Consider the following 58695-nt stretch of genomic DNA (forward strand, 5'->3'; position numbering starts at 1 on the left):
GACTTGAATTAGGATACTTTGCAACTGGTAAAAGATTTCTGCGAATGATTGAAGGGAGACTCAAGATCCGAAAAATATCGTAGCAGGCGAAATATTGATTCGCGGCCTTCAATGGTTGAGTTATCCAGTATCTGAAACCCATTCCTGTGAAAACTAGAACCATTCGCCAACAGATATGGCCGCCGCCTGTTCTTGATTCTCCGGGCGTTTCGAGTCGCGATCAGGATAACAATCATTATCCGCAAGTTTTGGGTTCTGAAGCAAGTGTACAGCCTGATCTTCTTGATTCTTGTCGAGGTTCGAGTTCTGGGGAGGAGGAGAAGGAAAGGAGAAGGAGAAGGAGAAGGGAAGAAGTTAGGGTCCGGTGATGATTCTGAAAAGTTGAAGCGAAAATTAGAGGAAACTGAGAATGGGCCTGGAAGGGGTGATAATAATTCAAAAACTGATTCTGGGGTGGATTATCCAAAAATACGGACACGGATCATGATGGAGAAACCAGAGAACCAGAGATCGATATCAGGAATTCAACTTCATCCAGGGTGCGGGAGGGAAGTACAGATGATCAACCCGCGGATATCAAAAACCGGGTAACCTCTTCTCCTGCGGCACCGAATACCCCCAAAATATACGCTTGCAGTTTCTGCAGCAAAGCGTTTTTCGAGTCACTTGGCATTGGGTGGCCACAAATCGAGTCACAACAAGTTCAAGATGGTAATCTACAACGCCATTGATCACAGACGTAAGAAGCAATATATCACCAATACATGTCATCAAGAAACTGGCAAAATTGCTTCGAGTGAGAAAAATATTGCAGCAACCCCAGAATCAGTTGGTGATGAAAGAACACACACATGTAAGATATGTTTCGAGAAATTCCCATCTGGCCAAGCTCTCGGAGGTCACCAGAGACACCATTGGTCTGGTAATATGCCGGAGCAGAAGACACAATCTGCTACTAAAATCTTGGATTTTGATCTTAATGAGTTGCCTAAAGAAGAAAATGAAGATCCTTCCTCAAAGTGTTGAATTCCGTAGGTCTGTGAGGTACAGTGATGGGTTACTTTTATTTGTTTTTTCTGGTTTCCCTTTTAGGGTTTTGGCTTGAGTTAAACAATTAATCTATGCATTGAACTGGTTCTATGTTTTGTTTTATTTTTTTTATTCAACGGGTTCGAGTGTTTTATCTAAATCTAAAATAAATTTAATTTCTCAAGATTATCTGGGTCTTGGGGTTTCACTCTTAAGATCAAAAGTCAATGGTTTAAGTACTCTTCTTTCTTTTGCACTTCGTTTCTTTTCCATATGGAGAGTATGAATGCACAGATACTTTCACAAGTTTTTATATGATATTCTTACTGATTTTGTAGTTATGGAATCATAGGAAATAGGAACATAGAAAGATATGTTCGATAAGTCTCTTGTGAGATTGTCTCACGAATTTTTATTTGTGAGACGGATCAACCTTACCGATATTCACAATAAATATAATACTCTTAGCATAAAAAGTAATATTTTTTCATGGATGATCCAAATAAGATATCTATCTCACAAAATACGACTCGTGAGACCGTCTCACACAAGTTTTTGTCATGTATTAATGATGTTGAAGGATGCAACCTTGTATCCAAACTAGTTTATAATATCGCATTATCGGATTGAAACTGATGCATACAATTTTTTCTATCAATTCAAATATTTTCTTATTGGAACAAAAAGATTTCTGATTGGTAATTGTATGCAAGAAGAATTTAATGTCCGCGTTGGTATAAACAAATATTAATTCATTAGTCATGACCCGTAATCAAAAGTATTTTCCTTGGACGAGCCTTTTGAAATTTCAGAAATTATCCTCAAAAAAGAAATTCAGAAATCAATAAAAAAAAGAATACAAACATTATCGGAACAAACATCACCATGAATTCTAATATAATATTGGGAATACTGTAACAAAATTCTAGTAATTAAATCGTTATGTTGAATATTTACTAAATAAATTCAATTTAGTAATTTTAGAATAGTTGCATTATTTTAGCTTTGTTAGATATTAATTGTGACAATAATATTCAACATTGAGAATTTTTTGACTTATAGTTAAATTAATTAAATTATTTGTTGTTATTGTTGAATTTATTCGGTCTTGTGAATATTCAATCATCTTAGGATTTGAAGAAAATTTGATAGTTGTTCAAAGTCGGTTTTGTATTTTGAGACTGGTAATAGTTTCAAACTAATGTTTTGGTTGCATTTTGTTGCACAACAACTATTGATATATGCGTACATTGCAACCTTGATTTTTAAAATTTTTGTTCATGGTAATGTTTGTTTCTTTTGAATGGAATAAATTCTAGCTAATGACAGCTAGCTCCTCGTGGTGGTGCAGCAGTTGGAACATTATCGGAAAATGTCGTCGGAGCTCCTGTTCACGCTGGGGAACATGGCTGGAAAACATAAAGGACTTTGATCCTTACTCATACGCCACAAATCAACCAAAGAACGAAGCAAAAATCGAACCAAGAAGCACACACTGAGACAGAGCCGCCAACCGTGATTGAATGCTCTGTTTTCTTCCGATTTCAGAACAGGAACGGAACATAGAGCTTGGGGAAATAGGTTTTTGGGTTTTAAGCTTCATCTCCGGCAGTTGGTGGCTCGACTCTGCGGCGGCAGTAGCTGGAAGAGGAGGGCGTCGGGCAGAGGGTTTGTGGATGGTTTGTTCTTTCTTCCTTTTGGTAAGCATATATATAAATATGTATTGTGTAATATGATACTGAAAATAGTAATTTGAGCTTAGTTATTATTTGTATTTATTTAGTAATATTGTGCTTTTTTTTTTTTATGTATTTTATATTGTTTAAATATCTGATATTTTAAATATTTTTTTAACATATTTTTAAATTTATTTGACATAATTAATTATTTTAATTAATCAACACAATAATTATTTTAATCATATCAAATAAATAAAATTTTATATTATATTATTATTATAATAACAATTTTAATATATCGTTCGTTTTTTATATGCCTATATAACAAGAGATCGATACCAGATAGTAATAATTTTCCTTCCGAGATTCTTTTACTAGAACTGTGTTGTTGTTCTAGATTTTGGATTTTTGTTTGAATATCTTTTAGTGTTCCAATAATTTTTTCTTTTTTTTCCAAAGATTTTTTAAATTTTACGTGATATATAGTATAACTGATTGTCATACTATACCATCTTTTGTATCTCTCTAAGATCTCCGGAGAGTTTAGATGAATCTGATACTATTTTTAGGAACATGTTATCTTGATTCATAAACTTATCTTAGGCTCTGATATGTCTCTATTTGTTCATGATGTCTAATCTTGATTAGATCTTCTCCCATCAAATATTCGAAAGAATTAAAATAAATCCATTAAATAATTAATTTTAAACTTATGTTCGAATTCATACTTTCAGAAAATCTCATCCTCAATATTTAATTACACGATAATAATAATTTTATATACTTAAATCGGGTTTGATACTATTTCATGGTCCAGCATACTAATGTCTTAATAAAATAGAATAAATGGTAGTTGAATAGATATTTTGTTAACATTAGGGATCGATTGGGCTTTTTACATCACAGGCAAATAAACAGAGTCTTGAGTCTCAGGACAGATATTGTATTATTGATTTTTTTAAAGGAAGAAGGATTTTTATTTAATATGGCTTCGAGGTCTCTCTCATTCGTAAATGTTTTTTTCACTACACAACTCAACACGAGATTCAAGCAAGCAATTTTTGAAGTAGAGTGCTACACTTAAAGTGTCTCAATGGTAATTGATGTGAAACTGAGAATTTGTACCCACACTTCAATATTGCAGTCAAGAATTCTTGCAGTTTACAAATGACAACAAAAACAACACTATGTGTATGTATGCACGTTAACTAGAAGATGTCATTCCTCCTCATCGCTAGACTCAATTTCGAGCGACTCCAACTTTTCATAAAAACCCTCTAACTCCTCCTCGCCGAACCAATCGTTTCTCATCTGCGTCGAACCAGCAACAACAAACAACGTAGCGCCACCATGTTACGACATGATTCGCGAGCTTGCATCAATGGACAAAGTGAAGAAATAAAACATTTAACTCACAAAGTAAGGGTAGCCTTTATTGATGCTCAACTCTTGAGGAGCACTCTCCATGAAAAGATGTGTATAGTACAGAACAAAAACACCACATTCCTCACCATTTCTCTGCTGTGGAACCTGAATTTCAATTTTTTTTTAAGAAACAGAGAACGTATAACAGTTTAAGTCATTTATAAACGTTCATACTCGAGGACATTGCTACCTCGGGAACCAAAAGGGGAATGTCATTAATCAGCTTTATGTTCTCATGTCTATCCTGTGTTTCGAATATGTCCACGACGAAACTGTGAATTGTAAAAGCATTTTAAGTGAATCATGAAACATAAAGTGGGCATTTTAAAGTATCATCCATACTCAAAAGTACCTTCGTATAAGGGGCTCGAGTCTCATAGGATCCAACGCACGCAGCGAGTCGAGCAGCAGCATACATGGAGTCCTGGTTCCGGATTTCAGGCTTTCACCAAAGTGACACATGATCAAGAGATACCAGTGAGACCTAATAAAATAATGCATTGATTAGTCCGTACCGAATGGGACCCTTAAGGGCAGGCAGGCAATGCAAGGTTTTGTTGTAAGAAGGTTGCATACCACATGACAATGGGAACAAAAACATATGTTTTCGAAAATATGTTCTCCTTCTTGATCCAAGTCAGTACCCTATCTCTAAAACATTCGTTATTGTACATGCAAAACCATAGACAGTTTAAGTATGTGCACCGGTCCCTTTTCTCTTCTGGAGTATCCATCCATATTCTCCTACAAAATCACCAAATTTTCGCAAAACTATATATATCTTGGACTCAATGGCATTGTAAATTGATAAAACCATACCGGAAATAGCGATCGAACACGTTGTCATACAACCTTCCGCGTAGGGCAGATTTTATCCTCGGAAATCTCCTTGGTAGCCCAAGAGAACGAAAGTTGTGGGAGACATCATTCCAATCACTTGAGACAGATCTTTTTTGTTTACATTTTCTATGAAGGTATGCACGTCTATTTGGGCACTCGTTCGGAATCCTTTCAATGGAAGACCCATCTGAAACAACCACATAGATCACGAGTCCACGGCGTTGTATCTTCTCAACAAACAAAACAGGAAAAATAAAATTTAGAGATTTTGCTAAGCAAGCCCTTTAATTAACTCAAAAGTAAGACGATGAAACAGTGAGCGATTAAATCGATTCAAAGACAAAGAGGAAATCACACATCAGCACCACAAATCGATTCAAAAAGAAACAGAACAAGCCCGCATTTATGTGAAGAAGTAACAATCCAAAATCAAACCAACACGAAACATAAGCGAAAAACGAGCAATGCACAGATGTAGGATTCTTTTTAATTTTTTTAAAAAGGTGAAAAGTTGAATTAAACCATCGTCCCGATCTTCATTCTTTGCTCCTTCGAAACCCTCGTTGGAATCTTCATGAACCCCTGGATTCAAGCAGCAGAAGGAGTTTGCTCAGTGAACTGGAAGTAAACCACGACATGCAAACATGTTTCCCGTGGCCGTCGCAGAGAACGTCGAGGAGGTGGTGGTTCTAGTTACGGAACGGTCGGGAATAATAAAAATAATAATAATATTATATAATTTTTAATTGAAAAAATCATTAAATCTTTTTAAAAAAATTACAGAAAACATATTAATCAATGGGAAAGGAGGACTGGTTTAAAAATGGACCTTTATTTTTTTTTACCTGAAGTAAATGACAAAATCTTGATTAAATAACATGGGGGCCGCTCCCCTTTCACCCTTCTTCGATACACATATTTGATCTCCATTTTACAATTTTTACTTTCTCCCTGAAAATGTATCTGGACACGAAGTTTCACCGGTTCATTCCATCCTACATGTAAGAGCACTACCCCATGATAGAATCAAGGTCCAAATTTAGCCACACATACATGGAGTCCACTAATTTTTTTAAAATCACATATGTGTGAATCTTGTTCATCCAAATTATGTGGGGACACAGCCCCACATGTAGCATCGACCTAACCAGTTTCACCCACTATTGTTAACTAGCTTTCCTACACATGCGTACAAAAATAAATATTTTTCTTTTTTAAATTGGAAGTAGAAAAAATATTATATCTTGAAATTTTAAAAGTGTTTTTGTTAATTATTTTAATTTTAAAAAATCTAACAACAAATAAGCTATATAAGCAATTAATATTTCACATTTTCTCCATCCGTTGGATTTTCATTTATTATTAATCATATTAGCGGGATTAGTAGCTCTCTCGTGAGACAGTTTCATGGATCTTTATCCGTGAGACGAGTCAACTTTGTTCATATTTACATAATAAATAATATTTTTTATACAAAATAATTTTTTTTCATGGGTGACATCCGTCTCACGAAAATTTTTGTGTTGTATGAACCTAAAATCCAAAGGGGTATCATTAAATACCGAATCTTGCGTTCTATAGACATATTTTAACAGTGGTTTCAAAATTTCCCATTTTTTGTACGATCCCGCGGTTCGATATGATGAACGTGTATTGATCTCCCGATCTTCTCATAAGATTTATTTCGTCAAATGGACAAGTAACGTTAATTAAGGTCACATTTTACAATAAATGAGAATAATACAAAATAAGTAGGATATAAAATAGAAGATTTGATTATTTAGCCTTTCATTTTATATGTTTTTTAGGCAATTTATCATTATTATAATTTGGCAAAGACTTGTGTGAGACCGTCTCACAGGTCGTATTTCGTGAGACAGATCACTTATTTGGGTTATTCATAAAAAAATTTACTTTTTATGCTAAGAGTAATACTTTTTAGTATGAATATCGGTAGGGTTGACCCGTCTCACAGATAAAGATTCGTGAGACCGTCTCACAAGACACATATTCTTATAATTTATACCAACCTACAAAGTAAAGGGGTAGCCCCAAACCGACTAATTTCCAAGTAATATGTCTTACTATCGGATCTCATTATCCAGAAAGAGTTCTGGCCCAACCAATTGAAAGCCCACGCTATTTAAACATTGTCATTGGGCCATTGGACCCACCTCGTATGTAAAATAAAAATATTCTTGGCAAATATTTACGTAATATTGTCTTGTTTAAATTATAAAAGATATAGCATAGTTGAAATTTAAATGTCTACAAATATTAAGGGTGCTCATATACATTATTTAAAATATAGCATAAGATAATTTAATACAAGTATTTGTGCTAAAAAAAATTTTGACCCGATAGATTTAGCTCAGGTCCAATAGGATAAAATTACTTGACGAAGCCCAAAACAGTGACAGATGAATCCCGCCAGTTATCCAGAGAAATTTTGAGCGAGTAAAATAGAGGACAAGAAAAGAAAATCGTGAATATTGGCAGAAATTGGAGGAACTCTCCATAGGTGAAACAAAAGGAAAACATCAGTAGATTGAGAAAACACGTCTCAACACTCCAGAAACTTGCAATCACACTGCAAAAATCTCTAAATTTTATGTTCAAGTTTTTTTTTTATCAATTTTCAAATGCTTTATGCATTTTTCATTCCTGTTTTTAAAAAAGTTTATTGTAAATTTCCATATTTTGTGAATTCTTCGTGATTTATGAATATAATCATGTCAGAAATTTATTTCTTAAACATTCAACTTTATTTTTATTCTTGTCCTTTGTTTTGGTGAGTTTAATAGCTTAACATATGATTATTAATGATTAAGTTTGGAATTCATAATCATTTTGTTCAAGATGTTAGTTTTTTTTTTTTTTTTTGTTTTTACACAAACTGATTCACTTACACCTGACACGCCCACAAGCTACAAATTTTATATGAGCAAAAATTGGCATATCCGGTGAGAGAAAAATGTATTCCGTCGAAAAGACGAAACAATCAAAGAAAGTGAAGGGAGTGGAAGTTCCAACAAATTTTGAAGAAGATAATGTTGAAAGAGTTGCACATGAAGTTCCAGTTCAAGATATGATTTAATCATTTGAAGGCCAAATTCATGGCCATGAACATTTAAGGAAACTCATGTGACTAAATACACGAGAAAGTAATGTAGGAATTATATGGGTCGATATTATGACAAATTGGTCGCCTAGATTTCACAAACTTTATCTGGATTACATAGATATGAATAACCCATATCCTAAGGGTTATAAAACGTCTGAATTCATCTTGTTCTCTGTACAAGACAATAAATCTTGCATATAGACAGATTCACTATCCAACATGGGGAGTTGGCTAATCTAGAGAATTTCGCCAACTTAAAACTCATGTTATTTTCTACTCACTCATTGGTATAACTTTTTTGGTATACCTCTTTGCCTAAAAATTATTTTAACATGGCAAGAAATGGAAAGGCAATTTCGCAAATTTTTTTTTATATAGAAATGAGCCAGAAGTGTAAATTGCTGATTTATATAGAATCACACAAAGAAGTGGGGAGTCTGTTGAATTGTATATTGATAAATTAAAAAAAATTTGAAAAATAGTTGCAATGTTTTCTTTCCAGATATAGAATTTATGAAAATAGGCCAGAAAGATTGAGTTTTGAACTAAGAAACAAGTTTTCAGGGGCGGAGTTCCGGGATTTCTTTGAGTTGACTACTAAAGTGACCAAATGTGAGGAATTACTAAATGAGGATCTAACTTCCAAGAAGTATTCTTATTTAGCTTCTATTCTCCATTCTTATTGTATCTGCTTTTATATCTGATTGATTGCCTGTGATTTCGGGAACGAAATCGTATCTTAGGGGCGGAGAAATATAATGCCCGAGATTTGCTGTGTTGTTAATCTGAAATGATTCGTTAATTAATTGATGTGATTATAGACGGAACAGATCAGACCGGGAGAGCCGAAAAAATTGATCTATGTGTGAGGATAAGCTCTCGCGCATATGCGCGACCGCGTCTCATATGAAAACTACTATTAGTTAATTTCCTATTAAATAATTGCTATCGATTTTTTGCTCCTCAATTTTTAAAATTTTGTCCATAAATTTTATATAATATTAAGATTGTGTCCGATTTAAAAAATTTATCTCTTATTTCTACAAGGACTCTATTAAGAGATGCACCTTGAAGAATGAAATGGATCTTGCACATAAATAACTTCGTGAGGTGTATTCAATTCAGAGTTTTAATTACTTAAATGACTTTTTCAAACGATAGATTTTTATGGATTTGATAGATTTTTATTGACTTTTACAGAATCTCACAGATTTATAAACAGATTTATGTGAATTCATGTAGACTTTTTTGCAATATTTTTATAGACTTTTGTGAATTTTTTTTAAAGAATTTAAAAATTTGTACTTAATTATATCATATTATTTTTTATTAATTTCTTGAACCAATAATTAATTAACATATATAACATATTCAGTTTAAAATATTTTTTCAAAATTTATATTAATAAATGAATTTATTTATTTAAAAGTTAAATCATTTAATTCTATATGTGTATATATGTGGGTTTGTATGCATGCTTATAAATTTTTTTAAAATACATCAATTGATTAATCTGTAAATTTGTTTTTAAATTGATAATATACATGTGAAAAGAATATTTGTGTGAATATAATTTTGTATAAAAAATCATAGCTTACATATTAATTGAAATTGAAAATGATAAAAAGAATTTAAAAAATCGTGGTTGGTGCGAGGCTATTCAATTATTAAGAATTAAGCGATATTTTTTGGATCATCTTTTATTATTACTGCATATTACATTAATTTGTATAAATCATAAATTAAAAATCACAAAATCAATTATGGAATTTAAAATTTCCTATGATATTAAAATAAAAAATTATTAAATGAACAATCAGCCAAAAAATGAAAAATAAAAAAAAGAAAGATGAAATATATATAGAGATATACTTCCAAAATTTGAGAGAGTAATAGAAATAGAGGAGAGAAAATAAGAAAAGAGATAAACAGCTTGTGTATGAGTTAGAAGTTTTAAAAATCCATCCAAATCTTTGGGTTGAACCAAATACAATTTTGACAATTTATAGTTGTACTTTAGGTTTTAATGTTTGTATGTTGATTAATTCCATGAAGTTATTAAAAGTGTATTGAAAATTTGAATACCTATAAACTTTTATAGAGTTTTTAAAAGTCAATGTTGAATACCACTTGACTTTTTAAAACTCTATAAAAGTCTATTTTGAATACCACTAGACTTCTATATAGTATGTAAAAGTCTAAGTTGAATACATCTAGATTTTTAAAATCTATAAAAGTCATTAAAAGTCAATATTAAGATTTTTATATAAATCCGATTTTCCTGGATACTGTGGTTTTTTTATTGATTATTATGTTTTTTTAATCTTTCCATTAGAGATTTATTCGAATTAGTATTTCGACTTTGAGAATTAGGGGTTTTATGAATTTGGTATTTGTGAAAAATTAAAATGACGGGTCTTTTTTATTTTAAGTTTTTGCACGAAATTGGATTGAAATTAGGGATTCTATTTGGTTTTAGGAAAGTTTTGTGGACTTGATGTGACTTTTTATCATTACTTTTAACCCTTAAATCGAGAGAAGGACCAACTTGATCAAAATTTTGAAACATTTAGATTTGACCAAATTGGCTCTTCCGTCGATTTGAAAGTTAAAACTAATGGTAAAAAGTCATGTGCCATTCATGTCTCCCAAAACCCCCTAAAACTCAGAATATAATTCCTATTTTCAATCCAATTTCGTGCAAAAATTTAAAGAAAGAAGACTCATCATTTTAAGCAACAAAAAGATTTATTCTTCCTAACAAAAAATGAAATTTAATCAACATTAGCTGCCACAAAAATTTAGTTAATCTACGGCTTAAATTTTCACAAAATTCAAAATAATAATTACTTTATGTCCTCGTGCGTGCCTAGACACAGATGTCTAATGATTATATTTAGACCAATTCTATTTTATGTGATTCAATAATAACAATTGATTTTAACAAACTTATCGTGCTAAATTTTAATATAAATATTTATATTATATGATTTTTTTTAAATATTTAAAATTAACTTACTAAATATTAATTGGATATAATAAAAATTAAATTATTAATATATACACAAGCATATATTCATCATTAAATTATGGGAATAGGTCTTATGTGCAATACGATCTTATTGATATATATAAATTATATGGGTCGACCTGATCCACATTTGTAGTGAAAATAAATACTTTGATATAAAAACAGTATCTTTCACTCAAATCATCATATATTACTCAATATACTTTAGATATAAAAAAATAATATTTTTCGCTTAAATCAATATAGATTACATAATATTTATATATAAAATAACAAAAAATTATATTTTACAGTGAAATATAATACTCATGCCATAAAAAGTAATGCTATTCATGAGTCATTCGGGTCGGAAATCCGTCTCATAAAATTGTCACATAAATTTTTATATAAATTATATCGCTTCAAATCTAAAAAGATTATGTGTTTATCTACTTTAGAAGATAACTTAAAGTCAAATAAGCATCCTAATAAAGGATAATTAAGTAAGAAAACACCAGATATTCACCAAATAAACCTTACTTAATTACTGTTTAACTTATACTTCTGTTAGCTTATTATTTTTAATTTTCTCTTTTTTTTAATGAAATTTATATATAATAGAATATATAAATAAAAAGTAATAAGTACATAAGTAAATATTCGGTGAGACACGGGTACAAGTCGGCAATTGGATTTTATGATCCACCTACGAATAGTTCTGAAGTGTACTTAAAAAGTTGGTGGAAATTCTTGTGGTCTCTTTCGATACCCCATAAAGTCTGTATCTTCTGGTGGCGGGATTTTGCATAATATAATCCCTACATCAGGTAATCTGCTGGTACATCATATCCCTACCATTGGAACATGTCCATTATGCCACTTTGCTTATGACTCATCTAGTCACGCTTTGTTCTCATGCCCAGCGATCAGAAGTTGCTGGAAAGATACTAGTTATTGGCCATTTCTAAAGATAGTACGAATGATGGAGGTGTTTGATATTACTTTATGGATGAAGAGCAAACTTAACAGAAAGGATTTTGAATTCTTTGCCACAAGAACTTATGCAGTATGGATGGAGAGACTTAGAACAGTACATAACAATGATTCTAAGAAGAAGGGTATTAATGTCGAATGGTGCGAGACCATGCTCTGCGGTTACCAAGAGGCGAGAACATCCATGCTAATTTCAGCAAGCAGAAGAGAGAACATATATCATCACCGAGTCGATGGATAGCACCACCAATCAACCAATTGCGTTTGGACGTAGATGCAGCTTATAATGTCAATTCCAATCGATATGCAATCGGCGGTGTTGTGCGAAATCACGAGGGCCAGACATTGCTAGCTTTTGGGAAGCAAATTACTAAACCACCATCTATAGTAGCCGCTGAACTTATTGCAATTGAGGAAGGATTTCAAATGACTCAGACTCAAAATTTGAGGATAAACCAGATTACATCGGATTCTCTGATGGCAGTGCAAGCGACTCACTAGTCCAGCAGAGGACTTTGGATACACTGGGGCCTTTCCAACAAAGATTAGGAATTTATTGGCAACTCATGCCCATTTAGAATGAGAACATGTCTTGCGCACCGCAAATGGTGTTGCGCACTCGTTAGCCTCTTTTGCTATTTCATCTCCCTCACCTTTCGTGTGGATTTGTGGAGAGTTTCCTGTTTGGTTAGTAAAGCTTATAATCGAGTATCTTACTTTGTTTTGAATAAAATTACAAGTTTTTCTGTCAAAAAAAAAATGAATGAATGTATATACACAAAAACACAAACTAATTCACAATTTCTTCCTGTAAAAGAAAGAGCTTCTTCCTTCTCCACTCTTCACCATCACACACACACACACACACACACACACACATATATAATGAGTAGGTCTCTTGTGAGACGGTCTCATGAATAACCCAAATAACCGATATTCACAATAAAAAGTAATACTTTTAGCATAAAAAATAATATTTTTTTCATGGATGACCCAAATAAGAGATCCGTCTCACAAAATACGACCCGTGAGACCGTCTCACACAAGTTTTTGCCATATATAATTGTATATATACATACATCACTGATCAATTACTCGTATATTTTCTGAGATTTCTACCCAATTCAAAGGTTTGTTTATTTAATATGTATATTTTTTGAATTACGAAATATATATTTTTATTTCATTTGTTTCTCGATTCACTGTTTCATACGGTAGATTTTTTGAACAACTTGAACACAACTGTTTTGAACAATCCTATTATCAAAGTTTTTCTGGAATGTTCATGAAATGTTAAATTCTATTTTGTTCTATTAATTTGTCCAAAATATTCCAAATTGCAGTTTTAGTGATATAAGTAGGTCAGTGTATTCGTTTAAACTTTTTTTCGTTGGACTATTGATATGATGTCGAAAAATTATGATATAACACTGAAACTTGCTATCATGTCCGGCTTATAAAATGAAAATAGGGAACAATTTATTGGAGTAAAACTGCAAATTTAAAGTTTCTTGGACGAAAAATAGACTATGGACAATCCATCTAGATGCAATTACTTGAGCTAAAAGATTTCTGATTATTTAGTACTTCACTGATAAGTAACTAATTATTGTTATTTTATTATTTTTATTTTTATTATCAATCAGGAATTCAATAGGTAAAATTCCGCAAATAACGAGGAGAAATAACTAATTTTCCAAAAATATTATTATAGCTATATAATTTAAAAAGGAACGTTTCGGGGGTAGCAGATGGATTCATTGCCTATTTAATGAATGAGAACTTCTTTTGTTTCCTTATAATTCGATCAAAACTTTAAATTGCTTCTTCGACTTGAATTAGGATACTTTGCAACTGGTAAAAGATTTCTGCGAATGATTGAAGGGAGACTCAAGAGTCCGAAAAATATCGTAGCAGGCGAAAATATTGATTCGCGGCCTTCAATGGTTGAGTTATCCAAGTATCTGAAACCCATTCCTGTGAAAACTAGAACCATTCGCCAACAGATATGGCCGCCGCCTGTTCTTGATTCTCCGGGCGTTTCGAGTCGCGATCAGGATAACAATCATTATCCGCAAGTTTTGGGTTCTGAAGCAAGTGTACAGCCTGATCTTCTTGATTCTTGTCGAGGTTCGAGTTCTGGGGAGGAGGAGAAGGAAAAGGAGAAGGAGAAGAGGGGAAGAAGTTAGGGTCCGGTGATGATTCTGAAAAGTTGAAGCGAAAATTAGAGGAAACTGAGAATGGGCCTGGAAGGGGTGATAATAAGATTCAAAAAACTGATTCTGGGGTGGATTATCCAAAAAATACGGACACGGATCATGATGGAGAAACCAGAGAACCAGAGATCGATATCAGGAATTCAACTTCATCCAGGGTGCGGGAGGGAAGTACAGATGATCAACCCGCGGATATCAAAAACCGGGTAACCTCTTCTCCTGCGGCACCGAATACCCCCAAAATATACGCTTGCAGTTTCTGCAGCAAAGCGTTTTCGAGTCACTTGGCATTGGGTGGCCACAAATCGAGTCACAACAAGTTCAAGATGGTAATCTACAACGCCATTGATCACAGACGTAAGAAGCAATATATCACCAATACATGTCATCAAGAAACTGGCAAAATTGCTTCGAGTGAGAAAAATATTGCAGCAACCCCAGAATCAGTTGGTGATGAAAGAACACACATGTAAGATATGTTTCGAGAAATTCCCATCTGGCCAAGCTCTCGGAGGTCACCAGAGACACCATTGGTCTGGTAATATGCCGGAGCAGAAGACACAATCTGCTACTAAAATCTTGGATTTTGATCTTAATGAGTTGCCTAAAGAAGAAAATGAAGATCCTTCTTCAAAGTGTTGAATTCCGTAGGTCTGTGAGGTACAGTGATGGGTTACTTTTATTTGTTTTTTCTGGTTTCCCTTTTAGGGTTTTGGCTTGAGTTAAACAATTAATCTATGCATTGAACTGGTTCTATGTTTTGTTTTATTTTTTTTTATTCAACGGGTTCGAGTGTTTTATCTAAATCTAAAATAAATTTAATTTCTCAAGATTATCTGGGTCTTGGGGTTTCACTCTTAAGATCAAAAGTCAATTGGTTTAAGTACTCTTTCTTTTGCACTTGCGTTTTCTTTTCCATATGGAGAGTATGAATGCAGATACTTTCACAAGTTTTTATATGATATTCTTACTGATTTTGTAGTTATGGAATCATAGGAAATAGGAACATAGAAAGATATGTTCGATAAGTCTCTTGTGAGATTGTCTCACGAATTTTTATTTGTGAGACGGATCAACCTTACCGATATTCACAATAATATAATACTCTTAGCATAAAAAGTAATATTTTTTCATGGATGATCCAAATAAGATATCTATCTCACAAAATACGACTCGTGAGACCGTCTCACACAAGTTTTTGTCATGTATTAATGATGTTGAAGGATGCAACCTTGTATACCAAACTAGTTTATAATATCGCATTATCGGATTGAAACTGATGCATACAATTTTTTCTATCAATTCAAATATTTTCTTATTGGAACAAAAATTTCTGATTGGTAATTGTATGCAAGAAGAATTTAATGTCCGCGTTGGTATAAACAAATATTAATTCATTAGTCATGACCCGTAATCAAAAGTATTTTCCTTGGACGAGCCTTTTGAAATTTCAGAAATTATCCTCAAAAAAGAAAATTCAGAAATCAATAAAAAAAAGGAGATACAAACATTATCGGAACAAACATCACCATGAATTCTAATATAATATTGGGAATACTGTAACAAAATTCTAGTAATTAAATCGTTATGTTGAATATTTACTAAATAAATTCAATTTTAGTAATTTTTAGAAATAGTTGCATTATTTTAGCTTTGTTAGATATTAATTGTGACAATAATATTCAACATTGAGAATTTTTTGACTTATAGTTAAATTAATTAAATTATTTGTTGTTATTGTTGAATTTATTCGGTCTTGTGAATATTCAATCATCTTAGGATTTTGAAGAAAATTTGATAGTTGTTCAAAGTCGGTTTTGTATTTTGAGACTGGTAATAGTTTCAAACTAAGTTTTGGTTCATTTTGTTGCACAACAACTATTGATATATGCGTACATTGCAACCTTGATTTTTAAAATTTTTGTTCATGGTAATGTTTGTTTCTTTTGAATGGAATAAATTCTAGCTAATGAGCAGCTAGACTCCTCGTGGTGGTGCAGCAGTTGGAACATTATCGGAAAATGTCGTCGGAGCTCCTGTTCACGCTGGGGAACATGGCTGGAAAACATAAAGGACTTTGATCCTTACTCAATACGCCACAAATCAACCAAAGAACGAAGCAAAAATCGAACCAAGAAGCACACACTGAGACAGAGCCGCCAACCGTGATTGAATGCTCTGTTTTCTTCCGATTTCAGAACAGGAACGGAACATAGAGCTTGGGGAAATAGGTTTTTGGGTTTTAAGCTTCATCTCCGGCAGTTGGTGGCTCGACTCTGCGGCGGCAGTAGCTGGAAGAGGAGGGCGTCGGGCAGAGGGTTTGTGGATGGTTTGTTCTTTCTTCCTTTTGGTAAGCATATATAAATATGTATTGTGTAATATGATACTGAAAATAGTAATTTGAGCTTAGTTATTATTTGTATTTATTTAGTAATATTGTGCTTTTTAATTTTTATGATTTTATATTGTTTAATATCTGATATTTTAATATATTTAACATATTTTAAATTATTGACATAATAATTATTATTTTTAACAATATTATTTTAATCATATCAAATAATTTAACATAATTAATTATTTTAATTAATCAACACAATAATTATTTTAATCATATCAAATTATCGAATAATAATTTTATATTGCCTATATAACAAGAGATCGATACCAAATGATAGTAATAATTTTCCTTCCGAGATTTTTTACTAGAACTGTGTTGTTGTTCTAGATTTTGGATTTTTGTTTGAATATCTTTTAGTGTTCCAATAATTTTTTCTTTTTTTTCCAAAGATTTTTTAAATTTTACGTGATATATAGTATAACTGATTGTCATACTATACCATCTTTTGTATCTCTCTAAGATCTCCGGAGAGTTTAGATGAATCTGATACTATTTTTAGGAACATGTTATCTTGATTCATAAACTTATCTTAGGCTCTGATATGTCTCTATTTGTTCATGATGTCTAATCTTGATTAGATCTTCTCCCATCAAATATTCGAAAGAATTAAAATAAATCCATTAAATAATTAATTTTAAACTTATGTTCGAATTCATACTTTCAGAAAATCTCATCCTCGAATATTTAATTACACGATAATAATAATTTTATATACTTAAATCGGGTTTGATACTATTTCATGGTCCAGCATACTAATGTCTTAATAAAATAGAATAAATGGTAGTTGAATAGATATTTTGTTAACATTAGGGATCGATTGGGGTTTTTACATCACAGGCAAATAAACAGAGTCTTGAGTCTCAGGACAGATATTGTATTATTGATTTTCTTTAAAGGAAGAAGGATTTTTATTTAATATGGCTTCGAGGTCTCTCTCATTCGTAAATGTTTTTTTCACACACACTCAACACGAGATTCAAGCAAGCAATTTTTGAAGTAGAGTGCTACACTTAAAGTGTCTCAATGGTAATTGATGTGAAACTGAGAATTTGTACCCACACTTCAATATTGCAGTCAAGAATTCTTGCAGTTTACAAATGACAACAAAAACAACACTATGTATGTATGCACGTTAACTAGAAGATGTCATTCCTCCTCATCGCTAGACTCAATTTCGAGCGACTCCAACTTTTCATAAAAACCCTCTAACTCCTCCTCGCCGAACCAATCGTTTCTCATCTGCGTCGAACCAGCAACAACAAACAACGTAGCGCCACCATGTTACGACATGATTCGCGAGCTTGCATCAATGGACAAAGTGAAGAAATAAAACATTTAACTCACAAAGTAAGGGTAGCCTTTATTGATGCTCAACTCTTGAGGAGCACTCTCCATGAAAAGATGTGTATAATCAAGTTTTAACCATAAATTTGGGCCAGATCTTGATGGGCTCATCCATGGGGTATCATTCATGAACCCCTGGATTCAAGCAGCAGAAGGAGTTTGCTCAGTGAACTGGAAGTAAACCACGACATGCAAACATGTTTCCCGTGGCCGTCGCAGAGAACGTCGAGGAGGTGGTGGTTCTAGTTACGGAACGGTCGGGAATAATAAAAATAATAATAATATTATATAATTTTTAATTGAAAAAAATCATTAAATCTTTTTAAAAAAATTACAGAAAACATATTAATCAATGGGAAAGGAGGACTGGTTTAAAAATGGACCTTTATTTTTTTTTACCTGAAGTAAATGACAAAATCTTGATTAAATAACATGGGGGCCGCTCCCCTTTCACCCTTCTTCGATACACATATTTGATCTCCATTTTACAATTTTTACTTTCTCCCTGAAAATGTATCTGGACACGAAGTTTCACCGGTTCATTCCATCCTACATGTAAGAGCACTACCCCATGATAGAATCAAGGTCCAAATTTAGCCACACATACATGGAGTCCACTAATTTTTTTAAAATCACATATGTGTGTGAATCTTGTTCATCCAAATTATGTGGGGACACAGCCCCACATGTAGCATCGACCTAACCAGTTTCACCCACTATTGTTAACTAGCTTTCCTACACATGCGTACAAAAATAAATATTTTTTTTTTTAAATTGGAAGTAGAAAAAATATTATATCTTGAAATTTTAAAAATAGTTTTTGTTAATTATTTTAATTTTAAAAAATCTAACAACAAATAAGCTATATAAGCAATTAATATTTCACATTTTCTCCATCCGTTGGATTTTCATTTATTATTAATCATATTAGCGGGATTAGTAGCTCTCTCGTGAGACAGTTTCATGGATCTTTATCCGTGAGACGAGTCAACTTTGTTCATATTTACATAATAAATAATATTTTTTTATACAAAATAATTTTTTTTCATGGGTGACATCCGTCTCACGAAAATTTTTGTGTTGTATGAACCTAAAATCCAAAGGGGTATCATTAAATACCGAATCTTGCGTTCTATAGACATATTTTAACAGTGGTTTCAAAATTTCCCATTTTTTGTACGATCCCGCGGTTCGATATGATGAACGTGTATTGATCTCCCGATCTTCTCATAAGATTTATTTCGTCAAATGGACAAGTAACGTTAATTAAGGTCACATTTTACAATAAATGAGAATAATACAAAATAAGTAGGATATAAAATAGAAGATTTGATTATTTAGCCTTTCATTTTATATGTTTTTTAGGCAATTTATCATTATTATAATTTGGCAAAGACTTGTGTGAGACCGTCTCACAGGTCGTATTTCGTGAGACAGATCACTTATTTGGGTTATTCATAAAAAAATTACTTTTTATGCTAAGAGTAATACTTTTTAGTATGAATATCGGTAGGGTTGACCCGTCTCACAGATAAAGATTCGTGAGACCGTCTCACAAGACACATATTCTTATAATTTATACCAACCTACAAAGTAAAGGGGTAGCCCCAAACCGACTAATTTCCAAGTAATATGTCTTACTATCGGATCTCATTATCCAGAAAGAGTTCTGGCCCAACCAATTGAAAGCCCACGCTATTTAAACATTGTCATTGGGCCATTGGACCCACCTCGTATGTAAAATAAAAATATTCTTGGCAAATATTACGTAATATTGTCTTGTTTAAATTATAAAAGATATAGCATAGTTGAAATTTAAATGTCTACAAATATTAAGGGTGCTCATATACATTATTTAAAATATAGCATAAGATAATTTAATACAAGTATTTGTGCTAAAAAAAATTTTGACCCGATAGATTTAGCTCAGGTCCAATAGGATAAAATTACTTGACGAAGCCCAAAACAGTGACAGATGAATCCCGCCAGTTATCCAGAGAAATTTTGAGCGAGTAAAATAGAGGACAAGAAAAGAAAATCGTGAATATTGGCAGAAATTGGAGGAACTCTCCATAGGTGAAACAAAAGGAAAACATCAGTAGATTGAGAAAACACGTCTCAACACTCCAGAAACTTGCAATCACACTGCAAAAATCTCTAAATTTTATGTTCAAGTTTTTTTTTTATCAATTTTCAAATGCTTTATGCATTTTTCATTCCTGTTTTTAAAAAAGTTTATTGTAAATTTCCATATTTTGTGAATTCTTCGTGATTTATGAATATATAATCATGTCAGAAATTTATTTCTTAAACATTCAACTTTATTTTTATTCTTGTCCTTTGTTTTGGTGAGTTTAATAGCTTAACATATGATTATTAATGATTAAGTTTGGAATTCATAATCATTTTGTTCAAGATGTTAGTTTTTTTTTTTTTTAGTTTTTACACAAACTGATTCACTTACACCTGACACGCCCACAAGCTACAAATTTTATATGAGCAAAAATTGGCATATCCGGTGAGAGAAAAATGTATTCCGTCGAAAAGACGAAACAATCAAAGAAAGTGAAGGAGTGGAAGTTCCAACAAATTTTGAAGAAGATAATGTTGAAAGAGTTGCACATGAAGTTCCAGTTCAAGATATGATTTAATCATTTGAAGGCCAAATTCATGGCCATGAACATTTAAGGAAACTCATGTGACTAAATACAATACACGAGAAAGTAATGTAGGAATTATATGGGTCGATATTATGACAAATGGTCGCCTAGATTTCACAAACTTTATCTGGATTACATAGATATGAATAACCCATATCCTAAGGGTTATAAAACGTCTGAATTCATCTTGTTCTGTACAAGACAATAAATCTTGCATATAGCAGATTCACTATCCAACATGGGGAGTTGGCTAATCTAGAGAATTTCGCCAACTTAAAACTCATGTTATTTTCTACTCACTCATTGGTATAACTTTTTTGGTATACCTCTTTGCCTAAAAATTATTTTAACATGGCAAGAAATGGAAAGGCAATTTCGCAAATTTTTTTTATATAGAAATGAGCCAGAAGTGTAAATTGCTGATTTATATAGAATCACACAAAGAAGTGGGGAGTCTGTTGAATTGTATATTGATAAATTAAAAAAAATTTGAAAAATAGTTGCAATGTTTTCTTTCCAGATATAGAATTTATGAAAATAGGCCAGAAAGATTGAGTTTTGAACTAAGAAACAAGTTTTCAGGGGCGGAGTTCCGGGATTTCTTTGAGTTGACTACTAAAGTGACCAAATGTGAGGAATTACTAAATGAGGATCTAACTTCCAGAAGTATTCTTATTTAGCTTCTATTCTCCATTCTTATTGTATCTGCTTTTATATCTGATTGATTGCCTGTGATTTCGGGAACGAAATCGTATCTTAGGGGCGGAGAAATATAATGCCCGAGATTTGCTGTGTTGTTAATCTGAAATGATTCGTTAATTAATTGATGTGATTATAGACGGAACAGATCAGACCGGGAGAGCCGAAAAGAAGATTGATCTATGTGTGAGGATAAGCTCTCGCGCATATGCGCGACCGCGTCTCATATGAAAACTACTATTAGTTAATTTCCTATTAAATAATTGCTATCGATTTTTTGCTCCTCAATTTTTAAAATTTTGTCCATAAATTTTATATAATATTAAGATTGTGTCCGATTTAAAAAATTTATCTCTTATTTCTACAAGGACTCTATTAAGAGATGCACCTTGAAGAATGAAATGGATCTTGCACATAAATAACTTCGTGAGGTGTATTCAATTCAGAGTTTTAATTACTTAAATGACTTTTTCAAACGATAGATTTTTATGGATTTGATAGATTTTTATTGACTTTTACAGAATCTCACAGATTTATAAACAGATTTATGTGAATTCATGTAGACTTTTTTGCAATATTTTTATAGACTTTTGTGAATTTTTTTTAAAGAATTTAAAAATTTGTACTTAATTATATCATATTTTTTTATTAATTTCCTTGAACCAATAATTAATTAACATATAACATATTCAGTTTAAAATATTTTTTCAAAATTTATATTAATAAATGAATTTATTTATTTAAAAGTTAAATCATTTAATTCTTATATGTGTATATATGTGGGTTTGTATGCATGCTTATAAATTTTTTTAAAATACATCAATTGATTAATCTGTAAATTTGTTTTTAAATTGATAATATACATGTGAAAAGAATATTTGTGTGAATATAATTTTGTATAAAAATATCATAGCTTACATATTAATTGAAATTGAAAATGATAAAAAGAATTTAAAAAATCGTGGTTGGTGCGAGGCTATTCAATTATTAAGAATTAAGCGATATTTTTTTGGATCATCTTTTATTATTACTGCATATTACATTAATTTGTATAAATCATAAATTAAAAATCACAAAATCAATTATGGAATTTAAAATTTCCTATGATATTAAAATAAAAAATTATTAAATGAACAATCAGCCAAAAAATGAAAAATAAAAAAAAGAAAGATGAAAATATATATAGAGATATACTTCCAAAATTTGAGAGAGTAATAGAAATAGAGGAGAGAAAATAAGAAAAGAGATAAACAGCTTGTGTATGAGTTAGAAGTTTTAAAAATCCATCCAAATCTTTGGGTTGAACCAAATACAATTTTTGACAATTTATAGTTGTACTTTAGGTTTTAATGTTTGTATGTTGATTAATTCCATGAAGTTATTAAAAGTGTATTGAAAATTTGAATACCTATAAACTTTTATAGAGTTTTTAAAAGTCAATGTTGAATACCACTTGACTTTTTAAAACTCTATAAAAGTCTATTTTGAATACCACTAGACTTCTATATAGTATGTAAAAGTCTAAGTTGAATACATCTAGATTTTTAAAATCTATAAAAGTCATTAAAAGTCAATATTAAGATTTTTATATAAATCCGATTTTCCTGGATACTGTGGTTTTTTTATTGATTATTATGTTTTTTTAATCTTTCCATTAGAGATTTATTCGAATTAGTATTTCGACTTTGAGAATTAGGGGTTTTATGAATTTGGTATTTGTGAAAAATTAAAATGACGGGTCTTTTTTATTTTAAGTTTTTGCACGAAATTGGATTGAAATTAGGGATTCTATTTGGTTTTAGGAAAGTTTTGTGGACTTGATGTGACTTTTTATCATTACTTTTAACCCTTAAATCGAGAGAAGGACCAACTTGATCAAAATTTTGAAACATTTAGATTTGACCAAATTGGCTCTTCCGTCGATTTGAAAGTTAAAACTAATGGTAAAAAGTCATGTGCCATTCATGTCTCCCAAAACCCCCTAAAACTCAGAATATAATTCCTATTTTCAATCCAATTTCGTGCAAAAATTTAAAGAAAGAAGACTCATCATTTTAAGCAACAAAAAGATTTATTCTTCCTAACAAAAAATGAAATTTAATCAACATTAGCTGCCACAAAAATTTAGTTAATCTACGGCTTAAATTTTCACAAAATTCAAAATAATAATTACTTTATGTCCTCGTGCGTGCCTAGACACAGATGTCTAATGATTATATTTAGACCAATTCTATTTTATGTGATTCAATAATAACAATTGATTTTAACAAACTTATCGTGCTAAATTTTAATATAAATATTTATATTATATGATTTTTGTCTTAAATATTTAAAATTAACTTACTAAATATTAATTGGATATAATAAAAATTAAATTATTAATATATATACACAAGCATATATTCATCATTAAATTATGGGAATAGGTCTTATGTGCAATACGATCTTATTGATATATAAATTATATGGGTCGACCTGATCCACATTTGTAGTGAAAATAAATACTTTGATATAAAAACAGTATCTTTCACTCAAATCATCATATATTACTCAATATACTTTAGATATAAAAAAATAATATTTTTCGCTTAAATCAATATAGATTACATAATATTTATATATAAAATAACAAAAAATTATATTTTACAGTGAAATAATACTCATGCCATAAAAAGTAATGCTATTCATGAGTCATTCGGGTCGGAAATCCGTCTCATAAAATTGTCACATAAATTTTATATAAATTATATCGCTTCAAATCTAAAAAGATTATGTGTTTATCTACTTTAGAAGATAACTTAAAGTCAAATAAGCATCCTAATAAAGGATAATTAAGTAAGAAAACACCAGATATTCACCAAATAAACCTTACTTAATTACTGTTTAACTTATACTTCTGTTAGCTTATTATTTTTAATTTTCTTTTTTTTAATGAAATTTATATATATAATAGAATATAAATAAAAAGTAATAAGTACATAAGTAAATATTCGGTGAGACACGGGTACAAGTCGGCAATTGGATTTTATGATCCACCTACGAATAGTTCTGAAGTGTACTTAAAAAGTTGGTGGAAATTCTTGTGGTCTCTTTCGATACCCCATAAAGTCTGTATCTTCTGGTGGCGGGATTTTGCATAATATAATCCCTACATCAGGTAATCTGCTGGTACATCATATCCCTACCATTGGAACATGTCCATTATGCCACTTTGCTTATGACTCATCTAGTCACGCTTTGTTCTCATGCCCAGCGATCAGAAGTTGCTGGAAAGATACTAGTTATTGGCCATTTCTAAAGATAGTACGAATGATGGAGGTGTTTGATATTACTTTATGGATGAAGAGCAAACTTAACAGAAAGGATTTTGAATTCTTTGCCACAAGAACTTATGCAGTATGGATGGAGAGACTTAGAACAGTACATAACAATGATTCTAAGAAGAAGGGTATTAATGTCGAATGGTGCGAGACCATGCTCTGCGGTTACCAAGAGGCGAGAACATCCATGCTAATTTCAGCAAGCAGAAGAGAACATATATCATCACCGAGTCGATGGATAGCACCACCAATCAACCAATTGCGTTTGGACGTAGATGCAGCTTATAATGTCAATTCCAATCGATATGCAATCGGCGGTGTTGTGCGAAATCACGAGGGCCAGACATTGCTAGCTTTTGGGAAGCAAATTACTAAACCACCATCTATAGTAGCCGCTGAACTTATTGCAATTGAGGAAGGATTTCAAATGACTCAGACTCAAAATTTGAGGATAAACCAGATTACATCGGATTCTCTGATGGCAGTGCAAGCGACTCACTAGTCCAGCAGAGGACTTTGGATACACTGGGGCCTTTCCAACAAAGATTAGGAATTTATTGGCAACTCATGCCCATTTAGAATGAGAACATGTCTTGCGCACCGCAAATGGTGTTGCGCACTCGTTAGCCTCTTTTGCTATTTCATCTCCCTCACCTTTCGTGTGGATTTGGGAGAGTTTCCTGTTTGGTTAGTAAAGCTTATAATCGAGTATCTTACTTTGTTTTGAATAAAATTACAAGTTTTTCTGTCAAAAAAAAAATGAATGAATGTATATACACAAAAACACAAACTAATTCACAATTTCTTCCTGTAAAAGAAAGAGCTTCTTCCTTCTCCACTCTTCACCATCACACACACACACACACACACACACACATATATAATGAGTAGGTCTCTTGTGAGACGGTCTCATGAATAACCCAAATAACCGATATTCACAATAAAAAGTAATACTTTTAGCATAAAAAATAATATTTTTTCATGGATGACCCAAATAAGAGATCCGTCTCACAAAATACGACCCGTGAGACCGTCTCACACAAGTTTTTGCCATATATAATTGTATATATACATCAGATCATCATAAATACATTCATGATTTCAATATCGTATATTTTTTGAATTACGAAATATATATTTATTTCATTTGTTTCTCGATTCAGTTTCATACGGTAGATTTTTTGAACAACTTGAACACAACTGTTTGAACAATCCTATTATCAAAGTTTTTCTGGAATGTTCATGAAATGTTAAATTCTATTTTGTTATTAATTTGTCCAAAATATCCAAATTGCAGTTTTAGTGATATAAGTAGGTCAGTGTATTCGTTTAAATTTTTTTCGTTGGACTATTGATATGATGTCGAAAAATTATGATATAACACTGAAACTTGCTATCATGTCCGGCTTATAAAATGAAAATAGGGAACAATTTATTGGAGTAAAACTGCAAATTTAAAGTTTCTTGGACGAAAAATAGACTATGGACAATCCATCTAGATGCAATTACTTGAGCTAAAAGATTTCTGATTATTTAGTACTTCACTGATAAGTAACTATTATTGTTATTTATTATTTTTATTTTTATATATTATCAATCAGGAATTCAATAGGTAAAATTCCGCAAATAACGAGGAGAAATAACTAATTTTCCAAAAATATTATTATAGCTATATAATTTAAAAAGGAACTTTCGGGGGTAGCAGATGGATTCATTGCCTATTTAATGAATGAGAACTTCTTTTGTTTCCTTATAATTCGATCAAAACTTTAAATTGCTTCTTCGACTTGAATTAGGATACTTTGCAACTGGTTAAAAGATTTCTGCGAATGATTGAAGGGAGACTCAAGAGTCCGAAAAATATCGTAGCAGGCGAAAATATGATTCGCGGCCTTCAATGGTTGAGTTATCCAAGTATCTGAAACCCATTCCTGTGAAAACTAGAACCATTCGCCAACAGATATGGCCGCCGCCTGTTCTTGATTCTCCGGGCGTTTCGAGTCGCGATCAGGATAACAATCATTATCCGCAAGTTTTGGGTTCTGAAGCAAGTGTACAGCCTGATCTTCTTGATTCTTGTCGAGGTTCGAGTTCTGGGGAGGAGGAGAAGGAAAAGGAGAAGGAGAAGGAGAAGGGGAAGAAGTTAGGGTCCGGTGATGATTCTGAAAAGTTGAAGCGAAAATTAGAGGAAACTGAGAATGGGCCTGGAAGGGGTGATAATAAGATTCAAAAAACTGATTCTGGGGGGATTATCCAAAAAATACGGACACGGATCATGATGGAGAAACCAGAGAACCAGAGATCGATATCAGGAATTCAACTTCATCCAGGGTGCGGGAGGGAAGTACAGATGATCAACCCGCGGATATCAAAAACCGGGTAACCTCTTCTCCTGCGGCACCGAATACCCCCAAAATATACGCTTGCAGTTTCTGCAGCAAAGCGTTTTCGAGTCACTTGGCATTGGGTGGCCACAAATCGAGTCACAACAAGTTCAAGATGGTAATCTACAACGCCATTGATCACAGACGTAAGAAGCAATATATCACCAATACATGTCATCAAGAAACTGGCAAAATTGCTTCGAGTGAGAAAAATATTGCAGCAACCCCAGAATCAGTTGGTGATGAAAGAACACACACATGTAAGATATGTTTCGAGAAATTCCCATCTGGCCAAGCTCTCGGAGGTCACCAGAGACACCATTGGTCTGGTAATATGCCGGAGCAGAAGACACAATCTGCTACTAAAATCTTGGATTTTGATCTTAATGAGTTGCCTAAAGAAGAAAATGAAGATCCTTCTTCAAAGTGTTGAATTCCGTAGGTCTGTGAGGTACAGTGATGGGTTACTTTATTTGTTTTTCTGGTTTCCCTTTTAGGGTTTGGCTTGAGTTAAACAATTAATCTATGCATTGAACTGGTTCTATGTTTTTTTTTTTTTTTTATTCAACGGGTTCGAGTTTTTATCTAAATCTAAATAAATTTAATTTCTCAAGATTATCTGGGTCTTGGGGTTTCACTCTTAAGATCAAAAGTCATTGGTTTAAGTACTCTTTCTTTTGCACTTACGTTTTCTTTTCCATATGGAGAGTATGAATGCACAGATACTTTCACAAGTTTTTATTGATATTCTTACTGATTTTGTAGTTATGGAATCATAGGAAATAGGAACATAGAAAGATATGTTCGATAAGTCTCTTGTGAGATTTTCACGAATTTTTATTTGTGAGACGGATCAACCTTACCGATATTCACAATAAAATAATAATATCTTAGCATAAAAAAGTAATATTTTTTCATGGATGATCCAAATAAGATATCTATCTCACAAAATACGACTCGTGAGACCGTCTCACACAAGTTTTTGTCATGTATTAATGATGTTGAAGGATGCAACCTTGTATACCAAACTAGTTTATAATATCGCATTATCGGATTGAAACTGATGCATACAATTTTTTCTATCAATTCAAATATTTCTTATTGGAACAAAAAGATTTCTGATTGGTAATTGTATGCAAGAAGAATTTAATGTCCGCGTTGGTATAAACAAATATTAATTCATTAGTCATGACCCGTAATCAAAAGTATTTTCCTTGGACGAGCCTTTTGAAATTTCAGAAATTATCCTCAAAAAAGAAAATTCAGAAATCAATAAAAAAAAGGAGATACAAACATTATCGGAACAAACATCACCATGAATTCTAATATAATATTGGGAATACTGTAACAAAATTCTAGTAATTAAATCGTTATGTTGAATATTTACTAAATAAATTCAATTTTAGTAATTTTTAGAAATAGTTGCATTATTTTAGCTTTGTTAGATATTAATTGTGACAATAATATTCAACATTGAGAATTTTTTGACTTATAGTTAAATTAATTAAATTATTTGTTGTTATTGTTGAATTTATTCGGTCTTGTGAATATTCAATCATCTTAGGATTTCGAAGAAAATTTGATAGTTGTTCAAAGTCGGTTTTGTATTTTGAGACTGGTAATAGTTTCAAACTAATGTTTGGTTGCATTTTGTTGCACAACAACTATTGATATATGCGTACATTGCAACCTTGATTTTTAAAATTTTTGTTCATGGTAATGTTTGTTTCTTTTGAATGGAATAAATTCTAGCTAATGAGCAGCTAGACTCCTCGTGGTGGTGCAGCAGTTGGAACATTATCGGAAAATGTCGTCGGAGCTCCTGTTCACGCTGGGGAACATGGCTGGAAAACATAAAGGACTTTGATCCTTACTCAATACGCCACAAATCAACCAAAGAACGAAGCAAAAATCGAACCAAGAAGCACACACTGAGACAGAGCCGCCAACCGTGATTGAATGCTCTGTTTTTCTTCCGATTTCAGAACAGGAACGGAACATAGAGCTTGGGGAAATAGGTTTTTGGGTTTTAAGCTTCATCTCCGGCAGTTGTGGCTCGACTCTGCGGCGGCAGTAGCTGGAAGAGGAGGGCGTCGGGCAGAGGGTTTGTGGATGGTTTGTTCTTTCTTCCTTTGGTAAGCATATATATATATGTATTGTGTAATATGATACTGAAAATAGTAATTTGAGCTTAGTTATTATTTGTATTTATTTAGTAATATTGTGCTTTTTAATTTTTTATGTATTTTATATTGTTTAAATATCTGATATTTTAAAATATTTATTTTTAACATATTTTAAATTTATTTGACATAATTAATTATTTTAATTAATCAACACAATAATTATTTTAATCATATCAAATTATCGAATAATAATTTTATATTGCCTTATATAACAAGAGATCGATACCAAATGATAGTAATAATTTTCCTTCCGAGATTCTTTTACTAGAACTGTGTTGTTGTTCTAGATTTTGGATTTTTGTTTGAATATCTTTTAGTGTTCCAATAATTTTTTCTTTTTTTTCCAAAGATTTTTTAAATTTTACGTGATATAGTATAACTGATTGTCATACTATCCCATCTTTTGTATCTCTCTAAGATCTCCGGAGAGTTTAGATGAATCTGACTATTTTTAGGAACATGTTATCTTGATTCATAAACTTATCTTAGGCTCTGATATGTCTCTATTTGTTCATGATGTCTAATCTTGATTAGATCTTCTCCCATCAAATATTCGAAAGAATTAAAATAAATCCATTAAATAATTAATTTTAAACTTATGTTCGAATTCATACTTTCAGAAAATCTCATCCTCAAATATTTAATTACACGATAATAATAATTTTATATACTTAAATCGGGTTTGATACTATTTCATGGTCCAGCATACTAATGTCTTAATAAATAGAATAAATGGTAGTTGAATAGATATTTTGTTAACATTAGGGATCGATTGGGCTTTTTACATCACAGGCAAATAAACAGAGTCTTGAGTCTCAGGACAGATATTGTATTGATTTTTTTAAAGGAAGAAGGATTTTTATTTAATATGGCTTCGAGGTCTCTTCATTCGTAAATGTTTTTTCTACACAACTCAACACGAGATTCAAGCAAGCAATTTTTGAAGTAGAGTGCTACACTTAAAGTGTCTCAATGGTAATTGATGTGAAACTGAGAATTTGTACCCACACTTCAATATTGCAGTCAAGAATTCTTGCAGTTTACAAATGACAACAAAAACAACACTATGTGTATGTATGCACGTTAACTAGAAGATGTCATTCCTCCTCATCGCTAGACTCAATTTCGAGCGACTCCAACTTTTCATAAAAACCCTCTAACTCCTCCTCGCCGAACCAATCGTTTCTCATCTGCGTCGAACCAGCAAAACAAACAACGTAGCGCCACCATGTTACGACATGATTCGCGAGCTTGCATCAATGGACAAAGTGAAGAAATAAAACATTTAACTCACAAAGTAAGGGTAGCCTTTATTGATGCTCAACTCTTGAGGAGCACTCTCCATGAAAAGATGTGTATAGTACAGAACAAAAACACCACATTCCTCACCATTTCTCTGCTGTGGAACCTGAATTTCAATTTTTTTTTAAGAAACAGAGAACGTATAACAGTTTAAGTCATTTATAAACGTTCATACTCGAGGACATTGCTACCTCGGGAACCAAAGGGGAATGTCATTAATCAGCTTATGTTCTCATGTCTATCCTGTGTTTCGAATATGTCCACGACGAAACTGTGAATTGTAAAAGCATTTTAAGTGAATCATGAAACATAAAGTGGGCATTTTAAAGTATCATCCATACTCAAAAGTACCTTCGTATAAGGGGCTCGAGTCTCATAGGATCCAACGCACGCAGCGAGTCGAGCAGCAGCATACATGGAGTCCTGGTTCCGGATTTCAGGCTTTCACCAAAGTGACACATGATCAAGAGATACCAGTGAGACCTAATAAAATAATGCATTGATTAGTCCGTACCGAATGGGACGCCCTTAAGGGCAGGCAGGCAATGCAAGGTTTTGTTGTAAGAAGGTTGCATACCACATGACAATGGGAACAAAAACATATGTTTTCGAAAATATGTTCTCCTTCTTGATCCAAGTCAGTACCCTATCTCTAAAACATTCGTTATTGTACATGCAAAACCATAGACAGTTTAAGTATGTGCACCGGTCCCTTTTCTCTTCTGGAGTATCCATCCATATTCTCCTACAAAATCACCAAATTTTCGCAAAACTATATATATATCTTGGACTCAATGGCATTGTAAATTGATAAAACCATACCGGAAATAGCGATCGAACACGTTGTCATACAACCTTCCGCGTAGGGCAGATTTTATCCTCGGAAATCTCCTTGGTAGCCCAAGAGAACGAAAGTTGTGGGAGACATCATTCCAATCACTTGAGACAGATCTTTTTTGTTTACATTTTCTATGAAGGTATGCACGTCTATTTGGGCACTCGTTCGGAATCCTTTCAATGGAAGACCCATCTGAAACAACCACATAGATCACGAGTCCACGGCGTTGTATCTTCTCAACAAACAAAAACAGGAAAAATAAAATTTAGAGATTTTGCTAAGCAAGCCCTTTAATTAACTCAAAAGTAAGACGATGAAACAGTGAGCGATTAAATCGATTCAAAGACAAAGAGGAAATCACACATCAGCACCACAAATCGATTCAAAAAGAAACAGAACAAGCCCGCATTTATGTGAAGAAGTAACAATCCAAAATCAAACCAACACGAAACATAAGCGAAAAACGAGCAATGCACAGATGTAGGATTCTTTTTAATTTTTTTAAAAAGGTGAAAAGTTGAATTAAACCATCGTCCCGATCTTCATTCTTTGCTCCTTCGAAACCCTCGTTGGAATCTTCATGAACCCTGGATTCAAGCAGCAGAAGGAGTTTGCTCAGTGAACTGGAAGTAAACCACGACATGCAAACATGTTTCCCGTGGCCGTCGCAGAGAACGTCGAGGAGGTGGTGGTTCTAGTTACGGAACGGTCGGGAATAATAAAAATAATAATAATATTATATAATTTTTAATTGAAAAAAATCATTAAATCTTTTTAAAAAAATTACAGAAAACATATTAATCAATGGGAAAGGAGGACTGGTTTAAAAATGGACCTTTATTTTTTTTTACCTGAAGTAAATGACAAAATCTTGATTAAATAACATGGGGGCCGCTCCCCTTTCACCCTTCTTCGATACACATATTTGATCTCCATTTTACAATTTTTACTTTCTCCCTGAAAATGTATCTGGACACGAAGTTTCACCGGTTCATTCCATCCTACATGTAAGAGCACTACCCCATGATAGAATCAAGGTCCAAATTTAGCCACACATACATGGAGTCCACTAATTTTTTTAAAATCACATATGTGTGAATCTTGTTCATCCAAATTATGTGGGGACACAGCCCCACATGTAGCATCGACCTAACCAGTTTCACCCACTATTGTTAACTAGCTTTCCTACACATGCGTACAAAAATAAATATTTTTCTTTTTTAAATTGGAAGTAGAAAAAATATTATATCTTGAAATTTTAAAAGTGTTTTTTTAATTATTTTAATTTTAAAAAATCTAACAACAAATAAGCTATATAAGCAATTAATATTTCACATTTTCTCCATCCGTTGGATTTTCATTTATTATTAATCATATTAGCGGGATTAGTAGCTCTCTCGTGAGACAGTTTCATGGATCTTTATCCGTGAGACGAGTCAACTTTGTTCATATTTACATAATAAATAATATTTTTTTATACAAAATAATTTTTTTTCATGGGTGACATCCGTCTCACGAAAATTTTTGTGTTGTATGAACCTAAAATCCAAAGGGGTATCATTAAATACCGAATCTTGCGTTCTATAGACATATTTTAACAGTGGTTTCAAAATTTCCCATTTTTTGTACGATCCCGCGGTTCGATATGATGAACGTGTATTGATCTCCCGATCTTCTCATAAGATTTATTTCGTCAAATGGACAAGTAACGTTAATTAAGGTCACACATATAGGATATAAAATAGAAGATTTGATTATTTAGCCTTTCATTTTATGTTTTTTAGGCAATTTATCATTATTATAATTTGGCAAAGACTTGTGTGAGACCGTCTCACAGGTCGTATTTCGTGAGACAGATCACTTATTTGGGTTATTCATAAAAAAATTTACTTTTTATGCTAAGAGTAATACTTTTTAGTATGAATATCGGTAGGGTTGACCCGTCTCACAGATAAAGATTCGTGAGACCGTCTCACAAGACACATATTCTTATATTTATAAACCTACAAAGTAAAGGGGTAGCCCCAAACCGACTAATTTCCAAGTAATATGTCTTACTATCGGATCTCATTATCCAGAAAGAGTTCTGGCCCAACCAATTGAAAGCCCACGCTATTTAAACATTGTCATTGGGCCATTGGACCCACCTCGTATGTAAAATAAAATATTCTTGGCAAATATTTACGTAATATTGTCTTGTTTAAATTATAAAGATATAGCATAGTTGAAATTTAAATGTCTACAAATATTAAGGGTGCTCATATACATTATTTAAAATATAGCATAAGATAATTTAATACAAGTATTTGTGCTAAAAAAAATTTTGACCCGATAGATTTAGCTCAGGTCCAATAGGATAAAATTACTTGACGAAGCCCAAAACAGTGACAGATGAATCCCGCCAGTTATCCAGAGAAATTTTGAGCGAGTAAAATAGAGGACAAGAAAAGAAAATCGTGAATATTGGCAGAAATTGGAGGAACTCTCCATAGGTGAAACAAAAGGAAAACATCAGTAGATTGAGAAAACACGTCTCAACACTCCAGAAACTTGCAATCACACTGCAAAAATCTCTAAATTTTATGTTCAAGTTTTTTTTTTTATCAATTTTCAAATGCTTTATGCATTTTTCATTCCTGTTTTTAAAAAAGTTTATTGTAAATTTCCATATTTTGTGAATTCTTCGTGATTTATGATATATAATCATGTCAGAAATTTATTTCTTAAACATTCAACTTTATTTTTTTCTTGTCCTTTGTTTTGGTGAGTTTAATAGCTTAACATATGATTATTAATGATTAAGTTTGGAATTCATAATCATTTTGTTCAAGATGTTAGTTTTTTTTTTTTTTTAGTTTTTACACAAACTGATTCACTTACACCTGACACGCCCACAAGCTACAAATTTTATATGAGCAAAAATTGGCATATCCGGTGAGAGAAAATGTATTCCGTCGAAAAGACGAAACAATCAAAGAAAGTGAAGGGAGTGGAAGTTCCAACAAATTTTGAAGAAGATAATGTTGAAAGAGTTGCACATGAAGTTCCAGTTCAAGATATGATTTAATCATTTGAAGGCCAAATTCATGGCCATGAACATTTAAGGAAACTCATGTGACTAAATACACGAGTAATGTAGTAGATTATATGGGTCGATATTATGACAAATATGGGTCGCCTAGATTTCACAAACTTTATCTGGATTACATAGATATTGAATAACCATATCCTAAGGGTTATAAAACGTCTGAATCATCTGTTCCTGTACAAGACATAAATCTTGCATTAGACGATTCACTATCCAACATGGGGAGTTGGCTAATCTAGAGAATTTCCGCCAACTTAAAAACTCATGTTATTTTCTAACTCACTCATTGGTATAACTTTTTTGGTATACCTCTTTGCCTAACAATTATTTTAACATGGCAAGAAATGGAAAGGCAATTTCGCAAATTTTTTTTTTATATAGAATGAGCCAGAAGTGTAAATTGCTGAGTATATAGAATCACACAAAGAAGTGGGGGAGGTCTGTTGAATTGTATATTGATAAATTAAAAAAAATTTGAAAATAGTTGCAATGTTTTCTTCCAGATATAGAATTTATGAAAAATAGGCCAGAAAGAGTGAGTTTTTGAACTAAGAAACAAGTTTTCAGGGGCGGAAGTTCCGGGATGTCTTTGAGTTGACTACTAAAGTGACCAAATTGTGAGGAATTACTAAATGAGGATCTAACTTCCAAGAAGTATTCTTATTTAGCTTCTATTCTCCATTTCTTACTTGTATCTGCTTTTATATCTGTTGATTGCCTGTGATTTCGGGAACGAAATCGTATCTTAGGGCGGAGAGAATATAATGCCGAGACTTTGCTGTGTTGTTAATCTGAAATGATTCGTTAATTAATTGATGTGATTATAGACGGAACAGATCAGACCGGGGGAGAGCCGAAAAGAAGACTTGGATCTATGTGTGAGGATAAGCTCTCTGCGCATATCGCGCCGACCGCGTCTCAATTGAAAACTACTATTAGTTATTTCCTATTAAATAATTGCTATCGATTTTTTGCTCCTCAATTTTAAAATTTTGTCCATAAATTTTATATAATATTAAGATTGTGTCCGATTTAAAAAATTGATCTCTTATTTCTACAAGGACTCTATTAAGAGATGCACCTTGAAGATGAAATGGATCTTGCACATAAATAACTTCGTGAGGTGTATTCAATGTTAGAGTTTTATATTACTTAATGACTTTTCAAAACGATATATTTTTTATGTGATTTTGATAGATTTTTATTGACTTTTACAGAATCCACAGATTTATAAACAGATTTATGTGAATTCATGTGACTTTTTTTGCAATATTTTTATAGACTTTGTGAATTTTTTTTAAAGAATTTAAAAATTTGTACTTAATTTATCATATTATTTTTTATTAATTTCTTTGAACCAATAATTAATTACAATATATACATATTCAGTTTAAAATATTTTTTCAAAATTTATATTAATAAATGAATTTATTTATTTAAAAGTTAAATCATTTAATTCTTATATTGTATATATGTGGTTTGTATGCATGCTTATAAATTTTTTTAAAATACATCAATTGATTAATCTGTAAATTTGTTTTAAATTGATAAATACATGTGAAAAGAATATTGGTGTGAATATAATTTTGTATAAAATATCATGCTTACATATTAATTGAAATTGAAAATGTAAAAGAATTTAAAAAATCGTGGTTGGTGCGAGGCTATTCCAATTATTAAGAATTAAGCGATATTTTTTTGGATCATCTTTATTATTCTACTGCATATTACTTAATTTGTATAAATCATAAATTAAAATCACAAAATCAATTATGGAATTTAAAATTTCCTATGATATTAAAATAAAAATTATTAAATGAACAATCAGCCAAAAATGAAAAATAAAAAAAAGAAAGATTGAAAATATATAGTAGATATACTTCCAAAATTTGAGAGAGTAATAGAAATAGAGGAGAGCAAATAAGAAAAGAGATAAACAGCTTGTGTATGAGTTAGAAGTTTTAAAAATCCATCAATCTTTGGGTTGAACCAAATACATTTTTGACAATTTATAGTTTACTTTAGTTTTAATGTTGTATGTTGATTAATTCCCATGAAGTTTATTAAAAGTGTATGAAAATTTGAATACTATAACTTTTATAGAGTTTTTAAAAGTCAATGTTGAATACCCGTGACCTTTTAAAACTCTATAAAAGTCTATTTGAATACACTAGACTTCTATATAGTATGTAAAGTCTAAGTTGAATACATCCTAGATCTTTTAAAATCTATAAAAGTCATTAAAAGTCAATATTAAGATTTTTATATAGAATCCGATTTTCCTGGATACTGTGGTTTTTTATGATTATTATGTTTTTTAATCTTTCCATTAGAGATTTATTCGAATTAGTATTCGACTTTGAGAATTAGGGGGTTTTATGAATTTGGTATTTGTGAAAAATTAAAATGACGGGTCTTTTTTATTTAAGTTTTTGCACGAAATTGGATTGAAATTAGGGATTCTATTTGGTTTTAGGAAAGTTTTGTGGACTTGATGTGACTTTTTATCATTACTTTTAACCCTTAAATCGAGAGAAGGACCAACTTGATCAAAATTTTGAAACATTTAGATTTGACCAAATTGGCTCTTCCGTCGATTGAAAGTTAAAACTAATGGTAAAAAGTCATGTGCCATTCATGTCTCCCAAAACCCCCTAAAACTCAGAATATAATTCCTATTTTCAATCCAATTTCGTGCAAAAATTTAAAGAAAGAAGGACTCATCATTTTAAGCAACAAAAAGATTTATTCTTCCTAACAAAAAATGAAATTTAATCAACATTAGCTGCCACAAAAATTTAGTTAATCTACGGCTTAATTTTCACAAAATTCCAAAATAATAATTACTTTATGTCCTCGTGCGTGCCTAGACACAGATGTCTAATGATTATATTTAGACCAATTCTATTTTATGTGATTCAATAATAACAATTGATTTTAACAAACTTATCGTGCTAAATTTAATATAAATATTATATTATATGATTTTTGTCTTAAATATTTAAAAATTAACTTACTAAATATTAATTGGATATAATAAAAATTAAATTATTAATATATATACACAAGCATATATTCATCATTAAATTATGGGAATAGGTCTTATGTGCAATACGATCTTATTGATATATATAAATTATATGGGTCGACCTGATCCACATTTGTAGTGAAAATAAATACTTTGATATAAAACAGTATCTTTCACTCAAATCATCATATATTACTCAATATACTTTAGATATAAAAAAAATAATATTTTTCGCTTAAATCAATATAGATTACATAATATTTATATATAAAATACAAAAAATTATATTTTACAGTGAAATATAATACTCATGCCATAAAAAGTAATGCTATTCATGAGTCATTCGGGTCGGAAATCCGTCTCATAAAATTGTCACATAAATTTTTATATAAATTATATCGCTTCAAATCTAAAAAGATTATGTGTTATCTACTTTAGAAGATAACTTAAAGTCAAATAAGCATCCTAATAAAGGTAATAAGTAAGAAAAACACCAGATATTCACCAAATAAACCTTACTTAATTACTGTGTTAACTTATACTTCTGTTAGCTTATTATTTTTAATTTTCTCTTTTTTTAATGAAATTATATATATAATAGAATATATAAATAAAAAGTAATAAGTACATAAAGTAAATATTCGGTGAGACACGGGTACAAGTCGGCAATTGATGTTATGATCCACCTACGAATAGTTCTGAAGTGTACTAAAAAGTTGGTGGAAATTCGTTGTGGTCTCTTTCGATACCCCATAAAGTCTGTATCTTCTGGTGGCGGGATTTTGCATAATATAATCCCTACATCAGGTAATCTGCTGGTACATCATATCCCTACCATTGGAACATGTCCATTATGCCACTTTGCTTATGACTCATCTAGTCACGCTTGTTCTCATGCCCAGCGATCAGAAGTTGCTGGAAAGATACTAGTTATTGGCCATTTCTAAGATAGTACGAATGATGGAGGTGTTTTGATATTACTTTATGGATGAAGAGCAACTTAACAGAAAGGATTTTGAATTCTTTGCCACAAGAACTTATGCAGTATGGATGGAGAGACTTAGAACAGTACATAACAATGATTCTAAGAAGAAGGGTATTAATGTCGAATGGTGCGAGACCATGCTCTGCGTTACCAAGAGGCGAGAACATCCATGCTAATTTCAGCAAGCAGAAGAGAGAACATATATCATCACCGAGTCGATTGGATAGCACCACCAATCAACCATTGCGTTTGGACGTAGATGCAGCTTATAATGTCAATTCCAATCGATATGCAATCGGCGGTGTGTTGTGCGAAATCACGAGGGCCAGACATTGCTAGCTTTTGGGAAGCAAATTACTAACCACCATCTATATTAGCCGCTGAACTTATTGCAATTGAGAAGGATTTCAAATGACTCAGACTCAAAATTTGAGGATAAAACCAGATTACATCGGATTCTCTGATGGCAGTGCAAGCGACTCACTAGTCCAGCAGAGGACTTTGGATACACTGGGGCCTTTCCAACAAAGATTAGGAATTTATTGGCAACTCATGCCCATTTAGAATGAGAACATGTCTTGCGCACCGCAAATGGTGTTGGCCACATCGTTAGCCTCTTTTGCTATTCATCCTCCCTCACCTTTCGTGTGGATTTGTGGAGAGGTTTCCTGTTTGGTTAGTAAAGCTTATAATCGAGTATCTTACTTTGTTTTGAATAAAATTACAAGTTTTTCTGTCACAAAAAAAAAATGAAATGAATGTATATACACAAAACACAAAACTAATTCACAATTTCTTCCTGTAAAAGAAAGAGCTTCTTCCCTTCTCCACTCTTCACCATCACCACACACACACACACACACACACACATATATATTGAGTAGGTCTCTTGTGAGACGGTCTCATGAATAACCCAAATAACCGATATTCACATAAAAAGTATACTTTTAGCATAAAAAATAATATTTTTTCATGGATGACCCAAATAAGAGATCCGTCTCACAAAATACGACCCGTGAGACCGTCTCACACAAGTTTTTGCCATATATAATTGTATATATACATACATCACTGATCAATTACTCGTATATTTTCTGAGATTTCTACCCAATTCAAAGGTTTGTTTATTTAATATGTATATTTTTTGAATTACGAAATATATATTTTTATTTCATTTGTTTCTCGATTCACTGTTTCATACGGTAGATTTTTTGAACAACTTGAACACAACTGTTTTGAACAATCCTATTATCAAAGTTTTTCTGGAATGTTCATGAAATGTTAAATTCTATTTTGTTCTATTAATTTGTCCAAAATATTCCAAATTGCAGTTTTAGTGATATAAGTAGGTCAGTGTATTCGTTTAAACTTTTTTTCGTTGGACTATTGATATGATGTCGAAAAATTATGATATAACACTGAAACTTGCTATCATGTCCGGCTTATAAAATGAAAATAGGGAACAATTTATTGGAGTAAAACTGCAAATTTAAAGTTTCTTGGACGAAAAAGACTATGGACAATCCATCTAGATGCAATTACTTGAGCTAAAAGATTTCTGATTATTTAGTACTTCACTGATAAGTAACTAATTATTGTTATTTTATTATTTTTATTTTTATTATTATCAATCAGGAATTCAATAGGTAAAATTCCGCAAATAACGAGGAGAAATAACTAATTTTCCAAAAATATTATTATAGCTATATAATTTAAAAAGGAACGTTTCGGGGGTAGCAGATGGATTCATTGCCTATTTAATGAATGAGAACTTCTTTTGTTTCCTTATAATTCGATCAAAACTTTAAATTGCTTCTTCGACTTGAATTAGGATACTTTGCAACTGGTAAAAGATTTCTGCGAATGATTGAAGGGAGACTCAAGAGTCCGAAAAATATCGTAGCAGGCGAAAATATTGATTCGCGGCCTTCAATGGTTGAGTTATCCAAGTATCTGAAACCCATTCCTGTGAAAACTAGAACCATTCGCCAACAGATATGGCCGCCGCCTGTTCTTGATTCTCCGGGCGTTTCGAGTCGCGATCAGGATAACAATCATTATCCGCAAGTTTTGGGTTCTGAAGCAAGTGTACAGCCTGATCTTCTTGATTCTTGTCGAGGTTCGAGTTCTGGGGAGGAGGAGAAGGAAAAGGAGAAGGAGAAGGAGAAGGGAGAAGTTAGGGTCCGGTGATGATTCTGAAAAGTTGAAGCGAAAATTAGAGGAAACTGAGAATGGGGCCTGGAAGGGGGTGATAATAAGATTCAAAACTGATTCTGGGGTGGATTATCCAAATAAATACGGACACGGATCATGATGGAGAAACCAGAGAACCAGAGATCGATATCAGGAATTCAACTTCATCCAGGGTGGCGGGAGGGAAGTACAGATGATCAACCCGCGGATATCAAAAACCGGGTAACCTCTTCTCCTGCGGCACCGAATACCCCCAAAATATACGCTTGCAGTTTCTGCAGCAAAGCGTTTTCGAGTCACTTGGCATTGGGTGGCCACAAATCGAGTCACAACAAGTTCAATGGTAATCTACAACGCCATTGATCACAGAAGTAAGAAGCAATATATCACCAATACATGTCATCAAGAAACTGGCAAAATTGCTTCGAGTGAGAAAAATATTGCAGCAACCCCAGAATCAGTTGGTGATGAAAGAACACACACATGTAAGATATGTTTCGAGAAATTCCCATCTGGCCAAGCTCTCGGAGGTCACCAGAGACACCATTGGTCTGGTAATATGCCGGAGCAGAAGACACAATCTGCTACTAAAATCTTGGATTTTGATCTTAATGAGTTGCCTAAAGAAGAAAATGAAGATCCTTCTTCAAAGTGTTGAATTCCGTAGGTCTGTGAGGTACAGTGATGGGTTACTTTTATTTGTTTTTTCTGGTTTCCCTTTTAGGGTTTTGGCTTGAGTTAAACAATTAATCTATGCATTGAACTGGTTCTATGTTTTGTTTTATTTTTTTTTATTCAACGGGTTCGAGTGTTTTATCTAAATCTAAAATAAATTTAATTTCTCAAGATTATCTGGGTCTTGGGGTTTCACTCTTAAGATCAAAAGTCAATTGGTTTAAGTACTCTTTCTTTTGCACTTGCGTTTTCTTTTCCATATGGAGAGTATGAATGCAGATACTTTCACAAGTTTTTATATGATATTCTTACTGATTTTGTAGTTATGGAATCATAGGAAATAGGAACATAGAAAGATATGTTCGATAAGTCTCTTGTGATTGTCTCACGAATTTTTATTTGTGAGACGGATCAACCTTACCGATATTCACAATAAATAATAATACTCTTAGCATAAAAAGTAATATTTTTTCATGGATGATCCAAATAAGATATCTATCTCACAAAATACGACTCGTGAGACCGTCTCACACAAGTTTTTGTCATGTATTAATGATGTTGAAGGATGCAACCTTGTATACCAAACTAGTTTATAATATCGCATTATCGGATTGAAACTGATGCATACAATTTTTTCTATCAATTCAAATATTTTCTTATTGGAACAAAAAGATTTCTGATTGGTAATTGTATGCAAGAAGAATTTAATGTCCGCGTTGGTATAAACAAATATTAATTCATTAGTCATGACCCGTAATCAAAAGTATTTTCCTTGGACGAGCCTTTTGAAATTTCAGAAATTATCCTCAAAAAAGAAAATTCAGAAATCAATAAAAAAAAGGAGATACAAACATTATCGGAACAAACATCACCATGAATTCTAATATAATATTGGGAATACTGTAACAAAATTCTAGTAATTAAATCGTTATGTTGAATATTTACTAAATAAATTCAATTTTAGTATTTTTAGAAATAGTTGCATTATTTTAGCTTTGTTAGATATTAATTGTGACAATAATATTCAACATTGAGAATTTTTTGACTTATAGTTAAATTAATTAAATTATTTGTTGTTATTGTTGAATTTATTCGGTCTTGTGAATATTCAATCATCTTAGGATTTTGAAGAAAATTTGATAGTTGTTCAAAGTCGGTTTTGTATTTTGAGACTGGTAATAGTTTCAAACTAATGTTTTGGTTGCATTTTGTTGCACAACAACTATTGATATATGCGTACATTGCAACCTTGATTTTTAAAATTTTTGTTCATGGTAATGTTTGTTTCTTTGAATGGAATAAATTCTAGCTAATGAGCAGCTAGACTCCTCGTGGTGGTGCAGCAGTTGGAACATTATCGGAAAATGTCGTCGGAGCTCCTGTTCACGCTGGGGAACATGGCTGGAAAACATAAAGGACTTTGATCCTTACTCAATACGCCACAAATCAACCAAAGAACGAAGCAAAAATCGAACCAAGAAGCACACACTGAGACAGAGCCGCCAACCGTGATTGAATGCTCTGTTTTCTTCCGATTTCAGAACAGGAACGGAACATAGAGCTTGGGGAAATAGGTTTTTGGGTTTTAAGCTTCATCTCCGGCAGTTGGTGGCTCGACTCTGCGGCGGCAGTAGCTGGAAGAGGAGGGCGTCGGGCAGAGGGTTTGTGGATGGTTTGTTCTTTCTTCCTTTTGGTAAGCATATATATAAATATGTATTGTGTAATATGATACTGAAAATAGTAATTTGAGCTTAGTTATTATTTGTATTTATTTAGTAATATTGTGCTTTTTAATTTTTTATGTATTTTATATTGTTTAAATATCTGATATTTTAAAATATTTTTTTTAACATATTTTTAAATTTATTTGACATAATTAATTATTTTAATTAATCAACACAATAATTATTTTAATCATATCAATAATTAATATAATTAATTATTTTAATTAATCAACACAATAATATTTTATTCAAATTATCGAATAATAATTTTATATTGCCTATATAACAAGAGATCGATACCAATTAGTAAATTTTCCTTCCGAGATTTTTTACTAGAACTGTGTTGTTGTTCTAGATTTTGGATTTTTTGTTTGAATATCTTTTAGTGTTCCAATAATTTTTTCTTTTTTTTTCCAAAGATTTTTTAAATTTTACGTGATATATAGTATAACTGATTGTCATACTATACCATCTTTTGTATCTCTCTAAGATCTCCGGAGAGTTTAGATGAATCTGATACTATTTTTAGGAACATGTTATCTTGATTCATAAACTTATCTTAGGCTCTGATATGTCTCTATTTTTCATGATGTCTAATCTTGATTAGATCTTCTCCCATCAAATATTCGAAAGAATTAAAATAAATCCATTAAATAATTAATTTTAAACTTATGTTCGAATTCATACTTTCAGAAAATCTCATCCTCGAATATTTAATTACACGATAATATAATTTATATACTTAAATCGGGTTTGATACTATTTCATGGTCCACATACTAATGTCTTAATAGAATAAATGGTAGTTGAATAGATATTTTGTTAACATTAGGGATCGATTGGGGTTTTTACATCACAGGCAAATAAACAGAGTCTTGAGTCTCAGGACAGATATTGTATTATTGATTTTCTTTAAAGGAAGAAGGATTTTTATTTAATATGGCTTCGAGGTCTCTCTCATTCGTAAATGTTTTTTTCACCACACAACTCAACACGAGATTCAAGCAAGCAAGCAATTTTTGAAGTAGAGTGCTACACTTAAAGTGTCTCAATGGTAATTGATGTGAAACTGAGAATTTGTACCCACACTTCAATATTGCAGTCAAGAATTCTTGCAGTTTACAAATGACAACAAAAACAACACTAGTGTATGTATGCACGTTAACTAGAAGATGTCATTCCTCCTCATCGCTAGACTCAATTTCGAGCGACTCCAACTTTTCATAAAAACCCTCTAACTCCTCCTCGCCGAACCAATCGTTTCTCATCTGCGTCGAACCAGCAACAACAAACAACGTAGCGCCACCATGTTACGACATGATTCGCGAGCTTGCATCAATGGACAAAGTGAAGAAATAAAACATTTAACTCACAAAGTAAGGTAGCCTTTATTGATGCTCAACTCTTGAGGAGCACTCTCCATGAAAAGATGTGTATATCAAGTTTTAACCATAAATTTGGGCCAGATCTTGATGGGCTCATCCATGGGGTATCATTCATGAACCCTGGATTCAAGCAGCAGAAGGAGTTTGCTCAGTGAACTGGAAGTAAACCACGACATGCAAACATGTTTCCCGTGGCCGTCGCAGAGAACGTCGAGGAGGTGGTGGTTCTAGTTACGGAACGGTCGGGAATAATAAAAATAATAATAATTATTATAATTTTTAATTGAAAAAAATCATTAAATCTTTTTAAAAAAACAGAAAACATATTAATCAATGGGAAAGGAGGACTGGTTTAAAAATGGACCTTTATTTTTTTTTACCTGAAGTAAATGACAAAATCTTGATTAACATGGGGGCCGCTCCCCTTTCACCCTTCTTCGATACACTATTTGATCTCCATTTTACAATTTTTACTTTCTCCCTGAAAATGTATCTGGACACGAAGTTTCACCGGTTCATTCCATCCTACATGTAAGAGCACTACCCCATGATAGAATCAAGGGTCCAAATTTAGCCACACATACATGGAGTCCACTAATTTTTTTAAAATCACATATGTGTGTGAATCTTTTCATCCAAATTATGTGGGGACACAGCCCCATGTAGCATCGACCTAACCAGTTTCACCCACTATTGTTAACTAGCTTTCCTACACATGCGTACAAAAATAATATTTTTCTTTTTTAAATTGGAAGTAGAAAAAATATTATATCTTGAAATTTTAAAAATAGTGTTTTTGTTAATTATTTTAATTTTAAAAAATCTAACAACAAATAAGCTATATAAGCAATTAATATTTCACATTTTCTCCATCCGTTGGATTTTCATTTATTATTAATCATATTAGCGGGATTAGTAGCTCTCTCGTGAGACAGTTTCATGGATCTTTATCCGTGAGACGAGTCAACTTTGTTCATATTTACATAATAAATAATATTTTTTTATACAAAATAATTTTTTTTCATGGGTGACATCCGTCTCACGAAAATTTTTGTGTTGTATGAACCTAAAATCCAAAGGGGTATCATTAAATACCGAATCTTGCGTTCTATAGACATATTTTAACAGTGGTTTCAAAATTTCCCATTTTTTGTACGATCCCGCGGTTCGATATGATGAACGTGTATTGATCTCCCGATCTTCTCATAAGATTTATTTCGTCAAATGGACAAGTACGTTAATTAAGGTCACATTTTACAATAAATGAGAATAATACAAAATAATAGGATATAAAATAGAAGATTTGATTATTTAGCCTTTCATTTTATATGTTTTTTAGGCAATTTATCATTATTATAATTTGGCAAAGACTTGTGTGAGACCGTCTCACAGGTCGTATTTCGTGAGACAGATCACTTATTTGGGTTATTCATAAAAAAATTACTTTTTATGCTAAGAGTAATACTTTTTAGTATGAATATCGGTAGGGTTGACCCGTCTCACAGATAAAGATTCGTGAGACCGTCTCACAAGACACATATTCTTATAATTTATACCAACCTACAAAGTAAAGGGGTAGCCCCAAACCGACTAATTTCCAAGTAATATGTCTTACTATCGGATCTCATTATCCAGAAAGAGTTCTGGCCCAACCAATTGAAAGCCCACGCTATTTAAACATTGTCATTGGGCCATTGGACCCACCTCGTATGTAAAATAAAAATATTCTTGGCAAATATCTACGTAATATGTCTTGTTTAAATTATAAAAGATATAGCATAGTTGAAATTTAAATGTCTACAAATATTAAGGGTGCTCATATACATTATTTAAAATATAGCATAAGATAATTTAATACAAGTATTTGTGCTAAAAAAAATTTTGACCCGATAGATTTAGCTCAGGTCCAATAGGATAAAATTACTTGACGAAGCCCAAAACAGTGACAGATGAATCCCGCCAGTTATCCAGAGAAATTTTGAGCGAGTAAAATAGAGGACAAGAAAAGAAAATCGTGAATATTGGCAGAAATTGGAGGAACTCTCCATAGGTGAAACAAAAGGAAAACATCAGTAGATTGAGAAAACACGTCTCAACACTCCAGAAACTTGCAATCACACTGCAAAAATCTCTAAATTTTATGTTCAAGTTTTTTTTTTTATCAATTTTCAAATGCTTTATGCATTTTTCATTCCTGTTTTTAAAAAAGTTTATTGTAAATTTCCATATTTTGTGAATTCTTCGTGATTTATGAATATATAATCATGTCAGAAATTTATTTCTTAAACATTCAACTTTATTTTTATTCTTGTCCTTTGTTTTGGTGAGTTTAATAGCTTAACATATGATTATTAATGATTAAGTTTGGAATTCATAATCATTTTGTTCAAGATGTTAGTTTTTTTTTTTTTTTAGTTTTACACAAACTGATTCACTTACACCTGACACGCCCACAAGCTACAAATTTTATATGAGCAAAAATTGGCATATCCGGTGAGAGAAAAATGTATTCCGTCGAAAAGACGAAACAATCAAAGAAAGTGAAGAGAGTGGAAGTTCCAACAAATTTTGAAGAAGATAATGTTGAAAGAGTTGCACATGAAGTTCCAGTTCAAGATATGATTTAATCATTTGAAGGCCAAATTCATGGCCATGAACATTTAAGGAAACTCATGTGACTAAATACAAATACACGAGAAAGTAATGTAGGAATTATATGGGTCGATATTATGACAAATTGGTCGCCTAGATTTCACAAACTTTATCTGGATTACATAGATATGAATAACCCATGTCCTAAGGGTTATAAAACGTCTGAATTCATCTTGTTCTGTACAAGACAATAAATCTTGCATATAGGCAGATTCACTATCCAACATGGGGAGTTGGCTAATCTAGAGAATTTCGCCAACTTAAAACTCATGTTATTTTCTACTCACTCATTGGTATAACTTTTTTGGTATACCTCTTTGCCTAAAAATTATTTTAACATGGCAAGAAATGGAAAGGCAATTTCGCAAATTTTTTTTTATATAGAAATGAGCCAGAAGTGTAAATTGCTGATTTATATAGAATCACACAAAGAAGTGGGGAGTCTGTTGAATTGTATATTGATAAATTAAAAAAAATTTGAAAAATAGTTGCAATGTTTTCTTTCCAGATATAGAATTTATGAAAATAGGCCAGAAAGATTGAGTTTTGAACTAAGAAACAAGTTTTCAGGGGCGGAGTTCCGGGATTTCTTTGAGTTGACTACTAAAGTGACCAAATGTGAGGAATTACTAAATGAGGATCTAACTTCCACGAAGTATTCTTATTTAGCTTCTATTCTCCATTCTTATTGTATCTGCTTTTATATCTGATTGATTGCCTGTGATTTCGGGAACGAAATCGTATCTTAGGGGCGGAGAAATATAATGCCCGAGATTTGCTGTGTTGTTAATCTGAAATGATTCGTTAATTAATTGATGTGATTATAGACGGAACAGATCAGACCGGGAGAGCCGAAAAGAAGATTGATCTATGTGTGAGGATAAGCTCTCGCGCATATGCGCGACCGCGTCTCATATGAAAACTACTATTAGTTAATTTCCTATTAAATAATTGCTATCGATTTTTTGCTCCTCAATTTTTAAAATTTTGTCCATAAATTTTATATAATATTAAGATTGTGTCCGATTTAAAAAATTTATCTCTTATTTCTACAAGGACTCTATTAAGAGATGCACCTTGAAGAATGAAATGGATCTTGCACATAAATAACTTCGTGAGGTGTATTCAATTCAGAGTTTTAATTACTTAAATGACTTTTTCAAACGATAGATTTTTATGGATTTGATAGATTTTTTTGACTTTTACAGAATCTCACAGATTTATAAACAGATTTATGTGAATTCATGTAGACTTTTTTGCAATATTTTTATAGACTTTTGTGAATTTTTTTTAAAGAATTTAAAAATTTGTACTTAATTATATCATATTATTTTTATTAATTTTCTTGAACCAATAATTAATTAACATATATAACATATTCAGTTTAAAATATTTTTTCAAAATTTTATTAATAAATGAATTTATTTATTTAAAAGTTAAATCATTTAATTCTTATATGTGTATTATGTGGGTTTGTATGCATGCTTATAAATTTTTTTAAAATACATCAATTGATTAATCTGTAAATTTGTTTTTAAATTGATAATATACATGTGAAAAGAATATTTGTGTGAATATAATTTTGTATAAAAAATCATAGCTTACATATTAATTGAAATTGAAAATGATAAAAAGAATTTAAAAAATCGTGGTTGGTGCGAGGCTATTCAATTATTAAGAATTAAGCGATATTTTTTTGGATCATCTTTTATTATTACTGCATATTACATTAATTTATAAATCATAAATTAAAAATCACAAAATCAATTATGGAATTTAAAATTTCCTATGATATTAAAATAAAAAATTATTAAATGAACAATCAGCCAAAAAATGAAAAATAAAAAAAGAAAGATGAAAATATATAGAGATATACTTCCAAAATTTGAGAGAGTAATAGAAATAGAGGAGAGAAAATAAGAAAAGAGATAAACAGCTTGTGTATGAGTTAGAAGTTTTAAAAATCCATCCAAATCTTTGGGTTGAACCAAATACAATTTTTGACAATTTATAGTTGTACTTTAGGTTTTAATGTTTGTATGTTTTAATTCCATGAAGTTATTAAAAGTGTATTGAAAATTTGAATACCTATAAACTTTTATAGAGTTTTTAAAAGTCAATGTTGAATACCACTTGACTTTTTAAAACTCTATAAAAGTCTATTTTGAATACCACTAGACTTCTATATAGTATGTAAAAGTCTAAGTTGAATACATCTAGATTTTTAAAATCTATAAAAGTCATTAAAAGTCAATATTAAGATTTTTATATAAATCCGATTTTCCTGGATACTGTGGTTTTTTTTATTGATTATTATGTTTTTTTAATCTTTCCATTAGAGATTTATTCGAATTAGTATTTCGACTTTGAGAATTAGGGGTTTTATGAATTTGGTATTTGTGAAAAATTAAAATGACGGGTCTTTTTTATTTTAAGTTTTTGCAAAATTGGATTGAAATTAGGGATTCTATTTGGTTTTAGGAAAGTTTTGTGGACTTGATGTGACTTTTTATCATTACTTTTAACCCTTAAATCGAGAGAAGGACCAACTTGATCAAAATTTTGAAACATTTAGATTTGACCAAATTGGCTCTTCCGTCGATTTGAAAGTTAAAACTAATGGTAAAAAGTCATGTGCCATTCATGTCTCCCAAAACCCCCTAAAACTCAGAATATAATTCCTATTTTCAATCCAATTTCGTGCAAAAATTTAAAGAAAGAAGACTCATCATTTTAAGCAACAAAAAGATTTATTCTTCCTAACAAAAAATGAAATTTAATCAACATTAGCTGCCACAAAAATTTAGTTAATCTACGGCTTAAATTTTCACAAAATTCAAAATAATAATTACTTTATGTCCTCGTGCGTGCCTAGACACAGATGTCTAATGATTATATTTAGACCAATTCTATTTTATGTGATTCAATAATAACAATTGATTTTAACAAACTTATCGTGCTAAATTTTAATATAAATATTTATATATGATTTTTGTCTTAAATATTTAAAATTAACTTACTAAATATTAATTGGATATAATAAAAATTAAATTATTAATATATACACAAGCATATATTCATCATTAAATTATGGGAATAGGTCTTATGTGCAATACGATCTTATTGATATATATAAATTATATGGGTCACCTGATCCACATTTGTAGTGAAAATAAATACTTTGATATAAAAACAGTATCTTTCACTCAAATCATCATATATTACTCAATATACTTTAGATATAAAAAAAAATATTTTTCGCTTAAATCAATATAGATTACATAATATTTATATATAAAAAACAAAAAATTATATTTTACAGTGAAATATAATACTCATGCCATAAAAAGTAATGCTATTCATGAGTCATTCGGGTCGGAAATCCGTCTCATAAAATTGTCACATAAATTTTTATATAAATTATATCGCTTCAAATCTAAAAAGATTATGTGTTTATCTACTTTAGAAGATAACTTAAAGTCAAATAAGCATCCTAATAAAGGATAATTAAGTAAGAAAACACCAGATATTCACCAAAAAACCTTACTTAATTACTGTTTAACTTATACTTCTGTTAGCTTATTATTTTTAATTTTCTCTTTTTTTAATGAAATTTATATATAATAGAAATATAAATAAAAAGTAATAAGTACATAAGTAAATATTCGGTGAGACACGGGTACAAGTCGGCAATTGGATTTTATGATCCACCTACGAATAGTTCTGAAGTGTACTTAAAAAGTTGGTGGAAATTCTTGTGGTCTCTTTCGATACCCCATAAAGTCTGTATCTTCTGGTGGCGGGATTTTGCATAATATAATCCCTACATCAGGTAATCTGCTGGTACATCATATCCCTACCATTGGAACATGTCCATTATGCCACTTTGCTTATGACTCATCTAGTCACGCTTTGTTCTCATGCCCAGCGATCAGAAGTTGCTGGAAAGATACTAGTTATTGGCCATTTCTAAAGATAGTACGAATGATGGAGGTGTTTGATATTACTTTATGGATGAAGAGCAAACTTAACAGAAAGGATTTTGAATTCTTTGCCACAAGAACTTATGCAGTATGGATGGAGAGACTTAGAACAGTACATAACAATGATTCTAAGAAGAAGGGTATTAATGTCGAATGGTGCGAGACCATGCTCTGCGGTTACCAAGAGGCGAGAACATCCATGCTAATTTCAGCAAGCAGAAGAGAGAACATATATCATCACCGAGTCGATGGATAGCACCACCAATCAACCAATTGCGTTTGGACGTAGATGCAGCTTATAATGTCAATTCCAATCGATATGCAATCGGCGGTGTTGTGCGAAATCACGAGGGCCAGACATTGCTAGCTTTTGGGAAGCAAATTACTAAACCACCATCTATAGTAGCCGCTGAACTTATTGCAATTGAGGAAGGATTTCAAATGACTCAGACTCAAAATTTGAGGATAAACCAGATTACATCGGATTCTCTGATGGCAGTGCAAGCGACTCACTAGTCCAGCAGAGGACTTTGGATACACTGGGGCCTTTCCAACAAAGATTAGGAATTTATTGGCAACTCATGCCCATTTAGAATGAGAACATGTCTTGCGCACCGCAAATGGTGTTGCGCACTCGTTAGCCTCTTTTGCTATTTCATCTCCCTCACCTTTCGTGTGGATTTGTGGAGAGTTTCCTGTTTGGTTAGTAAAGCTTATAATCGAGTATCTTACTTTGTTTTGAATAAAATTACAAGTTTTTCTGTCAAAAAAAAAATGAATGAATGTATATACACAAAAACACAAACTAATTCACAATTTCTTCCTGTAAAAGAAAGAGCTTCTTCCTTCTCCACTCTTCACCATCACACACACACACACACACACACACACACACATATATAATGAGTAGGTCTCTTGTGAGACGGTCTCATGAATAACCCAAATAACCGATATTCACAATAAAAAGTAATACTTTTAGCATAAAAAATAATATTTTTTTCATGGATGACCCAAATAAGAGATCCGTCTCACAAAATACGACCCGTGAGACCGTCTCACACAAGTTTTTGCCATATATAATTGTATATATACATACATCACTGATCAATTACTCGTATATTTTCTGAGATTTCTACCCAATTCAAAGGTTTGTTTATTTAATATGTATATTTTTGAATTACGAAATATATATTTTTATTTCATTTGTTTCTCGATTCACTGTTTCATACGGTAGATTTTTTGAACAACTTGAACACAACTGTTTTGAACAATCCTATTATCAAAGTTTTTCTGGAATGTTCATGAAATGTTAAATTCTATTTTGTTCTATTAATTTGTCCAAAATATTCCAAATTGCAGTTTTAGTGATATAAGTAGGTCAGTGTATTCGTTTAAACTTTTTTTCGTTGGACTATTGATATGATGTCGAAAAATGATATAACACTGAAACTTGCTATCATGTCCGGCTTATAAAATGAAAATAGGGAACAATTTATTGGAGTAAAACTGCAAATTTAAAGTTTCTTGGACGAAAAATACTATGGACAATCCATCTAGATGCAATTACTTGAGCTAAAAGATTTCTGATTATTTAGTACTTCACTGATAAGTAACTAATTATTGTTATTTTATTATTTTTATTTTTATTATTATCAATCAGGAATTCAATAGGTAAAATTCCGCAAATAACGAGGAGAAATAACTAATTTTCCAAAAATATTATTATAGCTATATAATTTAAAAAGGAACGTTTCGGGGGTAGCAGATGGATTCATTGCCTATTTAATGAATGAGAACTTCTTTTGTTTCCTTATAATTCGATCAAAACTTTAAATTGCTTCTTCGACTTGAATTAGGATACTTTGCAACTGGTAAAAGATTTCTGCGAATGATTGAAGGGAGACTCAAGAGTCCGAAAAATATCGTAGCAGGCGAAAATATTGATTCGCGGCCTTCAATGGTTGAGTTATCCAAGTATCTGAAACCCATTCCTGTGAAAACTAGAACCATTCGCCAACAGATATGGCCGCCGCCTGTTCTTGATTCTCCGGGCGTTTCGAGTCGCGATCAGGATAACAATCATTATCCGCAAGTTTTGGGTTCTGAAGCAAGTGTACAGCCTGATCTTCTTGATTCTTGTCGAGGTTCGAGTTCTGGGGAGGAGGAGAAGGAAAAGGAGAAGGAGAAGGAGAAGGGGAAGAAGTTAGGGTCCGGTGATGATTCTGAAAAGTTGAAGCGAAAATTAGAGGAAACTGAGAATGGGCCTGGAAGGGGTGATAATAAGATTCAAAAAACTGATTCTGGGGTGGATTATCCAAAAAATACGGACACGGATCATGATGGAGAAACCAGAGAACCAGAGATCGATATCAGGAATTCAACTTCATCCAGGGTGCGGGAGGGAAGTACAGATGATCAACCCGCGATATCAAAAACCGGGTAACCTCTTCTCCTGCGGCACCGAATACCCCCAAAATATACGCTTGCAGTTTCTGCAGCAAAGCGTTTTCGAGTCACTTGGCATTGGGTGGCCACAAATCGAGTCACAACAAGTTCAAGATGGTAATCTACAACGCCATTGATCACAGACGTAAGAAGCAATATATCACCAATACATGTCATCAAGAAACTGGCAAAATTGCTTCGAGTGAGAAAAATATTGCAGCAACCCCAGAATCAGTTGGTGATGAAAGAACACACACATGTAAGATATGTTTCGAGAAATTCCCATCTGGCCAAGCTCTCGGAGGTCACCAGAGACACCATTGGTCTGGTAATATGCCGGAGCAGAAGACACAATCTGCTACTAAAATCTTGGATTTTGATCTTAATGAGTTGCCTAAAGAAGAAAATGAAGATCCTTCTTCAAAGTGTTGAATTCCGTAGGTCTGTGAGGTACAGTGATGGGTTACTTTTATTTGTTTTTTCTGGTTTCCCTTTTAGGGTTTTGGCTTGAGTTAAACAATTAATCTATGCATTGAACTGGTTCTATGTTTTGTTTTATTTTTTTTTATTCAACGGGTTCGAGTGTTTTATCTAAATCTAAAATAAATTTAATTTCTCAAGATTATCTGGGTCTTGGGGTTTCACTCTTAAGATCAAAAGTCAATTGGTTTAAGTACTCTTTCTTTTGCACTTACGTTTTCTTTTCCATATGGAGAGTATGAATGCACAGATACTTTCACAAGTTTTTATATGATATTCTTACTGATTTTGTAGTTATGGAATCATAGGAAATAGGAACATAGAAAGATATGTTCGATAAGTCTCTTGTGAGATTGTCTCACGAATTTTTATTTGTGAGACGGATCAACCTTACCGATATTCACAATAAATAATAATACTCTTAGCATAAAAAGTAATATTTTTTCATGGATGATCCAAATAAGATATCTATCTCACAAAATACGACTCGTGAGACCGTCTCACACAAGTTTTTGTCATGTATTAATGATGTTGAAGGATGCAACCTTGTATACCAAACTAGTTTATAATATCGCATTATCGGATTGAAACTGATGCATACAATTTTTTCTATCAATTCAAATATTTTCTTATTGGAACAAAAAGATTTCTGATTGGTAATTGTATGCAAGAAGAATTTAATGTCCGCGTTGGTATAAACAAATATTAATTCATTAGTCATGACCCGTAATCAAAAGTATTTTCCTTGGACGAGCCTTTTGAAATTTCAGAAATTATCCTCAAAAAAAAAATTCAGAAATCAATAAAAAAAAGGAGATACAAACATTATCGGAACAAACATCACCATGAATTCTAATATAATATTGGGAATACTGTAACAAAATTCTAGTAATTAAATCGTTATGTTGAATATTTACTAAATAAATTCAATTTTAGTAATTTTTAGAAATAGTTGCATTATTTTAGCTTTGTTAGATATTAATTGTGACAATAATATTCAACATTGAGAATTTTTTGACTTATAGTTAAATTAATTAAATTATTTGTTGTTATTGTTGAATTTATTCGGTCTTGTGAATATTCAATCATCTTAGGATTTTGAAGAAAATTTGATAGTTGTTCAAAGTCGGTTTTGTATTTTGAGACTGGTAATAGTTTCAAACTAATGTTTTGGTTGCATTTTGTTGCACAACAACTATTGATATATGCGTACATTGCAACCTTGATTTTTAAAATTTTTGTTCATGGTAATGTTTGTTTCTTTTGAATGGAATAAATTCTAGCTAATGAGCAGCTAGACTCCTCGTGGTGGTGCAGCAGTTGGAACATTATCGGAAAATGTCGTCGGAGCTCCTGTTCACGCTGGGGAACATGGCTGGAAAACATAAAGGACTTTGATCCTTACTCAATACGCCACAAATCAACCAAAGAACGAAGCAAAAATCGAACCAAGAAGCACACACTGAGACAGAGCCGCCAACCGTGATTGAATGCTCTGTTTTCTTCCGATTTCAGAACAGGAACGGAACATAGAGCTTGGGGAAATAGGTTTTTGGGTTTTAAGCTTCATCTCCGGCAGTTGGTGGCTCGACTCTGCGGCGGCAGTAGCTGGAAGAGGAGGGCGTCGGGCAGAGGGTTTGTGGATGGTTTGTTCTTTCTTCCTTTTGGTAAGCATATATATAAATATGTATTGTGTAATATGATACTGAAAATAGTAATTTGAGCTTAGTTATTATTTGTATTTATTTAGTAATATTGTGCTTTTTAATTTTTTATGTATTTTATATTGTTTAAATATCTGATATTTTAAAATATTTATTTTTAACATATTTTTAAATTTATTTGACATAATTAATTATTTTAATTAATCAACACAATAATTATTTTAATCATATCAAATTATCGAATAATAATTTTATATTGCCTTATATAACAAGAGATCGATACCAAATGATAGTAATAATTTTCCTTCCGAGATTCTTTTACTAGAACTGTGTTGTTGTTCTAGATTTTGGATTTTTGTTTGAATATCTTTTAGTGTTCCAATAATTTTTTCTTTTTTTTCCAAAGATTTTTTAAATTTTACGTGATATATAGTATAACTGATTGTCATACTATACCATCTTTTGTATCTCTCTAAGATCTCCGGAGAGTTTAGATGAATCTGATACTATTTTTAGGAACATGTTATCTTGATTCATAAACTTATCTTAGGCTCTGATATGTCTCTATTTGTTCATGATGTCTAATCTTGATTAGATCTTCTCCCATCAAATATTCGAAAGAATTAAAATAAATCCATTAAATAATTAATTTTAAACTTATGTTCGAATTCATACTTTCAGAAAATCTCATCCTCAATATTTAATTACACGATAATAATAATTTTATATACTTAAATCGGGTTTGATACTATTTCATGGTCCAGCATACGAATGTCTTAATAAAACAGAATAAATGGTAGTTGAATAGATATTTTGTTAACATTAGGGATCGATTGGGGTTTTTACATCACAGGCAAATAAACAGAGTCTTGAGTCTCAGGACAGATATTGTATTTGATTTTTTTAAAGGAAGAAGGATTTTTATTTAATATGGCTTCGAGGTCTCTCTCATTCGTAAATGTTTTTTTCACTACACAACTCAACACGAGATTCAAGCAAGCAATTTTTGAAGTAGAGTGCTACACTTAAAGTGTCTCAATGGTAATTGATGTGAAACTGAGAATTTGTACCCACACTTCAATATTGCAGTCAAGAATTCTTGCAGTTTACAAATGACAACAAAAACAACACTATGTGTATGTATGCACGTTAACTAGAAGATGTCATTCCTCCTCATCGCTAGACTCAATTTCGAGCGACTCCAACTTTTCATAAAAACCCTCTAACTCCTCCTCGCCGAACCAATCGTTTCTCATCTGCGTCGAACCAGCAACAACAAACAACGTAGCGCCACCATGTTACGACATGATTCGCGAGCTTGCATCAATGGACAAAGTGAAGAAATAAAACATTTAACTCACAAAGTAAGGGTAGCCTTTATTGATGCTCAACTCTTGAGGAGCACTCTCCATGAAAAGATGTGTATAGTACAGAACAAAAACACCACATTCCTCACCATTTCTCTGCTGTGGAACCTGAATTTCAATTTTTTTTTAAGAAACAGAGAACGTATAACAGTTTAAGTCATTTATAAACGTTCATACTCGAGGACATTGCTACCTCGGGAACCAAAAGGGGAATGTCATTAATCAGCTTTATGTTCTCATGTCTATCCTGTGTTTCGAATATGTCCACGACGAAACTGTGAATTGTAAAAGCATTTTAAGTGAATCATGAAACATAAAGTGGCATGAACCCCTGGATTCAAGCAGCAGAAGGAGTTTGCTCAGTGAACTGGAAGTAAACCACGACATGCACATGTTTCCCGTGGCCGTCGCAGAGAACGTCGAGGAGGTGGTGGTTCTAGTTACGGAACGGTCGGGAATAATAAAATAATATAATAATATATAATTTTTAATTGAAAAAAATCATTAAATCTTTTTAAAAAATTACAGAAAACATATTAATCAATGGGAGGAGGACTGGTTTAAAATGGACCTTTATTTTTTTTTACCTGAAGTAAATGACAAAATCTTGATTAAATAACATGGGGGCCGCTCCCTTTCACCCTTCTTCGATACACATATTTGATCTCCATTTTACAATTTTTACTTTCTCCTGAAAATGTATCTGGACACGAAGTTTCACCGGTTCATTCCATCCTACATGTAAGAGCACTACCCCATGATAGAATCAGGGTCCAAATTTAGCCACACATACATGGAGTCCACTAATTTTTTTTAAAATCACATGTGTGTGAATCTTGTTCATCCAAATTATGTGGGGACACAGCCCCAAATAGCATCGACCTAACCAGTTTCACCCACTATTGTTAACTAGCTTTCCTACACATGCGTACAAAAATAATATTTTTCTTTTTAAATTGGAAGTAGAAAAAATATTATATCTTGAAATTTTAAAAATAGTGTTTTGTTATTATTTTAATTTTAAAAAATCTAACAACAAATAAGCTATATAAGCAATTAATATTTCACATTTTCTCCATCCGTTGGATTTCATTTATTATTAATCATATTAGCGGGATTAGTACTCTCTCGTGAGACATTTCATGGATCTTATCCGTGAGACGAGTCACTTTGTTCATATTTACATAATAATATATTTTTTTTATACAAAATAATTTTTTTCATGGTGTGACATCCGTCTCACGAAAATTTTTGTGTTGTATGAACCTAAAATCCAAAGGGGTATCATTAAATACCGAATCTTGCGTTCTATAGCATATTTTAACAGTGGTTTCAAAATTTCCCATTTTTTGTACGATCCCGCGGTTCGATATGATGAACGTGTATTGATCTCCCGATCTTCTCATAAGATTTATTCGTCAAATGGACAAGTAACGTAATTAAGGTCACATTTACAATAAATGAGAATAATACAAATAAGTAGGATATAAATAGAAGATTTGATTATTTAGCCTTTCATTTTATATGTTTTTTAGGCAATTTATCATTATTATAATTTGGCAAAGACTTGTGTGAGA

At 31.9% G+C, this 58695-nt stretch overlaps 2 protein-coding genes across 2 annotated transcripts; both read right to left on the reverse strand.

Annotated features, from left to right (window-relative positions):
- Positions 1 to 3870: 3870 nt before the first annotated feature.
- LOC142534950 (putative ubiquitin-like-specific protease 2A) lies at positions 3871 to 5195 on the reverse strand. The gene is made up of 5 exons (XM_075641591.1): positions 4953 to 5195; positions 4710 to 4877; positions 4486 to 4617; positions 4324 to 4405; positions 3871 to 4238 (listed from the first exon to the last, which is right to left on the reverse strand). Exons 2-5 carry the CDS (start codon positions 4865 to 4867, stop codon positions 4116 to 4118), a joined length of 495 nt encoding a protein of 164 aa, XP_075497706.1. The 5' UTR covers positions 4868 to 4877; positions 4953 to 5195; the 3' UTR covers positions 3871 to 4115.
- Positions 5196 to 30831: 25636 nt separating this feature from the next.
- On the reverse strand, positions 30832 to 32386 carry LOC142534951 (putative ubiquitin-like-specific protease 2A). The gene is made up of 6 exons (XM_075641592.1): positions 32302 to 32386; positions 31979 to 32037; positions 31435 to 31682; positions 31190 to 31357; positions 30964 to 31095; positions 30832 to 30883 (listed from the first exon to the last, which is right to left on the reverse strand). The coding sequence occupies exons 1-6, from the start codon at positions 32384 to 32386 to the stop codon at positions 30832 to 30834; spliced, it is 744 nt and encodes a 247-aa protein (XP_075497707.1).
- Positions 32387 to 58695: the final 26309 nt, after the last annotated feature.

The sequence above is a fragment of the Primulina tabacum genome, unplaced genomic scaffold, assembly GCF_025594145.1.
Source record: "Primulina tabacum isolate GXHZ01 unplaced genomic scaffold, ASM2559414v2 Contig747, whole genome shotgun sequence".
In the NCBI taxonomy this organism is placed as follows: domain Eukaryota; kingdom Viridiplantae; phylum Streptophyta; class Magnoliopsida; order Lamiales; family Gesneriaceae; genus Primulina; species Primulina tabacum.

Coding starts and splice junctions, on each gene's coding strand:
- LOC142534950 (XM_075641591.1), bottom strand. CDS start 4,867: ATGGATACTCCAGAAGAGAAAAGGGACCGGTGCACATACTTAAACTGT. Junction 4,618..4,709: donor TTTGTTCCCATTGTCATGTG/GTATGCAACCTT, acceptor TTATTTTATTAG/GTCTCACTGGTATCTCTTGA. Junction 4,406..4,485: donor CTCGAGCCCCTTATACGAAG/GTACTTTTGAGT, acceptor TACAATTCACAG/TTTCGTCGTGGACATATTCG.
- LOC142534951 (XM_075641592.1), bottom strand. CDS start 32,386: ATGGAGATCAAATATGTGTATCGAAGAAGGGTGAAAGGGGAGCGGCCC. Junction 32,038..32,301: donor GATTTTGTCATTTACTTCAG/GTAAAAAAAAAT, acceptor GCTTGAATCCAG/GGTTCATGAAGATTCCAACG. Junction 31,096..31,189: donor TTTGTTCCCATTGTCATGTG/GTATGCAACCTT, acceptor TTATTTTATTAG/GTCTCACTGGTATCTCTTGA.